At 46.4% G+C, this 72,089-nt stretch overlaps 2 protein-coding genes and 2 non-coding genes across 4 annotated transcripts; 2 read left to right on the top strand and 2 right to left on the bottom strand.

Moving 5' to 3' along the window:
* Positions 1 to 41,994: 41,994 nt before the first annotated feature.
* TRNAR-UCG (transfer RNA arginine (anticodon UCG)) lies at positions 41,995 to 42,068 on the bottom strand. Its single transcript has one exon. It is a non-coding gene; the product is annotated as a tRNA-Arg (tRNA).
* Positions 42,069 to 43,047: 979 nt separating this feature from the next.
* On the bottom strand, positions 43,048 to 44,445 carry LOC606308 (chitinase CLP). The gene has a single exon (XM_044487113.1). It carries the CDS (start codon positions 44,361 to 44,363, stop codon positions 43,158 to 43,160), a length of 1,206 nt encoding a protein of 401 aa, XP_044343048.1. The 5' UTR covers positions 44,364 to 44,445; the 3' UTR covers positions 43,048 to 43,157.
* An 18,769-nt stretch (positions 44,446 to 63,214) lies between these two features.
* LOC123059274 (chitinase CLP) lies at positions 63,215 to 64,716 on the top strand. The gene is made up of 2 exons (XM_044481877.1): positions 63,215 to 64,197; positions 64,296 to 64,716. The coding sequence occupies exons 1-2, from the start codon at positions 63,227 to 63,229 to the stop codon at positions 64,672 to 64,674; spliced, it is 1,350 nt and encodes a 449-aa protein (XP_044337812.1). The 5' UTR covers positions 63,215 to 63,226; the 3' UTR covers positions 64,675 to 64,716.
* A 4,773-nt stretch (positions 64,717 to 69,489) lies between these two features.
* On the top strand, positions 69,490 to 69,563 carry TRNAR-UCG (transfer RNA arginine (anticodon UCG)). The gene has a single exon. It is a non-coding gene; the product is annotated as a tRNA-Arg (tRNA).
* The last annotated feature ends 2,526 nt before the right edge of the window (positions 69,564 to 72,089 follow it).

The following is a 72,089-nucleotide window of genomic DNA, read 5'->3' as shown; positions in this document are numbered from 1 at the left end:
ACCATTGGTCCCGGTTGGTGGCTTGAACCGGGACCAAAGGCTCCCCTTTAGTCCCGGTTCATGCCACCAACCGGGACCAATGAGGTGCTTATATATATCCCCTCGCGTAAGAGCAGAGCACACTACTCTGTTTTTTTCTAGCCGAGGGGGAGAGGGCTTGGTGGTGCTCTAGCTCACCTCCTATGCACACAAGCTGTTCGATGGAATGCCCGAGCCACACTACTTAAGCTTTCTCCTCTCCAAGCTCGACCTCCAAGCTCCATTTTCCTCAATATTTGTCTAGGTTTAGCGGTCCGTCACGTCCCGTCCCCGTCTTCACCGCCGTCGATCACCCGCGCAGAGCTCATCGCCGGCACCACCGTGGTGAGCCTCTTGTTCTCATCTTCTTTCTGAAAGGAAAAAATATTCTTACTTGTATGTTTAATAGATACTTGTATTATTTTCTTACTTTTATTATTGCATCTTATATAGTGCGATGGTTTTGGTATCCGCCCCCGTCGGTCCTCGTCCTGTCTATGATTCGGGTGTGGTATATATATTATCTTTATAACTATTGGTTCATTTATTGTTTATCAAAATTATGCCGACCAATGTGATATAGATTTTATTTTTGTAGGATGTATGTGAATCGGAAATTCTAATCGACCCTATTGTCGAGAGGTTAAATTTAGTTGAAGAAGAAAACAATTTGTTGAACGAAAAAATAAAAAAAATTGAGGAGGAGAAGATGATATTGGAGTTGCATGTTGCGGATGTCGTCGATGATCACAAGATCAAGATGGATGCAATGCGCTTGAAGATCAGAAAGATTAGAAAATATGCCATTCATACTAAGGCTTGGTATCATTATGCTGTTGGATCAATTGTTACCTTGGTTGCGATTATGATCGCATTTGTTTTCGCATTGAAATGTTTTACATAGTTTCAATGTATGGTTTAATTAATTAGATGCTCTGGAGAGCTATATATTGTTAGATGAGAACTATGTATGTACTTTGGTTTTAATGTGATGATGAACTTCTATTAATTTGGACACTTAATTATATATAATGCACGTAGATGAACCGGCAATGGATGTACGGTGACAGACACACCTCCGAGTACATTCAGGGCGTGCATGAGTTTCTCGATGCGGCTGAGGCAAACAAGTAGAATGGTTTTATGTGTTGTCCATGCACTGAATGTGGGAATACGAGGTCTTACTCTAACCGGAAAATCCTTCACTCCCACCTGCTTTACAATGGTTTCATGCCACACTATAATGTTTGGACGAGGCACGGAGAAATAGGGGTTATGATGGAAGACGGAGAAGAAGAAGAAGAGTACGATGACAACTATGTGCCCCCTGAATATGGTGATGCTGCAACGGGGGGAGCTGGTGAAGATCAAGAGGAACCAGACGATGTGCCCAATGATGCTGCAACGGGTGAAGCTGCTGAAGATCAAGAGGAACCAGGCGATGTGCCCGATGATGATGATCTCCGCCGGGTCATTGTCGATGCAAGGACGCAATGCGAAAGTCAAAAGGAGAAGCCGAAGTTCGATCGCATGTTAGAGGATCATAAAAAATGGTTGTACCCCAATTGCGAAGATGGCAACACAAAGCTCGGTACCGTACTGGAATTGCTGCAGTGGAAGGCAGAGAATGTTGTGGCTGACAAAGGATTTGAGAAGCTACTGAAAATATTGAAGAAGAAGCTTCCAAAGGATAACGAATTGCCCGACAGTACATACGTAGAAAAGAAGGTCGTATGCCCTCTAGGATTGGAGGTGGAGAAGATACATGCATGCCCTAATGACTGCATCCTCTACCGCGGTGCATACAAGGATCTGAACGCATGCCCGGTATGCGGTGCATTGCGGTATAAGATCAGACAAGATGACCCTGGTGATGTTGACGGCGAGCCCCCCCCCCCCAGGAAGAGGGTTCCTGCGAAGGTGATGTGGTATGCTCCTATAATACCACGGTTGAAACGTCTGTTCAGAAACGAAGAGCATGCCAAGTTGATGCAATGGCACAGTGAGGACCGTAAGAAAGACGAGAAGTTGAGAGCACCCGCTAACGGGTCGCAGTGAAGAAAAATTGAGAGAAAGTACTGAGATGAGTTTGCAAAGGACCCAAGGAACGTATGGTTTGCTTTAAGCGCGGATGGCATTAATCCTTTCAGGGAGCAGAGCAGCAATCACAGCACCTGGCCCGTGACTCTATGTATGTATAACCTTCCTCCTTGGATGTGCATGAAGCGAAAGTTCATTATGATGACAGTTCTCATCCAAGGCCCTGAGCAACCCGGCAACGACATTGATTTGTACCTAAGGACATTAGTTGAAGAACTTTTACAGCTGTGGAATGGAAATGGTGTACGTACGTGGGATGAGCACAGAGAGGAGGAATTTAACCTAAAGGCGTTGCTGTTCGTGACCATCAACGATTGGCGCGCTCTTAGTAACCTTTCAGGACAGACAAACAAAGGATACCACGCATGCACGCACTGTTTAGATGACACTGAAAGTATATACCTGGACAAATGCAGGAAGAATGTGTACCTGGGCCATCGTCGATTTCTTCCGACCAACCATCAATGTCGAAAGAAAGGAAAGCATTTCAAAGGCGAGGCAGATCATCGGAAGAAGCCCGCCATGCGTACTGGTGATCATGTACTTGCTATGGTCAATGATTTACGCGTAATCTTTGGAAAGGGTGCCAGCGGACTAGCTGTTCCAAATGACGCTGAGGGACACGCACCCATGTGGAAGAAGAAATCTATATTTTGGGACCTACCCTACTGGAAAGACCTAGAGGTCCGCTCTTCAATCGACGTGATGCACGTGACGAAGAACCTTTGCGTGAACCTGCTAGGCTTCTTGGGCGTGTATGGGAAGACAAAAGATACACCTGAGGCACGGGAGGACCTGCAACGTTTGCACGAAAAAGACGGCATGCCTCCGAAGCAGTATAAAGGTCCTGCCAGCTACGCCCTTACGAAAGAAGAGAAAGAAATCTTCTTTAAATGCTTGCTCAGTATGAAGGTCACGACTGGCTTCTCGTCGAATATAAAGGGAATAATAAATATGCCAGAGAAAAAGTTTCAGAAACTGAAGTCTCATGACTTCCACGTGATTATGACGCAACTGCTTCCGGTTGCATTGAGGGGGCTTCTACCGGAAAACGTCCGATTAGCCATTGTGAAGCTATGTGCATTCCTCAATGCAATCTCTCAGAAGATGATCGATCCAGAAATCGTACCAAGGCTAAGGAGTGATGTGGCGCAATGTCTTGTCAGTTTCGAGCTGGTGTTCCCACCATCCTTCTTCAATATCATGATGCACGTCCTAGTTCATCTAGTCGACGAGATTGTCATCCTGGGGCCCGTATTTCTACAAAATATGTTCCCCTTTGAGAGGTTCATGGGAGTCCTAAAGAAATATGTCCGTAACCGCGCTAGGCCAGAACGAAGCATCTCCATGGGCCATCAAACAGAGGATGTCATCGGGTTTTGTGTTGACTTCATTCCTGGCCTTAAGAAGATATGTCTCCCTAAATCGCGGTATGAGGGGAGACTAACTGGAAAAGGAACTCTTGGAAGTGACTCAACAATATGCAGGGATGGATATTCTTGGTCTCAAGCACACTACACAGTTCTACAGAACTCTACCTTGGTGACCCCGTATGTCGATGAACACAAGAACAGTCTGCGCTCCAAACACCCGGAGCAGTGCGACGACTGGATTACATGCGAACACATCAGGACTTTCAGCAGTTGGTTGGAAACACGTCTCAGAGGTGACAACACTATTTTTGATGAGCTGTACTTGTTGTCCAGGGGACCATCTTTGACTGTATTGACTTACAAAGGATACGAGATAAATGGGAATACATTTTACGCGATCACCCAAGATCAAAAGAGCACCAACAAAAACAGTGGTGTCCGCTTTGATGCAGCAACCAAGAGCGGGAAGGACACATATTATGGTTACATAGTGGACATATGAGAACTTGACTACGGACATGATTTTAAGGTCCCTTTGTTTAAGTGCAAATGGGTCAATCTGTCAGGAGGCGGGGTACAGGTAGACCCACAGTACGGAATGACAACAGTGGATCTGAAAAATCTTGGGTACAGTGACGAACCGTTCATCCTAGCCAATGATGTGGCACAGGTTATCTATGTGAAGGACATGTCTACCAAACCAAGAAAAAGAAAAGATAAGGAAGCGAATACATCATACGATGAGCCAAAGCACCACATAGTTCTTTCAGGAAAAAGGGACATCCTCGGAGTGGAGGGCAAGACAGACATGTCTGAAGATTATGAAAAGTTTCATGAAATTCCTCCCTTCAATGTCAAGGCTGACCCAAACAACCTGATAAACGATGAAGATTTCCCATGGTTACGGCGCAATAAGCAAATGACACAAGCAAAGAAAAAGTGAAGACATTCTCCCGCAACTATTATGATGATACCATGCCAACTTTGTAACACACGAGTATGCTATGGCAACTTTTTTAGAGTTCATTTGAAAACTATGAATTTAGGTCGAATTTTCTCTGTAGGTGCATCTATGTTCATTTTTTTAGTAAAGTTAATCACAAACTTGTGATTCACACAAATTTCAAAGAATTCAAATTTGAAAACTAATGGCACTAATAGAAAGTTTATAATTTTTCTAAAACTAATGGCACTAACAGAAAGTTTATAATTTTGCTGACCTAAAAGCAAAAAGAATTAAAAAATAAAGCAAAAAACAAAAGAAAATAAATAATACAGAAAACAAAACAAAAAACTGGAAAAAAATAAAAATAGCAACAATAAGTATTTTGTTGTAAGTAGAAACAAAATAAAATAAATAAAGCAACAAGGAAAACTAAAAAACTAAAAAAGTGTTTTCAAATTTGAGAACTAATGGCACTCACAGAAACTTTATATTTTTCTAAAACTAAAGGCAAAAAGAATTAAAAAATAAAGCAAAAAACAAAAGAAAATAAATAATGCGGATTTTTTTTGGAAAAAAGGCACTAAAAGCAAAAAAACTAAAAAAGTGTTTTCAAATTTGAAAACTAATGGCACTAACAGAAAGTTTATAATTTTTGTGACCTAAAAGAAAAAAGAAATCACTAAAAAACTATAAGTATTTAGTTCTAAGTAGAAATGAAAAAATAAATAGCAAAAAAGAAAAAAATGCCTATAATATTTGTTATGACTAACTAAATTACCAAATTGAGTATAATGATAAAAGACAGTAATATTAAATAGCAGGAAAAAGAATGACTCAAAAATCAATTTTTATAGTAAAGTTATTCATAAACTAGTGATTCACACAAATTTTAAAAAAATTAAATTTAAACTATTCAAATTTTAAAACTAATGGCACTAACAGAAAGTTTATAATTTTTGTGACCTAAAAGAAAAAAGAAATCACTAAAAAACTATAAGTATTTAGTTCTAAGTAGAAATGAAAAAATAAATAGCAAAAAAATGCCACCTACTAGGCCAGCACGGCCTGAATACAACTAGAAACCCAACCATGGGCCAGGATTCAGGCCCGCAGCAGGCCCAGTAGGCCCACAGGCATTGCAGTGTCTCATTAGGCCCGTAAGCCTGCAGTTCAAAGGAGTTCGAAAGGGAACACAGAGCAGGGCTTATAAACAGGTGCGGGAGCTCTTCAGCTAGCGAGGTGGGACTAAACTCCCACCACCGCGCCAGCGCAAGGCCATTGGTCCCGGTTGGTGGCACCAACCGGGACTAAAGGGGGGCATTGGTCTCGGTTCATGCCACAAACCGGGACCAATGCCCCCTTTAGTCCCGGTTGGTGCCACCAACCGGGACCAAAGGCCGCCGCTTCCTGAAAAGAGGCCTTTGGTCCCGGTTGGTGCCACCAACGGGGACTAAAGGGGGCATTGGTCCCGGTTTGAGCCACGAATCGGGACCAATGCTCGGTCTATATATACAACACCTGTGAAAATTTTGGTTCAGTTCTTCGATCCCGCCCCGACGACGCCGCCAGGCTGCCCCTCTGCGCCTCACCGTCGCCGCCGTTGCCCCAGCCCCGCCCCGAGCCCACGCCGACGCCGTCCTCCTCCCACGCTGTTGCCGTCCGCCGCCCCCGAGCGTGCCCTGCCGCACCCCCTGCGCCCCCGAGCCCGTCTGCCACCCCCGAGCGCGCCCTACCTCACCATCGTCACCGACCATCCGTCCGCCGCCCCCGAGCACCCCCTGCGCCCCCGAGCCCGTCCGCCGCCCCCGAGCGCGCCCCGCCATCACCCTCGCCCTCGCCGACCCTGAGCCCGTCCTCGTCGCCGTCGCCCCCGACGCCGGCTGCCCGCGTCTCCTCCCCGATCCCGCCAGGAGAGGTAGCTACCGCCCCATCCTCCCCCCTTCCTTGCTTCCCCCCTGCTCATTTGCAAAATATAGCTCCTTTGCAAAATATATGTATGTATGTATGAGTTGGGGAGACAGTTTATAATTTTTGTTCATATATACTATAGATGTATGTATGATGAATTTTGATATTTTTTTGTTCATATATAATGTAGATGTCTATGTATGTATGGAATGATATCGATGGATGTATGTATATAGAACATTCATAGAAAATATGACGAATCCGATATGACCAATGTCCCCCTCCGGTTCACTCGGGAACACTAACTCTCTCGGAGAAAAAAATGTTATCGGGGTCGAGGGTCGTTGTCGGTGTCAAAACCGGCGGATCTCGGGTAGGGGGTCCCGAACTGTGCGTCTAGGCCAGATGGTAACTGGAGGCAGGGAACACGATGTTTTACCCAGGTTCGGGCCCTCTTGATGGAGGTAAAACCCTACATCCTGCTTGATTAATATTGATGATATGGGTAGTACAAGAGTAGATCTACCACGAGATCAAGGAGGCTAAACCCTAGAAGCTAGCCTATGGTATGATTGTTGTATATGGAGTTGATTGCCTACGGACTACAACCCTCCGGTTTATATAGACACCGGATAGGGTTAGGGTTACATAAAGTTGGTTACAATGGTAGGAGATCTTGAATATCCGCATCGCCAAGCTTGCCTTCCACGCCAAGGAAAGTCCCATCCGGACACGGGACGAAGTCTTCAATCTTGTATCTTCATAGTCCAGGAGTCCAGCTAAAGGTATAGTCCAGCTACCCGAACACCCCCTAATCCAGGACTCCCTCAGTAGCCCCTAAACCAGGCTTCAATGACGACGAGTCCGGCGCGCAAATTGTCTTCGGCATTGCAAGGCGGGTTCCTCCTCCAAGTCCTTCATAGAAGATTGTAAACACCAAGAGTAGTGTCCGGCTCTGCAAAATAAGCTTCCACATATTGCCGTAGAGAGAATAATATTAACACAAATCAAATCTACTGACGTATTCCGCAGTGCATCATCACACTACAGCCAAGTCCTTCACTTGAATCATTTTCACTTTTTCACCTCAGTGTGTTTTGCGAGGCAGTTTCCTTGGCACGTCTTGTCAAAGCAGAGATCGTGTGCCCCCCTTTTACGGGATTCTCATCAATACGGATGTGGGTAACCTAATCATGCCCGTTAGCATGTTTTCTCGATTAAAGGCGAGTCCCAAATGGTTACGGGGAGGGCTCCTAGTATTCGACCTCTTATAAAGAGACCAGGGCCTTACTCCTTTTCTCCAATCCCAAAACGAGTTCGCCCGTCGCCTCGAGTTCCAGCACCCTAGGCTCTAGATTCTGGGCGCCTCAGACCTTCGACAATTTCCAGTTCCGACCTTCAAGGCCGATGGATGCCCTCCTCCGTCACGGAGGAGGATGTGCTAAAGTTGAGAGAGGCTAAGTTCTTGACCGCCGAAATTTCGCACAGGTTGCCTGCTCAAGGGCAAGCTATCCCCAGTCCCTAGCCCGGTGAGAGCGTAGTGTTTGTGTCTCACTTCCTTCGGGGGTTAGGCTTCCCAATGGATCCCTTTGTGAGGGGGCTGCTGTTTTATTACGGGCTGGAATTTCACGACTTAGCTCCGGAGTCCATCCTCCATATCTCCTCGTTTATCATTGTATGCGAAGCGTTCCTCCGTGTTACCCCTCACTTCGGATTATGGCTCAAGACTTTCAAAGTGGAGCCGAAGATGATCAAGGGACGACACGCAGAGTGCGGAGGCGCTGTTATAAGCAAGAATGCTGATGCTCCATGGCTCGAGGGCTCTTTTCAAGAGGAGCTAGGCTTGTGGCAACGAGAGTGGTTTTATATCACCACTCCCTGGAGCACCAAGTGGGTGGCGCTTCCTGCCTTTCGCTCGGGTCCCCCACCACGGCTAGCGTCATGGGTTAACAGAGGGTTAGATTGGGGTCTGCCCAAAGACGTGCCCTTGTTACAGGGCCGCATTAAGGATCTCTTGGAAGGAGACCTCAGCCTGGTCAAGGTGACGCAGGTCATGCTGATTCGCCGAATATTTCCCGGCAAACGTCGCTCCCTTCGCCTGTGGGAGTTTAATTCAGAGGGACCGCGAGCTCTCCAGAATTTCATGGGCGCAACGCCCGCGGAGATGTATAAACTGTTCTTCGGATCACTAGAGATGTGTCTGGATTTAACCGAGGACGCAGGCCTAAGCTGCAATCGCCCGGATACTCAAGTAAGAAACCTTGTGCCCGGACCTTCTATCCGTATAATTGTCATAAACTTGCCCCTAAAAGAGTCGTCCTTTTAAACAGGAGTGGATAGCGAAGCAAAGCTGATCAGGTGTCCGGCTCCCCTTCCCGAAACCAGGTCGGATCCCATGCTGGTCAGGATGCTGGAGATAATGCCTTTGGAGGGAAGCAAGGGGGAGGACAAGGAAACTATGGCCTCCTCGAAGGAGGCTGCTTCGAAGGGAGGAACCGACAATTCCTCTCCTAAGGGGAAGAAGAGAGCCGCCTCTGACGACCCAGAAACCATGGCCTTGAAGCGGGGGGGGGGGAATCCTCGTTAGAGGGTCCTTAGCCGGGGAGTTCCTCGACCGGACTACGCCCTCAAGGGGATCAGCCCTCCAGCGAGCCGTAAGTAGAGAAAGATTTTCCTTTTGAGGGATGAGGGAAATGCTTGATTTATATCTGAGAAGATTAACCGAATTTTTACCTTGTAGCTCGGACCTCAGCCCTTCTCAGCAGAGCTCATCTTTGGGGGATCTCCTTCCGGAGATGATGGAGAGCGGGACGCCTCCCCCTGCCGTGCCACCTAGCGAGGCGGGCGACCCTGAGGTGTTGTCGTGGAGGGTTTCTCCGAATCCGGTAGGGGCGGAAGATAGCTATGTGGCCCCCCGAGGTTCTCTGTGTCCGGCCTTCGAAAGAGGTCGTGGGACAAGTCCGGCACCGTCTGGTGCTCGGCCGGAGGAGCTAAAGATTCTGCTGGGGCAAGCTTCTATCTCGGAGGAGCACCGTGCATTGATGGGCACGGTGATTGAAAGGATCTCATCCGCAGAGAGAGGATTGCATGAGGCCGTCAAAAGTTTACTGACGGTTTTTGAGGTACATTAGATAATGTACACTTTTGTCAGTTGCGCATGAATAAGATGCGCCCTGTGTAGATAGTAGCCCCTGAGACTCTGTGCATCATCAAGAAATGACGGCATGCGGAGGATCATAATCCCAGGTCTAAGATGTCGCCTTTGAATTTTAGGCGGCAGGGTGTCCGGAATCGAGCCGAACTGATGATTTTGCCGAACTAAAGCGGCAACTGGACGTGGCAGATGCCGACATCGCGCTTGTCAGCAAGCGGCTTGATGAGGCTCAAGGTATGTAATTCCTCGGGCGGCATCAGGTAAGAAGAGTTTTATTCCAGTGTCTTACGATGTGTGTGCTTGACGCAGATGGTGCGGCCGCCGTAGAGAGTCTTAGAGCAGAACTTGCCCGAGCTAAAGAACAAGCCAGAGAAAGTGATGCGGCTGCCAAGAAAGCCCTTGAAGAGCTAAGAGCCGAACAGGCTGCTCATTGCCGAAGCAAGGAAGAGATGGCCGAGATGGCCGAAAAGTTAAAGAGTGCTGCAGACCGTTGCAGACTTCTTGAGAAAGAAGACCAGGTGAAACAGACGGACTTAGAGAAGGCCGTTGCCAATGCCAAGGACGCGCGCTTTGCGATGAGAGCTACGAAGGAGGAGCTGCGTCAGGCCGAACAGATTGCGGCTGGAAAGCCCTTTATGCTGCGAAGGAAATTTTGCGATCCGAAGTTTGCTCCGTTGAACCGGATGTGGAGTGTGGAGGATACCTATTTGGATTTGGCAACGAGTGCTGCTGATGCGACCAAACACTTTCGAGATCAGAAAGATCACGAAGTGGAAAAGCTTTTCTGGTCGTAGTTTCACAATCCAGAGCGTCCACTGGCAGTGGACGATCGTTTGGCTCAATGGGCCAAACTGAATAGGTTGTCCGGACTCGCCATGAAGTATGTCATGGGTCATCTGTGGCCGGGGAGATCGGAGCCGAGGAGTTATTTCAGCTTGGTGCAGCAATTCCTTGATGCGGTGCCGCGTATTCATGCAATGAAGAGGTCAGCATGCATAGAGGGCGCAAGGATGGCTCTTGCCCGTGTCAAGACATACTGGGCAGAGATGGAGACCACTGTTGTTGCGTCCCGAGATTCGGACAAAAGCCGAGTACCTTCCGAGCACTATTTTTAGGAAGTCCTTGAAGGCGCTCGTGTAATAGAGACGCAGTGCTCGAAAGATGCTATGTTATGATAGCATATGTAATTATAAAGTAATATTTTGATAAACTGTAGTGGCCTTTTTATACTTGTGCCTTCAAGTATTGGGAACACCTCCTGTGCGGCCGTTTTAAGATATATATATACAAAATCGGAAAGATGGCAGTCGTTGGCTTCAGCCCCCACGCACATAGTGCGGGGGTGCTCGCAGAAGACGCATTTTCACACTTAACCCAACGTCTTGGTCCTACAAAGGAGGTGATAGCGCAGCGGGCCAGGCAACCGGACTATAATGCTTTAACACTTTCACTTAGCCATAGGAGCTTGACAGTGAGACTATTTAGGTAGCCTCTTGGTGGCGACTGCGCTCGCCCGAGTTCGGGGCGCGTATGTGCCTGACCGGGAAGCGGCCCTTCGTTAAAGCGGAGGAATCCGATAGATTCCGATAGGTCATCGAGTGGCTGACCAGTCTCACGCTACATCATGACAGTCAGTTTTCGGCTTTCTCTACTGAGGTGCTCGCCCGGCCGAACCGGGGCACAATCGCAGTAGTTCTCCTGGTGCTACCTTAGCCGATAGAGCGGAACGTAAGGTAGCCGAACTCAGGAGCCGGGCAACCCAACATTTGACCAAAGACATGATTCGGAGCTGATGCATATAATGCCAAAACTCGCGACGCCGAACACTCCCTAAGGTGTTCGGTCTTTATGAGTGCGGGCGAAACAACACTCTTTATTAAAAAAGCCCCTAGTGTCCAGGTACATGCAAAAATTCTGACGTGGCCACATGCCAAGACGCCAGCCTCCTCCTTGGTTATATCAGAAAAAACCAGGGGATGTGTAGCAACAAGAGACAGTAAAAAAGGTTTACGCAGGGTCTTAATCTAAAAAGAATCCTTTAGGACGGGTCCCTACTGCACGTCTGTGCCTGTGTCTCCATTTGCCGTATCCTGGACGAGCGCCGCACGACGTTCATCTATAGAAGAGAGGAACTGAGTTGAAAACGGGTCATGCCGAACAAAATTTTAAAATAAACAAAGTATAAAGTAAAATATATAAAATTGAGCTTTATTTTCTCTTGTTGTATATGCATGGAGCCCCTAGTGGGGGTATGTGGCCACTAAGCTAAAAACTCGTCTATCCGCGTTCGTGGTCTTTAATGACCTATTTCAAAGTTTTTTGGCTGGTGAGGCCATTTTACTGTGGGGCTGTCAAAGCGGCCGCACAGTCCTCCGCTTGGGGAGGTGCACTTTAGTGCTTCCCATTCAAAGAGATGATGCCTCGTGGACCGGGCATCTTAAGCGTGAGAGATGCATAATGCGGTATTGCGTTAAAGCGGGCGAAAGCTGCGCGTCCCAGTAGTGCTTGATAGCGACTTGAGAACGGGATGATATGGAAGGTCAGCTTTTCGCGGCGGAAGTTATCGGCAGAGCCGAATATAACTTCGAGCCGGAGAAAACCCATACAATGGGTGTCCGGACCAGGTGTTACCCCTTGAAAGGAGGTTTTGCTGCGGCGGATTCTTGCTGGGTTTATCCCCATGTGATGGATTGTATCCTGATATATCAGGTTTAGTCCACCGTCGCCGTCCATAAGGACATTTGAAAACCGGAGTCCGCCAATTATTGGATCGAGTATCAAGGCAGTCCAGCCTGCATTCTTGATATTTCTAGAATAATCTAGCTGATCGAAGATGATTGGTTTTGACAACCAGTGGCGGGACCCTTTGGGGATAGGCCGTGTGGTGCGTACCTTTATGGGCGCCGCATGTTTTGTTCACTGTTTTTACTTCTTGTGGGAAGTTCTTTTGTTTCCTGGTGCTCTGCTTTTGGGGTTCGTCCTCGTCTTCGCTTGGTGTGTCGAGCCCCTTGTGTTCGGCATTGAGTCTGCCGGATTGTTTGAAAACCCAACAATCTTTGTGGGTATGGTTAGCAGGCTTTCCGGGAGTACTGTGTATCTGGCATATCCTGTCCAGGATTTTATTTAAGTTGGATGGATCGTCCCTGTTATCCTGGAGGGGTGGTTTTGTCTGATTTTGTCGTGAACCTTTGAATCCGGCATTGACTGTCGTGCTCTTCGGACTTTTTTCCTTAGTCCAGCGACGGTCCTTGTTGCGTCGCGGTTTTCTGTTTCCATCCCTAGTTTCGGATGTACTTGGGTCGCTGGGGCTGCACCTTGCCAACCAGCTGTCCTCCCCTACACAAAAGCGGGTCATGAGGCTTGTTAGTGCGGCCATTGTTCTTGGCTTTTCTTGGCCGAGGTGTCTGGCAAGCCATTCGTCTCAGACGTTATGCCTAAAAGCTGCTAAGGCTTCGGCGTCCGGACAGTCGACTATCTGATTCTTTTTAGTGAGGAATCTATTCCAGAACTGTCGAGATGATTCTTCGGGCTGTTGAGTTATGTGACTAAGATCGTCTGCATCCGGAGGGCGGACATAGGTCCCTTGAAAGTTTGCTCGGAAAGCATCCTCGAGCTCTTCCCAGCTTCCAATTGTGTTTTCAGGAAGGCTTTTAAGCCAATGCCGGGCTGGCCCTTTAAGCTTAAGGGGTAAATATTTTATGGCGTGGAGATCATCTCCTCTAGCCATGTGTATGTGGAGGATATAATCCTCGATCCAGACTCCAGGTCTGTTGTTCCATCATATGCCTCTATGTTTACGGGTTTGAATCCCTCTGGAAATTCATAGTCCAGGACCTCATCGGTGAAACATAGGGGGTGTGCGGCGCCCCTGTATTTGGGTGTGCCGGATTCTGATGATGGCTTTATTGCATTGATTACAAGAGCTTGCTTTCTTGGCCCATAAATGGACCTAACTGGGCCATGATGCGAATCCTTAGGTGGGTCGCATGCCGATTTAAGTGCGGCGCCGCTTGCCGCTTTATGGGGTCGTCTATCCGACCGTGTGGCTTTCTCATTTTTTGAATGCGAGGGCTCTAGGGCCTCTTCGTCGAATTCAGGCAGTGGCTTTCTTTTCGGATAGCTTTTAGTGCGGCGACTGTCGCCGTATTTATCTGCGGTATTGATTACTTTGCTCCATCGAATCCGGAATGCATCTTCCGCTGTTTTTAGCTTCCGCTTCTGCTTTTTTAGGCTGCGTGCAGTTGCAACGAGCCTCTCGTGGAGATTCTTCTGCTCCATAGGTTTATCCGGAGTGAGGTCGTCCGGAATGCCGTTTTCGCCGGAGGAGGGATGTTCGGTTTCTCTATCCATGTTGCCCTGTTCGGACGGTTGCTCTAAGGCCTGCTCGTTGTCTACCGGCTCGTCCTGCTCTATGGCTGGGTTTTATTGAGGCAGGGCTTGGGTCGGCGTTTACGCGACGCTTTGATTGCTTTTCCGGGGGTCGATCTCCCGTTCCATCCCCTTTTTCCTCGTTGTTGCTTCCTTTAGGGGTATCCACCATGTACACATCATGAGATGAGGTGGCTGTCCAATGCCCTATGGGCGTTGGTTCGTCGGTATCTCCTGCATCGTCATCCATGCTGTCGATGTCTCCGGAGTCGAAGTTGAGCACGTCGTTTAAATTGTCGACAGTGGCTACCAAGTGGGTGGTGGGTGGGCTTTGAATTTCTTCATCGTCCGTATCCCATCCTTGCTGGCCGCAGTTCGGCCAGGGCTCTCCTGATAAAGAGAGAGACTTGAGAGAGTTCAGGACATCGCCAAAAGGCGAATGCTGAAAGATGTCTGCGGCGGTGAACTCCATTATCAGCGCCCAATCGGATTCGATTGGTAGGGGCGCGGGGGGTTCGGAGTCTGGGGAGGAGTCCGAATCCTCAGAGTCACGGGTCGTGCAGAGTGCGGGGCTAGCGTTCGGCTCGATCTCTTTCGGGATCGCAGCCCCCGAGGTGACATCCAACTGCTCATCCTTGATTGGCGCGATAGGCTCCGATTTAGGGGTCGGAACCGATGCGTGTGCGGCCTCCAGGACACTGTCCGGAGGCAGAGCTAGATCATGCCCCTCGAGATAGTGCGGCGCGCTTGGCCGTGTCTCGAACCCGTCGAAGATCAAGTTTCCGCGGACGTCAGCCGTGTAGTTTAAGCTTCCAAACTTGACTTGATGGCCAGGGGCGTAGCTTTCGATCTGCTCCAGGTGGCCGAGCGAATTGTCCCGTAGAGCGAAGCCGCCGAAGACGAAGATCTGTCCGGGAAGAAAAGTCTCACCCTGGACCGTATCGTTGTTGATGATCAAAGGAGCCATCGGGCCTAAAGGCGACGACACAGAGGAACTCTCAATGAAAGCACCAATGTCGGTGTCAAAACCGGCGGATCTCGGGTAGGGGGTCCCGAACTATGCGTCTAGGCCGGATGGTAACAGGAGGCAGGGAACATGATGTTTTACCCAGGTTCAGGCCCTGCTGATGGAGGTAAAACCCTACGTCCTGCTTGATTAATATTGATGATATGGGTAGTACAAGAGTAGATCTACCACGAGATCAAGGAGGCTAAACCCTAGAAGCTAGCCTATGGTATGATTGTTGTATATGGAGTTGATTGCCTACGGACTACAACCCTCCAGTTTATATAGACACCGGATAGGGTTAGGGTTACATAAAGTCGGTTACAATGGTAGGAGATCTTGAATATCCGCATCGCCAAGCTTTCCTTCCACGCCAAGGAAAGTCCCATCCGGACACGGGACGAAGTCTTCAATCTTGTATCTTCATAGTCCAGGAGTCCGGCTGAAGGTATAGTCCGGCTACCCGAACACCCCCTAATCCAGGACTCCCTCAGTCGTCAAACATGAGAGGAAGAAGAGGATAAAAAAAGAAGAGGAAGAAGAAAAAAAGAGGAGAAGAAAGAATAGAGGAGTTCTTTGTTTCTTCTCCTCTATTCTTTCTTCTCCTCTTTCCTATATTCTTTCTTCTCCTCTTTGTTTCTTCTTCTTCCTCTATTTTTTATCGGGAACGAGGGTCGCCGAGGGTCGCCGAGCGGTAGAGGAAGAAGAGGATAAAAAAAGAAGAGGAAGAAAAAAAAGAGGAGTTCTCCTCTTTTTTTCTTCTTCTTCCTCTTTTTTTATCGGGAACAAGGGTCGCTGAGGGGTCGAGGGTCGAGAGGGGGTCTAGGGTCGCCGAGGGGTCGAGGGTCGTCGAACATGAGAGGATGAAGAGGATAAAAAAAGAAGAGGAAGAAGAAAAAAAAGAGGAGAAGAAAGAATAGAGGAGAAGATCTCCTCTATTCTTTCTTCTCCTCTTTTTTTTCTTCTTCTTCCTCTTTTTTTATCGGGAACGAGGGTCGTTGAGGGTCGCCGAGCAGTAAAGGAAACCCTAAATAGCAAGTATCGTCGGTGTGAGATACATGTGGCTATCGGTGTCGGACACTACATCCACGTCCCACAAGTGACACGGGCTTCGACGCCCACGTCACTTGTGGGACGTGGATGTAGCGTCCGACACCGACGGCCACATGTATCTCACACCCACGATACTTGCTATTTAGGGTTTCCTCTACCGCTCGGCGACCCTCGACGACCCTCGTTCCCGATAAAAAGAAAGAGGAAGAAGAAGAAAAAAAGAGGAGAAGAAAGAATAGAGGAGATAAAGATCTCCTCTATTCTTTCTTCTCCTCTTTTTTTTTTCTTCTTCCTCTTCTTTTTTTATCCTTGAAGCGTTGTCGAGGCCACCCCAAACCCTAGAGAAGCAGCATCGAGGCCACTAATTAATATTAGTTCTACGTTTGCCACTAATATATCCATCTTTCATGTTTGAATAATAATTGCCATGTTGTAAATATCTGTAGAAACTATGGACATCGCCCGAGACGAAATACAAGAAGAGTTGTTGGGGGACATAATCGCACGAGAAAGTGATGTCGTCTGCTTGTTGTTTCTCAACGACACCGATGGTCTGGAAGCAGCTGGCTATGATTATGATGGCTCCGGTGACCTAATGCCGGTGCAAGAAGGAGACCGTGAGGACGGCTCCGGTGACCCAATGCCGGTGCAAGAAGGAGACCGTGATGACGTCTCCGGTGACCGAACCGAGTCCGGCCAGGTATATATATTAGTTAAGCTTGTGCTGACTAGCTAATTGATGCATTCATTGTTTTGGTATGTACACATATTAATTAAGTCTTTGTTCTTTTTTCTAGCCCTCCGGATCGAGCACAACTTTGGTAAAGAGACGAGGCCCAAAGAAAAAGTTGAGCTCGGATGAAAAGTTTGAGATCATAGCAATCGCGCCCGACGACCAACCGATTGAACCCCTCCGGACAAAGAGCGCATTTGTTGCTCAGTGCGGGGTTCTGGTTAGGGACAAGATCCCGATCAACATCCAGCAATGGTTAAAGCCGGCTACAGAAGACCCTGAGGTGTCTTATGTCAATGATATGTAGAAAAAATGATCTTTGGACTGAGCTGAAGTCAAATTTCACCCTACCGCTACAGGATGATCCGGAGAAGCCAGTTAAAGAGCAATTAATCAAATCTTTTGCTCTTAAGAGGATGGCAGAACTATTCAGGAGGTGGAAGAAAGAGCTGAATAAGTTTGTCGATAAAAAAGAGACACCAGAATTCAAGGGCAGATATGAGAAGATCAGAGATCACTGGCCCACATTTGTGGCCCACAAGACATCGGAAAAGAGTAAGAAGATGTCAGTGACAAACAAGCAAAATGATGCGAAGAAGAAGCATCACCATCGCACGGGGTCAGGTGGCTACCTCGTAGCCCAGCCTAAGTGGGCCAAGACTGAGAATGATCAGGTTGATAAAGGGATCGAACCAGAGACAATTAACTGGCCAGACCGTTGCCGGACTTGGTTCTTCGGGGCTGGCGGATCCTTGGACCCTGTATCAGGGACGTGCATTTGGACGGATGATCAAATGGAAATACCAGTCAAGAAGCTTCAGCAGTATATCAAAACAGCGCAGCAAGGGATGTTCTGTGACGCCCCCGATGCAATCGTACACTAATCATACAAGCAAACGTGTACGATCAAGATCAGGGACTCACGAGAAGATAGCACAACACAACTCTACAAATAAAATAAGTCATACAAGCATCATATTACAAGCCAGGGGCCTCGAGGGCTCGAATACAAGAGCTCGATCGTAGACGAGTCAGCGGAAGCAACAATATCTGAGTACAGACATAAGTTAAACAACTTTGCCTTAAGAAGACTAGCACAAACTGGGATACAGATCGAAAGAGGCGCAGACCTCCTGCCTGGGATCCTCCTAAACTACTCCTGGTCGCCGTCAGCGGGCTGCACGTAGTAGTAGGCACCTCCCGAGTAGTAGTAGTCGTCATCGACGGTGGCGTATGGCTCCTGGACTCCAACGTCTGGTCGCAGCAATCGGGTAGAAGGGAAAGGGGAAAAGAGGGAGAAAGCAACCGTGAGTACTCATCCAAAGTACTCGCAAGCAAGGATCTACACTACATATGTATGCATTGGTATCAACTGGAATAAGGCTATCATATGTGGACTGAACTACAGAATGCCGGAATAAGAGGGGGATAGCTAGTCCTTTCGAAGACTACACTTCTGGTAACCTCCATCTTGCAGCAGGAGAAGAGAGTAGATGGTAAGTTCACCAAGTAACATCACATAGCATAATCCTATCCGATGATCCTCCCCTCGTCGCCCTGTGAGAGAGCGATCACTAGTTGTATCTGGCACTTGGAAGGGTGTGTTTTATTAAGTATCCGGTTCTAGTTATCATAAGGTCAAGGTACAACTCCAAGTCGTCCTGTTACCGAAGATCACGACTATTTGAATAGATTAACTTCCCTGCAGGGGTGCACCACATAACCCAACACGCTCGATCTCATTTGGCCGGACACACTTTCCTGGGTCATGCCCGGCCTCGGAAGATCAACACGTCGCAGCCCTATCTAGGCACAACAGAGAGGTCAGCACGCCGGTCTAAATCCTATGGCGCAGGGGTCTGGGCCCATCGCCCTTTGCACACCTGCACATTGCGAACGCGGCCGGAAGCAGACCTAGCCTAGCAGGCGTTCCAGTCCAATCCGGCGCGCGCCGCTCACTCACTAACGTCATGAAGGCTTCAACTGATACCACGACGTTGAGTGCCCATAACTGTCCCGCGTAGATGGTTAGTGCGTATAGGCCAGTAGCCAGACTTAGATGAAATACCAAGATCTCGTTAAACATGTTATCTTGAAATAACCGCGAACACCGACCAGGGCCAGGCCCATCTCTCTCCTAGGTGGTCTCAACCTGCCCTGTCGCTTCGCCACAACGATCCACTCAGAGGGCCGTCGGGACAAACGCCCTTTCGGACCCAATCCGTGAATCACTCGCGGGTACTCCTACGAGCCGACCCATCTTTAGTCATCATCAGTATCATATATTATGTATAAGTATATACCCGTGATCAACTCCCGAGTGATCACGGCCCGATAGTATAGCATGGCAGACGGACAAGAATGTATGGCCACTGATAAGAAACTAGCATCCTAAACTAAGCATTTAGGATTGCAGGTAAGGTATCAACAGTTATAGCAACAATGACAGGCTATGCATCAGGATAGGATTAACAAAAAGCAGTAACATGCTACAGTACTCTAATGCAAGCGGTATAGAGAGTAGAGTAGGCGATATCTGGTGATCAAAGGGGGGGCTTACCTGGTTGCTCTGGCAAGAGAGAGTGGTCATCAACACCGAAGTCGTACTGGGTAGCAGTGGCGTCGGTCTCGGTGCCTAGTGAGAGAAGAGGGGGAAGAACCAATAAATATATTGCAAACAAATGCATGACGATGCATGACATGATAAAGCGTGATGCTAGGTGTGCCCTAACGCGGTACGAGGTGGTACCGGTGAAGGGGGAAAACATCCGGGAAAGTATTCCCGGTGTTTTGCATTTTCGGACAGATGAACCGGAGGGGGAAAGTTGCGTGTTTGCTATGCTAGGGATGCGTGGCGGACAAACGGGCTGCGTATCTGGTTTCGTCTCGTCATTCTGAGCAACTTTCATGTTGAAAATAATTTAATCCGAGTTACGGATCAAAAGATATGATTTTCTAAAGATTTTATTAATTTCTGGAATTTAATTAATTATTTAATTTAATTCGAAATTAGGATTTATGACATCAGCATGATGTCATGCTGACATCAGCAGTCAACAGTGTTGACTGGTCAACCTGACCAGTGGGTCCCACTGGTCAGTGACACATTTTAATTAAACTAATCAAAATTAATTAGGGGGTGGGCCCCACTGTCATACTAATTAATTAGCTAATTAATAGTAGTTAATTAGGTTAATTAATCATTAGGTTGATTAATCTTAATTGGTTAATTTAATCAGAATTAATTAAGTTAATTAATTAGTTAATTGATTAATTAATTATGTTTATTATTTATTATTATATTTTATTTTTAATTCCTTTTTTTAACAAAAGGTTCTGGGCCGTGGGGCCATTTGGTCAGTGGCCCAGGGGGCATAACGGGTGCGCGGGCTTTCGGGTGCGGGCGTGCGCCCGAGCAGGCGCTGCGGGCGACGGGCGCCGTGTGCAGGGGGGCGGGCGCAACCCCGAGGGCACTAGGCGCGCGCGGCGCACGCCGGTGCCGGCGGCCAGGCCAAGGGAGGCGGCGGAGGGACGACTCGGGGGGGGGCGGCAGCGGGGCGGGCGTTGGGGGCGTAGGGGAGGCGGCGGTGGCCGGAGCGCGCGGCGCGGGACGCGCGGCTAGAAGCGGAGGGAGGCGCGGTGGTGGCAGGCGCGGGCAGGTGCGGTCGGGGCGTGGCCTGGACGCGGGAGGGGCGTCCGGCGCATGCACTCGGACACGGCGACGGAGCGGCCGAGCAAGCAGGCGGGCGCGTCGCGTGGCCGCGGGGTGCGCGCGGGTGCGAGAGGAGGAGAGGCCAGGGTGACCGGGCTGCAGCGGGTGAGGAGCAGCGGCAGGAGCAGAGGGCGTGGCCGCAGGAACACGGCTGTGCGCGTGGGCGAGCGCGGGGACGCGAGGCAGCTAGAGCAGAGCGGGGCGATCGGCGGCAGCAGCAGGCATTCCCAGGCGCGCGACACAGTGAGCGGAGGAGGGCTTGCGACGGGCGTCGGAGCAGGTGATGTGCGCGCGCGGGGCATGGGAAGGAGGAGGGCGGAGGCCGTGGCCTAACCGGGCTTTGTAGGGACGAGGCAATGGGCGCGGGGAGGTTCGGGGTGGACCGACGGGGACGACGGGCATAGAGGGAGGCAGGCCGTCGAGGGGGGAGGAAGCAGTCTGGCGGGGGGGAGCTCCGGCGAGGTGGCGCGGTCTCCAAGCGGCGACGGCGAAGGGCACGACGTCGGGGGGGGCGTTCCCCTCGATCCGATCTGGATCGGGGAGGAGGGGGAAGCGAGTGGGGGCGAGTGGGGGAGTGGGGTGCGAGTGGGGCGTCGGTGGGGGTTAGGGTTCCACCGGGTGGGTGGATAAGGGAAGTGGGGGGAAGGGTGGGCCGGCCGGGTGGGTGGCCCAATGGCCTGCTGGGCCAGAGCCCGGTGGGGGGGGTGCTTCCCCTTTTTTCTTTTTTTGTTAGTTCTTTTGTTTTTGTGTTTTCCTTTTCATGTTTTAGTTAGTTTAGGTCATTTAGGTATTTTGTAAAATTGTGTTTGCTGCACCATAATTACCCTTGTAATATTTGGCAACCACCGAACATTTTTGTTACAATTTCTGGAAACTTTTATTGTCGACATTAATTTTAAATTTGAATTTGACGCGATTGAACTAACGGACGTTTAGCAACAGTAATCGGGATGACGTGGCATGATTGGCGTGGGATTACTGTAGCAAGATTATCCGGGCGTTACATGTTCGTTCCAGACGGAGAGAACGACGAGCTCATAATGGCCCTCGGGAATCCTGAGCACCCTGGACGGACACGAGGCACGCCAGGCTCCATTCCGTGGAAGGCTGGGTTTCTGGACGCAGGCGGTTACAAATGCCATGAGAGGAGAAAGAAAGTGGAGCAGACCCAACTGCAGGCGCTGCACGCTAGGGTACAAGCGATAGAGGAACGAGAAGCAAATCGCAGCAAATGAACTGCCGAAACTTCCCCCGAAGCTACCCCGCCATCTCAGCGGAGAAGCAGCATGGCTTCCACTGAGCTGCTTCAGCCGGAGCATGTCTTGACGGCTCTTGCCAGCTATCCCGTGGATGCTATCACGGAGTCTTAAAATTGCCACCTTATGACGCAATGGATTAATATGAAGGTCAAGGCAGCTGTTGGCTCTGTTTTTCCTACTGAACCCGGCGCAACTTTTCACTGCCGGCCGATTCCAGAAGGACATGCTATGGTGATGGTGGATGAAATAACAAAGGTATTTGAGGACCTCCAGCTTGACCACCCTACCGGTGAAGGGGAGACTCGGCTGGGTTCTGCTCTGAAGACTCCATGCCTATGGCGGAAGGAGCTCATCAACCTTCTGAACTGGACGCCTCCGCCTCCTCCTCCTCCGGCGAGTCAGGGCACTCCGCCTCCTCCACCGCCTCCTCCTCCGGCGAGTGACGATCAGGGCACTCGGCCGGCTCCTTCTCCGGCACGTGGCGGCACTCCGCCTCCTTCTCCGCCTGCGCCGACGCGCCCGAGCAGCCAGCCTCCTCCTTCTCCGCCTCATCAGAAAGGACGGAAGAGACCCGCCGCCGCTCCGGCTACTCCGGCGCGTCGTAGTCCTTCTCCTCCGCCTCGTAAGCAAGTAAAGAATACAGCCCCTCTGTCTGCTCTGCCGGCGTCTAGCAGTACAGCCAGAGGCAGGAGAACATACAGTTCGGTCCTTCTCTGAAGACTCCAGAGAAGTTACCATATGAGAGGACCCCGGAGGAGAACGCCGAGATCGCACAAGAAGAAGTGAGGAACTTCTTTGAAGGGGTGAAAGCAAAGAAACATCCACCTCCGGATGAGAAGGTAGATCCGGTGAAAGCGCAGCGCACTCTGGCTGCCCTGACAAAACCACCCAAGTCTCCGCCAAAAGGCAACTATGATCGCATTATTGGAAAGGAATTTGCCGAAGCGGAGCGGTCAGGAAGTACTGTCAGTGATCAAAGGCTGAAAGAACGACGAGCTGGGAAACAAATTGCCCAGCTCGGTGAACAAGCGAAGCAATCGTGCCCCCGCTCAAGGTGCCTAGCGACATCGTCGCTAATGATCAGAGGATGGTGCCCGGTTATAGCAATCTTGGACATTATGTAACGCCCCGAGACCGATGTGCCAGGTGTCCTCCAGTTATTCGCTGTTGTTGCCTTGTCATTGCTTGCGTTTCATGCATTGCATATCATGTCGTCATGCGCATTTCATTTGCATACATGTTCGTCTCATGCATCCAAGCATTTTTCCCGTTGTCCGTTTTGCAATCCGGCGCTCCTATGTCAGCCAGTGTCCCTTTCTACCTCTTTTCATGTGCGGGTGTTAAACATTTCCGGAGTGGACCGAGACTTGCCATGCTGCCTTGGTTTACTACCGGTAGACCGCCTGTCAAGTTTTATACCATTTGGACTTCGTTTGATGCTCCAACGGTTAATCGAGGGACCGAAAAGGCCTCGTGTGTGTTGCAGCCCAACACCCTTCCAAAGTGGCCCAAAACCCACCTAAACCTCCTTCATCATCTCGCTCATTCGATCACGATCGCGTGGCCGAAAACCGCACCTCTTTTGGACTCTCCTAGCTCCCTCTACCTATAAATATGTGGCTCTTCCCGATTTTTCGCGCAGTCCAAACCCTAGTCTTCTTCATCCTCGCGCCGCCGGACACGTCTGCGCCGAGCCGGACAATGTCCGCCGCCGCCGCCACATCACTCCGCCCAATCGCATCACAACACGTCACCCGCCGCCGCCTCCTGCACCAACCAGACACCGCCACCTCAGCCGGTCGCCTCCCTCTCTCTCCGTCGCGCCTGCCGCCGGCCCGCGGGGCCCGAGGTCGGCCCGCCCGAGCCGCGACCAGGCCCGAGCCCCCGCGTGTCGCCTGCCTCCTTGCCGCACCTCGCCTTCGCTGCTGTGTGCCTCGCCGCCGCCGCCGCCATGCTCAGCCCCGCGCCACCATCGGAGCTCGCCCCACCGCCTCGTCCTTCGAACCGCCGCCCGTCGGCAACCTTCCTCTGCCGCCCCGCGCCGGGATCCGGCCGGATCCGGCGAGATCCGGCCCAGATCCGCCATCTCCGATGAGTTCCATCTCTCTCCCCGCCATCTCCGGCGAGAACCGCGCCGGCAAACCTTGGATTCCGTGCCATTGACTTTTATCTCGAGGGTATATTTTTCTCTAAGTCCCCGAAATTTCCAATTTCAGATGCCCATGTTCATCATGTCGTAACTTTGCATCCGTATATCCGTTTGGGCGTGTAGCATATCAAAATGTTCATCTCAGAGAGTGCATCATTTCATCACATTGCATCATTTTCATTTGAGCTCATCTTGATGCCCGAAATGCTGTTGGAAGAGTGCTATTTGAGTTAATTGTCAGATCTGCTGGACCAAATAGCTTTTTGTCATTCTTGCCATGATTATTGTGTGCATGATATGCCCATGAGCTCTACATGTGTTTTGTTATATGCCATGCCATCTTTCCAGGGGTGCTATCCATATATTTTTGTGATGTGTGTGCTGACTAGCACAAGCTTGCAAAGTGGAGCATTCGTTAATGCTGATTTCAGGGACTTAGCAAATCCACCAAGTCCTTGATCTGTTTATTTCATTATGTCATATGTTCATGTTGTTTCCTAGTGATCCGTGCCTCTTTTGAGGATGACCAGTAAGGATGTTTTGTTAATCTTGTAGTGCTCTATCCATCCATGTCTTTGTTTGCAATTATGGAGCACCCTAGCTTGAGTCAATCGAGCTCTACTTTTGCTATTTCGTGAATCTGGGCAGATTGTCTACTTGTTAGCGATTTTGCCGAGGATGTTGGAGTTGATCCATCCATGCTATGTTGTTGTTCCTGGCATGTCTAGCTTGTATAATGTGTATTCTTGATGGGTGTATGCTTAGATTGTCATGCCTTGCTCTGTAGTGAGTGCATCGAGATCGTAAACATGCCTACGTGATATCTGATTTGCATACTCCAGTTTTTCACTAAGTCTGTGATCTGATTATGTTTTTGCCATGTTCACATGCTTGCAATTGTATTTTCTGATCCCTTTTGGCTCAAGGTCACTAAGGGACTTTTGTTAAGCTCTTTGAGTAGCTCCATGCCATGCCTTGCTTTGACATGTTAAATTCCTGTAGCATATAGTTTTCATGCTCCAAAGTGTGCTACCTGATCTGAAATTCCAGACTTGTGTTAATTTCACTAAGTCTGAAATCTGTTTACCAATTGCACTTTTGCCATGCTTGTTTGAACCTGTTAATGGATGAATTGGCCATAGCTCAGTGTTCTTTTGTTAAACATCATGAGTGGATCCCTGCCATGTATTTTGTTGCCATGTTTGAGTGCTGTAGCATGTTTGTCTTGTTGCATTTAGATGGCTACTAGCTGTTTATCGCAGACCGGTGCCATATTTGAATTGCTCGCCATTTCCAAACTGTAACTCCGATTCCGGTGATCTTTATATCATTTTCAACCGATTTCATATCACCTTTCCAGTGGAACACTTGGATTTCCAATTTGAGGCTAGGTTCAATCATTCCTTGTCAAATCATGCATATGCATCGCATACCGCATCCCGCATATCATACCATGTTCATGTGTGGTTTGTTTACTATGTTGTGTGCTTCTTTCCGGTGTTTGCTCCTTCGGGTTGGTTCCGCTAAAGTCATGTTTGTGAGGACCCATTCGACTACATCCGTTTGTCTTCTTCATGGACTCGTTCTTCTTCCTTGCGGGATTTCAGGCAAGATGATCATACCCTCGAAATTACTTCTATCTTTGCTTGCTAGATGCTCGCTCTTTTGCTATGCCTATGCTGCGATACCTACCACTTGCTTATCATGCCTCCCAAATTGCCATGTCAAACCTCTAACCCACCAAGTCCTAGCAAACCGTTAATTGGCTAAGTTACCGATTTGCTCAGCCCCTCTTATAGCGTTGTTAGTTGCAGGTGAAGATCGAAGTTTGTTCCATGTTGGAACATGGAGATGTTGTTCCTTGTTGGAACATGTTTACTTGTTGGGATATCACAATATATCTTATTTAATTAATGCATCTATATACTTGGTAAAGGGTGGAAGGCTCGGCCTTATGCCTGGTGTTTTGTTCCACTCTTGCCGCCCTAGTTTCTGTCATATCGGTGTTATGTTCCCGGATTTTGCGTTCCTTACGCGGTTGGGTATAATGGAAACCCCTTGACAGTTCGCTTTGAATAAAACTCCTCCAGCAAGGCCCAACCTTGGTTTTACCATTTGCCACCTAGCCTCTTTTTCCCTTGGGTTAGGCCAGCCCAAGGGTCATCTTTATTTTAACCCCCCCCCCCCCGGGCCAGTGCTTGTCTAAGTGTTGGTCCAAACTGAGTAGACTGCGGGGCCACACTACTAGGGAAAAGGCTAGCAGCATCGCGGGTTTTAGACCTATCAGTAGCGCGGGGTGGTGCTCTACTGATAAGGCGCTACAGCTAATGAATAGCAGTAGCGTGCCTCCACCCACGCTACGGCTAAATCGACTTAGTAGCAGCGAGTTCCAGGAGGAGCGCTGCTGGTAATTAGTAGTAGCGCCTTCTCTCTGCCCGCGCTGCTACTATTATTTCGTATTTTATTTCTTTTTTTATTTCATGTTGTATTCGTACACCTTTACACAAATTTTCATACAACAGGAATTTACAAATTGTTTTTACATCATAATGAGTTATTACATCACGGGGTGAAAGAACCATGTGGACTAGTTTCAAGTGGACGGACATCCACTTGAAACTAATCCGCGGTTCTTTCACCCAATGATATAATAAATATCATCATCATCATATCATTAACAACTTATCATCATCATCATCATATCATTGGTCACTAGTCGTAATCACAAGTACTCCTCACATCTTCAACTCTAACACATTGTATCACATAATAAACATATTGTACCTCATAGGACCTACTACATTCTCTTAGGACCTACTATATTCTCTAAGGTAAAATAGCAAAAAACAAGATAGCCCCTCGCTCTCCATTATGGAGAATGCAGACTATCCTGTCTCCAATTCTTGCTGTTCGCTTAATGTTGCTTCCAAGAACCTCCTTATGAATGTCCAAACATTTTTTCCACTCTTTGATTAGCATGTGTTCACCGGTTTCAGAAATTCGATATGCACAGGTGAGATCCGTAGGATGACCTAGCTGTAGGTTCAGAACTTCAAGGCGACCATTGTAATACATTAGATGAGGCACACAATCCATCGTGATTTTCTGTTGAAAAACATAGTAATAACTTCGTAGTTAGCAATGATGTACTAGTTTTAGAAGTATGCAAAAGATGCACAGATGTCGTAATAGTAAAATATCTTACCAGGGTATCTCCATAGAAGTTATCGTGGTTCAACACGTGCACTAGTGGCACGTATTCACCATAATTTGAAGGAGTTCGATAATAGGTATTGTAATTCTCAAAAAAAGTACAATAAGCAATCAGATGATTTTTCTCCTTATAAGTTAATTCGGAGCCATAAGTGTAGTGGGTTTTGTCTACCATCTTCTGCACATTCTTTGAAGATACAAAATAAGATGTCAATGGAAATAAGCTGTCAACTATTTTGAAATAAACAATATAAATTAGTTAATAACTATGTTTGAGAAACTCACATTGCGGTAAATCGGAAGCGTATCAACAAGGACTCAAATGTCCATATTGTCTTGCTCGATGTCAGGATCACCAAGATCCATGCTGACAATCATACCCTCATAAAAACCATACATTTTGCAAAGTGCTTCCCAATTTTGGCAACCAAAATGGGTTACGCTCTGAGAATTGTACATATTTACTTCAAAATCGATATCATGATGGGTCCTTAGGTGTATTTTCTTTGTTTGAAAATTTTCATGGTCTTCAAAACCCATCCTCTCCAAGACATAGCGTCTTGCATGGCATGGGATAAGCTAGTCGAATTGTAAAAGATGAAAATTAGACATTGAAATAGTTGAAGTCATGCTTAATTACAAAAAAAACACTTGTCGTTGTTGCGTACCGTTTCAACATCGAAGGTCTCCTCGAGCTTAATGCTGAAGCGCCAATCTTCATCCAGCTGAACGAACCTGTCGCACATACCTCGATCATCGTGGCACCAACTACACTCCCCCGGGAGACTGTCGTCGTCCAAGTACGACATTACCTACGTTCATAATTCAAAGATTAAACTTGTACATATTCTAGCACAAGTCATGCCAGAATTCATGGAAAAATCCGGCATGACCTTTGCTAAAAAATGACATATCGAGCGCCTGAAATTTGCCGGAACGGAAATTAATCAACACTCCGGCAAAACATAGGCCACTCGGAGGTGTAACCAAAACATGAAATAATTGCTTAAACTAAAAAATAACACCAAATATGGCATGTTCAACTAGTTCTATTAATTCAACTAGTTCTTACTAAATATAAACTTAGTATAAAAAGAAAAAAAGTAGTTCTTTCTAAAAATGAAGTAGTTCAACTAGTTATTAATTTACTTACTATACTAGTTCAACTAAAACTTAACTAGTTCTATTAATTCAACTAGTTCTTACTAAATATAAACTTACTATAAATAGAAAGAAACTAGCACATCTACTACTACTAATTAACATCTAACTACTACATCTACTACTAATTAACATGTACTACTGCTAATTATACAACTAGTTTACCATCACTACAAGTAACTAAAATCCACTACTTCTAAAAATCATTATCTATGAACCCTAAATTAACATCTACTAATACTAAAATCATCTACTAACTAAGAAAAGAGAGAGGGGGTTGGGGAGGGCTGGGGGGATTACAGAGGGAGAGACGGTGGCGGGGAGATGCTCGGCGACGGAGGGGCGGCGAGGGCGGGTTCAGGATCGGGAGGGCGGCGGTCCTGGGCGGTGGGCTCGGCAGGCTCGGTCGAGGGAGGCGGCGGTGAGGTCGAGGGCGGCGACAGTGTGGTCGAGAGCGGCGGCGGTGAGGTTGAGGGCGGGCGGCGGCAGTGGTGAGGACGCAGGCGCGCTCGGGCTCGGGCGGCGGCGACAGGGAGTAGGGGAACAGGCCGGTGGGGGGGAGGAGGACTTAGCGAAATTTTGATGCGGGGGGTGGTTAACTCAAACTAGCAGTAGCGCACGTACAGAAGACGCGCTATAGCTAACTTATCTACAACGCGTTTTGGGGAAAACCGCTACTGCTAATGGAAGCAGTTATTTCTTTTGTTTAGTAAAAACATCAAAAATATACATTGGTCATCATTGATCTTTTTGTGTATAATCTAAATAGTCAACATGAATCCTCACTGTACCTGTATAGGTACAGGCGAGGATTCATATTGCAACCACAAATCATACACATATAGTTCAATGAAGACCAAGTGCTCGAGATAGGTTGAGAAGCAACATATTTAAGGTGGTAAACACCTTGTTCGCTTAGCAGTATGGGACTAAACTTAATTAGTTGCGGGCATACTTAGCAGCAGCGAGTTTTGAGCAAAACTGCTGCTACTAAGTTCTTTAGCAGTAGCGCGTCCACGGGAAGGGCGCTACTACTATATCTTTCCTGGAGGCAACACCGTGGCAATTATAGTAGTAGCACTCTTTTCACCTAGAGCGCTACTGCTACTCAGTCATTAGCAGCGCTCTTTTCTAAAGCTCGTTGCTGCTAATTAGTAGTAGCGTCTTAGACCGCGTTGCTGCTAAGATTCTGTGTATAAGGTTTTCCCTAGTAGTGCCACCTCGGGGAAACTTGAGGGCTGGTTTTACTAGTAGGATGTCTCATCCGGTGTTGCCCTGGGAATGAGATATGTGCAGCTCCTTTCAGGATGTCGGCGCATCAGGCGGCTTTGCTGGACTTGTTTTACCATTGTTGAGGATGTCTTGTAGAACCAGGATACCGAGTCTGATCGGAATGTCTCGGGAGGAGGTCTATTCCTTCGTTGACCGTGAGAGCTTGTCATGGGCTAAGTTGGGACACCCCTGCAGGGATTTGAACTTTCAAAAGTCGTGCCCGCGGTTATGGGAAGATGGGAATTTGTTAATGTCCGGTTGTAGAAAACCTGAAGTTGACCTTAATTAAAATACATCAACCGCGTGTGTAACCGCGATGGTCTCTTTCCGGCGGAGTCCGGGAAGTGAACACGGTGTTGGAGTAATGCTTGACGTAGGTTGTTCTAGGATCACTTCTTGATCATAGATTTTCGATCGTGCTTTTGCCTTCTCTTCCCGCTCTCATTTGCGTATGTTAGCCACCATATATGCTAGTCGCTTGCTGCAGCTCCACCTCATACCTTTACCTTACCCATAAGCTTAAATAGTCTTGATCGCGAGGGTGTGAGATTGCTGAGTCCCCGTGACTCACATATACTTCCAAAACTAGCTTGCAGGTGTCGATGAGTCCGTGCAGATGGCGCAACCAAGCTCAAGGAGGAGCTCGATGAAGATCTTGTCCTTTGTGTTGTTTCTTTCTAGTTGATCAGTAGTGGAGCCCAGTCGGGATGATCAGGAATCTGTGTAGCTTTTGGGGTAGTCTTCTTTCATTTTGGTTCCGTAGTCGGACCTTGATTGTATCTGGTTGATGTAATGCTTTATTCATGTAATTGTGTGAAGTTGCGATTGTAAGCCAACTATGTATCTCTTTCCCTTATGTATTATATGGGTTGTGTGAAGATTACCTCACTTGCGATATTGCTTTCAATGCGGTTATGCCTCTAAGTCGTGCTTCGACACGTGGGAGATATAGCCGCATCAAGGGCGTTATAGATTACCTGCCCGACGATGTACATTATGATTTCATGGAGGTGCAGATACAAAGATACGAGTACGGGAAGCCTCTCGTCAAAGATGAAAGATCTCTATCAACGATGATGCGAAGATTGCATGATTGGTACTTGAAAATCTGCAGAGAGTCTGGAGGGAGGAGTACTTTGTATGTGAGAGTTAAAGAGGAGCATGACCTTGTTGGAATTGAACTGTTGCCTATTCCATTTGAGGAGTTCTTTCAGTTTTTCAATCAATTGGCCCTCGATAAAGCAACGGTCACCTGCGACTATCTGTAAGTAGTACTACTTCTGTCATTAAGTCTCTATATAGCTCAACTCTTTCATTGCATGTGTTTATAATTATCCTCACTATATTATGCAGATTGAAGATCGTCGAATTGAAGAAAAGACAAATCGGTGATATTGGGTTCATTAACAAAATCTCATAGATGCAACTCAGGTTAAATTTCATGCCGCAGATACCGAGGCCAACTTGCTACGATCGTTGGTAATAAATGAAAACAAAGATATAATACTCTTTCCTTACAACTTCAAGTGAGTGTTACTGTCTTGTGCATATTCGGTTTCCCTTATATATTAGTCAAGGTTATAGTAATGTAATTGATGAGTTATGCATGCGTGTGCAGTTTCCACTATATTCTCCTAGAGATTAAGCTTGAGAAGGGACTAGTAACCGTCTTAGACTCAAGACGAAAAGATCCCCAGGACTATGCGGACATGACTCAAATGCTCGAGAAGTAAGTTAAATCGATCATTATCCACCATATCAGCAAGTTTGTTCATTTCCTGATATATCAGGTAATTGTTTTCTTTGTCTGGCAGGGTTTGGAAAAAATTCACCAAAAAAGCTACGGGACTCCCGAAGAAGCTGCAATTTAGACACCCGAAAGTAAGTACTATAGTAGCATGTTCCGCGCATCTCCTAGTGATTCAAGCGCTAGTTTCATCAATACCATTTGGCATTCTTGCTTATCAGTTTGATTGACCTCTATTTCTTGTAAAGTGGTTGTGGTAGGAACAAGGGAATGATTTCTGTGGATACTACATTTGCGAGACCATCCGCCACACGACCTGTGAGTGGGGCTACTCTGACAAACAATATGAAGTGCGTAAATAACAACATTCATAATTTTATTTTATTACCATCATTTGTGTTGAGTTTCATTCATTCATATATATATGTATTGACCCCCTTCTTCAAATTAGATGTTTCGGAAGCGGGATGAACTCCTAGCACCAGCTCGCATGCGAGCAATTCAAGAGGAATTGGCGGCATTCTTTCTTGACCACGTGATCGCTGAAGACGGAGAATACTATGTGAACCATGCATCTGTATGTTAGGAGATTATATTTGTAAGAGATAATTATTGTATATATGTAGCCGGTAGTGTCGGATAGATATACGAGAACTTGTTGTTCGACCAATCTCTCGGAGAAGGAGAGGTGATCGATATCACTTCTCTCTGTATGCATATATGTTCATGACAATCTTCTATTTCCTTCGTTTGCTTACTAGCTAGCTAGCGTGTCTAGTCCTCTCTATATGTATGTATAGTACGTAGCGTCAACCAAGCACGGACATAAGAGAGGACACTTCTCTCTATTAATTATAGCTAGCTAACACAATATATGAAACACCTAAATTAATCCCCCAAAACCCCCAACCCCCCCCCCCCCTTTCAAAATAAACAAAAACCCCAACCACAGAAATGCTGACGCGTGGATGCCTATTGGTCCCGGTTGGTGCCACCAACCGGGACCAAAGGCCCTCCTGCCTGGGCTCCGCGCGCAGGCCATGTGGAGGCCCATCTGTCCCGGTTCTGGATTGAACCGGGACTAAAGGGACAGGGCATTAGTACTGACCCTTTAGTCCCGGTTCAGGAACCGGGACAAAAGGCCCTTACGAACCGGGACAATAGGCCCTTTTTCTACTAGTGCTTGCCACCATCACCTACACCTAAAGAGACTCTGATCTAGAGATTTTGGCCACTAGAAGAGATGCCCAGATGCCCATGGCATTCTGTCGAGCACCTTGTGTGCATGGCCAGTTTTGGGCATAGTTTTTAGTCTACATTGTGGACTTGATCCCCTGACCCAGCAGCCATGTCCACTAATCTCCTAGCCAACTCTAACCTAGACCTATTAATCCCCAGCCTCATCCAAGCCTCCTCGCATGCGTTGGCATTTCGTTGAGCACCTGGCGTGCGTGCTCTGGGCGCGCCCAGAGCACCCGTTTTGCACGCGCGCGCGCAACCAAGCCGCCGCAGCCTGCCCCTGGCCTTTGCTCACCCGCAGGGCCGCGCCCCGTTCTCATCCGCTCATCAGAGCCATCCAAGCCACCCCTGGAGCCCCGCAGAGCCACCGTCAGGTCGGCCGTGGCCCGCAGCAGGCTCCTGCCATGGACGGCGCCGCCCCGACCACCCTCGCCCGCCAGCTGCACCTAGAACAGCTCAAGCTCATCCTCTCGCCCTGCCAGACCCTGCCAGCCATCGCCACGCGCCCCCTGGCTACAGAACGGCAGTTCGCCATTCCTATCCACTGCCGCCGTCGGAACCGACCTTGACCGCCTATAAAAGGAGCCCCCGAGCTCGTCCAGACCCTTAGGCGACCTCAGACCATCCCCCTAGTGCTCCCATGGCCAGTAATCGATGGAGGGAGGCCGTCTTCCCCATCTCCGGTCAGTTCGGCCGCCGCCACATTTCGGTCCCGTTCGTCGCGAGCAGGGCCTCCCCCGTCCATCCAGTGCCACCGTCTCCCCTAGACCTTGCGGAGCTACCCCACCTCTCAAACCAGATCGGGAGCCACCGTAGCTCGAGACCCCGATCCACCAGAAGCCACCGCCCGTCGCGGAGCTCGCCGCCGGCAACCCCCTTTGTCCCCACGACCCTCTCGACCACTGGGAGGACTGCACTAGACTGGCGGATCCATCCCTGCCCTCGGAATCCCGTGGGGAGCCGCCGTTCGTCGGCGGCAATCGCCGGAGCTCCACCTCTACTCGGCCAGAGGAGAAAGAAGGCGCGGGCGACTGGTCAAACCTGACCAGTGGGCCCGATGGACCCACTGTCAGTGACCCAGCAACGGCCCGTGCTGGCTTTAGTGGAAGCGTAAAACCTAGAGTATGTTTCCTCCTGTTCGAAAACGTATTACTCCCCGAACCGTTTTCTTTTTCCGATTTTTATTAAAAATAAACTTTGACTAGCTATAACTTTTAAAATACAAGTCCAATTGATTTGATTTTTTTTCTGTTGTTTCTCAAATTTTGTCTAGTTTATTTTCATATTTATTTGAAAATTGTCCAAACAACTTTTTTGTACTGTTCTGAAACTATGTGTTAATTTAAATTTTCTTAAAATAGGATTTTGAAGAAGGAAGCAACTTTCAAAAAGTGCACCCCCACTTGCATACTCTTGAAGGCAAGCTTTCTGAACCCTGGCATAATATTGTTGTGTGTTGTTTGATGCGGTTACAACACCACCTTAACACGGAGTATTCGTTATTTTATGTGATGACATGATCATACTCATGAGTACATATTGATGATTCCGTGCTGTTGGAATTTGATATGTTTGTGATAGTAATCACCCTCGTATGCCTTTCATGCCTACCGGAAGGAATCCAGGAAAGCCTCTGTCTTGGGTAGACACGAGCGTGTCTCTAGTTCTTCGTCAAGACGGTTGTGTCCGGTAAGGCATGGTGAGGTATGATGAGTGGTGATTCTGTCTGATTGGTGTGAAATATATTTCTTATGCTAATCATGCAGGAAATGCTATAACCTCCTGAGTCGATCATAGATCGAGTCTTGTTCCAGTAACCGCCATACTTGTTTCGTACTACCACTTGTCCCTGCCATAGGTAGGGTACGGTTCAATAAGTTGTCAACCCCCTCCTAGCACACACCGTACAGAGAGGCCATGGTGGAAGATACCGGCTGCATCCGATAGACATGCCACCTGGTCCGAGGGCATGGGTGTTTCCGCTTGGAGCCGAGGGGGTAGCTCCCCTAGTTTGCGTGCGTTGCAAATTTTGTGATCCCATGCTAGTCGAGGTTGTAGCCTCCCCACTTAGAGTTTCACTTAACGGGTGTCGTGGGTGATTCCAGACACCGGTAAGTTAGGCTGGTGTGTGCGGTCAGGTGTGTTTTCAATTAAAAGACCGAAGACAGAATTAGTCCCGATGGACTATAGGAATCTGTTACTCGTGGGTAAAGAGTGCATCCTCTGTAGAGATTATATCTATTCGAATAGTCGTGTCCATGGTTAAGGACTACAGTCTGGGATGGGTCAAGTGTCGGTCTTCGGAGGAAAAATTGCTAAACCAGAACATGGATCATGACTTGTGACTCATGATGATTATGATTACTATTATTATGGACTAACCATTTACATGTTTTGAATTATTGAGTATCCCTGGGACGGTTCTACCTACTGGATATTCACTGTGATTATTCTTTTATAAGCCCTTTATGTGGTGTCGCACAGACGCCCGACTGTGGCACGCTTGATATTTCTTTTATTTATAAGCCCTTTATGTGGTGTCGCTCAGACGCCCAACTGAGGCATGCTTTATATTATTATCCTTTCGAGGCGTCACTTCAGACACCAGATCGGTGCATTCTATTTCTACTCCCTTATTGCATATTATGTTGTATATGAATAACCTGCTTGCGTGCATCATGGATTTTTATTTTGTGACTGACATTGTGATCATAAAATATTTCAGAGCATGATTATCATTTGTTATATTATACCTGTATTCATAATGTTTGCGAGTACATTCAAAGTACTCACTGGCTTGTCCCTGGCTATTGTCTTGGCCAAATTTCTTGCATGGAGAGGAGCGTTGGGATGACAGCTCCGGAACCTACGCAATGGTGATAGCAGCCTCGCGAAGATAGGAGTTATCCAGGTCAGTTGTTCCTGTGGGAAATTGAGTCCCATAGACACTGATGTACCACAAACCGCTTCCGCCATCAGCCACTAGAAACCTTGTGTTGTACTCATAAGCCAGCATGGTATTGTACTATATATTTTGTATTTTGCTTGGAATCTCTGTATCAAGTTGGTGCCTCATCAGCTAACAGTAATCCTGGGACTGGTGAGCACAAGGACCAATTTTTTTTGGGAAAATGATATCCCGAAAAACCCGGTCCTGACAAAGATCATCCACATCCATATTGTCTTCGTTGGGCCAGCAATTGGTGGAGGTAACACACATGGACTTTGTTTAGGGATGCTTGCTCGAGTATCCAGTCCTAAGCTTTATGTGAAAACCCAAGGTCTGACCTTGATTGGTTCTAGTTGGCAATGATGGTTATTTTCTCAATGTTACCTTGTTGACGGCGTTGCGTGAAGGTTGTTCAGAATTGATCCTCGTGGTGAAAACTCATGGTCCGACCTTTACTAGTTGGATTTTTCAAAGGTGGCTCAGGCGCGTGGACGTTGCTTTTGATGAACCATTCTCATAGTCTTGATTTTTTTTCAAGGATGGTGTGATTGCTTGGCATGGATCTTAGTTTTTTTCTTCTTTTGATAATTTAGTTGGGTGTATCCTCAGTATCCTCATTAGCTATTGATATTATAGCTGGCCAAATGGGCCATGCTAACTGGGCTGGCCCGGTAGCACACAGGAACGGCATGGCCCAAGCACGGCACGGCCCGGGCTCAATGGGCCAGGCATGGCACGTAGCATGCCATGGGCCATGCTTGAGCCTAGAGGCTGGGCACATAGACGGCCCGTTTAACTTTTCTGAAATATATAAATATATACGTCCTACATAAATACCTAGTACTTTAATATGTTCAATAATTGTGTAGTGCATGCATACATTTGTAGTGCTCTAATTTGTATTTTTTTTAATCTTTTTGTAATACTTCACCGTATTTTTTACATTTTTTGGCTTTTCCCCCATGTTTTTTGAAGGTATTTCGCAAGAAAAAAAATCAAACCAACACGGGCCGGCGTGCCTAAACGTGCCACAAGCCGGCCCGCTTAACTCCCGTGTCGTGCTTGGGCTACTTCCTGCAGCATGTGGGCCGGCATGACGCGGCCCGGCTATTAATCGTGCCCTGGCGGGCTGTGCCGTGCCAGACACGTTTACGGCGGGCCGGGCCGGCCTGTTTGGCTAGCTCTGATTGATATCAAGTTGTTGCAGGAGCCATGTGTAATCAGTATCTTCTTGATATTTATTTATTTTCTTCGTCGAGAAAATATGATTTGTACTCCCGCCATTTTTTAATCTGCATATAAGATTTGGTCAAAGTCAAATTTTATTAACTTTGATTAAGTTTTTAGAAAAAAAATCAAGATTCACAATATGAAATCAATATTGTTAGATGCATCATGAAATTAATTTTCATACCATATAGCTTTAGTATTGTAGGTGTCCATATTTTTTTTACAAGGTCGGTCAAACTTTACAAAGTTTGACTTTGACCAATTTTTATATGCAGACTAAGAAGAAACGAAGGGAGTACTAGATACTAGCTTCCCATTGTTCTTCCATCTAGGCTGCGGCCAGTTTTATTTGACTGTGCTGAATTCTGGATGGCTGTGGAAGCACGTGACATGCTTTGATTGTTGACTTTTGAGTTTTGACTTTGAGCAGTGGCTGCCTGTATTTAGCCCACAGGCAACTCATGCATGCGTGGATAAGGACGTGCATATGAACTCACTGTTCACACATCAAAGAAGTTGACTGCTACCAATAGCTACGCGCCTAACTTAAAAGATTAATTGATGTCGATCGGAGCAGTGGTACGGTCATAGAACACAGCTTTGACTATACAACGTACTTCCTCCGTTTTTATTTACTCCGCATATTAGTTTTAGTCAAAGTCAACCTTTATAAACTTTGACAAAGTTTATAGACAAAAAATATTAACATATACAATAACAAATCAATACCATTAGATTTGTTGTTGAATGTACTTTCTCATCATATAGATTTGTTATGCTAAATATTTATATTTTTTCTATAAATTTGATTAAACTTTACAAAATTTGAATTCAGTCAACTCTAATATACGGAGTAAATAAAAACGGAGGGAGTACGTACATGTGCTGGCCTGCTGGAGAGTTGACTACATTCTTAGGGCACAAGCCACCAACTTGGAATAGCCATCGCTTGCAATAGGAAATTGAACATTGACCATGCAGATTATCTTCTCACATAAAATAACAACGTCAAAAATACTTGAGATGCAAATATACAGATTAATTCTTTGGGATGAAAAAATATACATATCATGAAGATAGTGATATGTGTACAAAATTCCATTGAAAAAGATATTGCAGTTGGTTACATAATTAACTGCAGATTGAAGTGGCAATCAATTCTGCCAACATTCATTCGGCTTGGGGCCCTAATGGTTTCTCGATCCCTTTCTTTAAACGCTTCTAGCCTTCCCTTTAGTCGCTTGTGTGCAAAATCATTTAAGGTTTTTGGCTTGGCACGGTCGACATTTCTCGTTTGAATTACGTTGTCCTCACCCTCATGCCAAAAGTCAAAGGTGTTGATTCTATATCTCAATTCCGTCCCATTGCGTTGATTACCAACTTTGCTAAGTTCCCTGCCAAGTGCATGGCGACTAGGTTAAACCCTTGTGGCTCACCGTACCATTAGCTTATCCAAGTCCGCTTTCATAAAGGGTAGGTTTATCCTCGATAGCATTCTCTGCTTGCATGAGGTTGTGCATGATCTTAGGAAGAGGGGCTCCAAAGCTTTAATCCTTAAGCTCGACTTTGAAAAAGCTAGCGATTCAGTTAGTTGGGATTTCCTTAGACAGGTCCTGTGTGCTAAGGGTTTTGATCCTGGAGTTGTGCATCAGCTGATGCAACTGGTCTCTGGGGGTCATACTGCCGTGTCTATCAACGGCTCTGTCAGTAATTACTTTGCCAATGGTCGTGGCCTTCGGCAAGGAGATCCGACGTCCCCCATTTTGTTCATCTTTGTTGCTGATGCACTATCATGCATGCTGGATAGGGCGGCTTTGGCAGGCCATATCTCTCCTGTGATTTCCTAGCTAATCCCTCAGGGTCTCACTCATGTCCAATATGCGGACGACACGATCATTCTGGTGGAGGCAGATGACTCGTGTATTGCCAATCTCAAGTTCATTCTCCTATGTTTTGAAGCCTTGTCGGGGCTCAAAGTCAACCTATCTAAGAGTGAGGCCATTGTTATGGGCGTAGATGTGGCTGAAGCTTTAAGAATCTCCCGCTTGCTAAATTGTTCCCTGGGTGCCTTCTCTTTCAAATACTTAGGGCTCCCGATATCTCCATGGCGGTTGTTCTCTAGCGAGTTTAAACCTCTGTTAGATAAGGTGGGGAACAGAGTTCTCCCTTGGCAAGGCAGATACAATACGTTGCGGGCAAAGTGGCCCTCGTCAACTCCTGCCTATCTTCCCTTCCTATGTTTACCATGAACTTCTTCAGACTTTCCAAGGGAACCCATGCGGGTTTTGACAAACATAGAGGGGCCTTCTTCTAGAATTCAGCTGAGAACAAACGTAAATACAGATTGGTTAAATGGGACATCATTTGCAAACCCAAAAGCCTAGGGGGCATGGGATTCTTAATACTCAAGTGATGAACCCTTGTCTCATTGTCAAACGGTGGTGGAGAATCATGACCACTAGTCCGGACTCATTGTGGCTTCGGATCTTAAGAGCAAAATACTTCCCGAATGGAAGTCCTATGTTTGCGAATCCAATCGGAGCTTCTCAGTTTTGGGTGGACATTGTCAAGGTTAGGGACGTGTTCCGTTCCCACGTCAAGTTTGTGGTCAACGACGGGGCCTCGACTCATTTCTGGTTGGATTGGTGGACTAGGGACGCCTCCTTGGCGTCTTCTTTCCCAGGTTTATTCTCTTATTGCTCCAACCCCGAGATTTCAATTTCTGAGCTTTCACTTAACGGATGGGACCTGGGATTTCGGAGGACCCTCTCTCCTGAAGAGTTGGGCGACTGGCATCGCCTTGCTGCCTTGTTCCCTGCGCTCTCGGAGGAGGCGGACTCTGTTTCTTAGCCTCATACGGCTTCGGGGAAGTTTTCGGTCAAGTCTCTGTATAGTCGCGTCATCGCTGGCCCCACTACCTCGAGGTTCAAGAGTATTTGGTCGTCTAGGATTCCTCCTAAGATTAAAATCTTCCTATGCCAGGCCTTCAGGGGCCGGCTTCCCTCGGCTGACCAGATTTAGAAAAGGAACGGGCCTGGCTCTGCTTTCTGTTCTCTCTGTTCCTCCCTCGAAGATACTAACAATATTTTCTTTAAATGTGATCTAGCCCTGCTGGCTTGGGGTTGCATTCGGTCATGGTATGCGAGACCTTGGTCTCCTGGCAATTTTGCTGATGTTCGATCTATTTCGAATGGCCTGAATGGCCGGGCCAGGAGGCTATTCTGGACTGGGATGGGCGCCCTTTGCTGGGCTCTCTGGACTATTCGGAACAAGTTTACTATTAAGGGCGTCTTCCCTAACAAACCTGCTGATGTTTTGTTCAAAATGTCTATACTCTTGCAGCAGTGGAAATTATTGCTAGGGAGGCGGACCGTGACGGGCTAGAGATGCTGATCAACAAAGTGCGGGCATCTACCAATTTGCTATCCTCCCCAGCCGATGTTGTTTCATCATAGCTGCCGGTTCTTTTGTCTCATAGGTGGTGGCCTGCGTACCCCTTTATCTCATTCAGGTCTGCGTGCCGTTTAAAACTGCTGTCTGTCTTGGTTCCTGTTTGGCTGTAAGACTTGGTGTGATGAGGATCTCTGTTGGTCCTGTACTCTTTCGTATGACTTTATCTATAAAGTCGGGCAATAGCCTTTTCTCTAAAAAAACATAATCAACTGCAATTAGAAAACTACAACCAGAGGCTTAATTTGTCATCCCATGATAGTCAACTTTATCGAACCAGCTTTTCCATTAGTTTTATATTGGAAACAAACATATTTTAAACAAACTTTAAAACAAGTCGAGAACAACATAACCCAGCAATCACAGACCCGCCTAGACGCATCTATCTACTACATCTACCACGGCGAATGGTGATTGTACTGTTCTGGGACCCTTGAAATCTATTAATGTCTTACTGCATTTGCCTGTTGCACGGTTTGCAATTATCAGTACTATGTATTGTTTCAGTTCAGCTGTCAACCATTTTGGATACATGCTTCATGCGAGTGTTTGTAGCACAGTCGTTGTTAATAACTTGGCTGTGCTGTGCATATCAAAATTCTGGACACAAAATTTACTTTTTGTTGTTTGTGGACGCATATGGTAGATTTAGATGTTTTCTTTTTTGACCGCACACATTATATTAATCATTAAAACAGAGTATGATTCCACACACACACATGCAGAAACTATCAGAAAAACCGGACCTGATAGATGTCCAGGAAACTTTGCAGAAAGGACACCACATAAAAGAATATTACAAATAAGTCTATTGGAGTCCATGCAAACAACCACTAATGGGCCACCAACCTTATACCGGCATCAATTTGTCCCACTTGTCGGCGTCATGAGAGACGACAAACTGCCAGACATAGAAAATATAAGGCTTACAGATCCGAACGAATGGCAGGCAGAGATCATCGACTCAATAACGCCGCTGAAAAGAATGTTGCCGTGGTGAGAAAGGGACCAAGGCCACCTTATTCGACGCAGCACCAATCCCATCAAACTGTTACTACTAGACCAATACGAAGCCCTAAATCGGTGAAACAGCCTTAAGAGAAACATGAGCCCACCCCTATCCACCAGCCGCCGGAGCAGCGGACCGAGAGGGGTGAAGATCTACGCCTCAACGGTGTTCAAAGAGGGCAGGAACTGTCGCCTCTGTCGTCTCGAACAGAGCGAAGCGGTTCCCTTGGAGTCCCTCTGGCATGTGGATTGGTAGATTCAGATGTTAACATATTTCTTCAGGGCAGGTGGGCAGGTGGTGTACCTCACAGTTACTCCCTCCGTTTCAAATTACTCGTCGTGGTTTTAGTACTATATATCCTGTTGAGCGCATGCATGCATCGTCGACAGACACTAGTGAAAACACTGGTCGTATTATCTCCTGGAGATCGTTGGTTCCAGCCTTGCGCGGTGGACTACCTGCTTTCGACCATCTTAGTGTGGGCTGGCTGTAATGGGTGGTTGGAGCAGTTTGGCTGAGCCGTGTACGTCCATTACTCTGAAGTCTGAACTTGATAAACCAGCGATTTGGCCGAGCCTGAAGTTTATTGGAAATCCAGTGCTCTGGTAATGTTTTGGCACTTGCTGCAAGTTGCTTCTGTGTGTGTATTATTTTTGTGATTTTGCCTGTGTTGCGTCAGTCAAATTGTTGGGAAAAAAACGGTGCAAACCGTGGTCTTAATAACTAATAAGAGTTGTCTTCCCGTACTGAGGATAAGTTTGACAGGAGAAAAGAAAAAAAAAAGTCAAGTTGCTTCTGTGTGTGTATTATTTTTGTGATTTTGCCTGTGTTGCGTCAGTCAAATTGTTGGAAAAAGAACGGTGCAAACCATGGTCTAATAACTAATAAGAGTTGTCTTCCCGTATTGAGGATAAGTTTGACAGGAGAAAAGAAAAAAAAAACGTCGACCACAGTGGGAGTCGAACCCACGACCTTCTGATCCGAAGTCAGACGCGCTAATACACTGCGCTATGCGGTCACTGTGCTGATAAATGTACGTTCTGGACCAGTAATACATCAAATTCATGTTAGGAAATTAGGTATGTTTCCTTTAATCTCTGGTCAGATTTGCATCATTGTAAGATTACTGACATGACAAATCACACACAACTGACTACAAACATCAAGCATATACACATATGAACCAATGACACATGTCAAGAGAAAAGGGGGTCAGACCATACGAGGGTGCCAAAAACTCCGGTCCAACAACATCTCCGGCCATGATGGTCAAGGCAAAGTGGTCGTCTGCCATAGAGAAAGTAGTTGAAGTAGGCAGATGAGTGTTGAATTTGAGCGAGCAGTCGCGCATGAACACTCCTCAAAGACCTTATCATCCCTCACCTAGTGCAGGTTCTCAAGGCACAAAACGTGTCAACAGCGAACTCAAGAATTGATACGTACACCAAGAGCTAGGCCGTACACTACCATGCAAAAAAAAAATTCAAGGCCAACAGAAAAGGCAGTAGTGGCTTTGCCTTCAAAGATGACATGTTTCCTCTCGAAACCATGATCTTTTCTTAAAGATTGTCCGGCTTCTAAGTAATGTACGCCACAACTTTTGCAGAACCTTCTCAAACATTTACCATCGCCTCTAGGTGTCAATGGTGGGCATCATGCCAAATTTCATTCTTTTTGGAAGTTATTTGCATTTTTGACAACTAAAAAAAGAATCTTAATGTTCAGCGTCATCTCCTGGCACCCTCATGTTTGAAAATCATTTTCATTTCTTTGATAAGGACTAAACATGGACTTAAGAACGCAAATATGAATTTTTTTTACTCAATTTACCTTTTTATGCATTTACATTCTGAAATTTTATTATAACAACTAAATGCGTAGAAATGTATTTAATGATTAAAAATGTAGCGAACTGTTCTAGAAAAATGCCAAATGTTGACGTGGGCCATTTAACGGTTAATTTTAAGTGAACAAAAGAAACATTCAAGGTCAACAGATGAAGTAATTTGGTCTTGAATGTCCAAAAGAACTTATTTATTACATGCCGTAGTCGACGAAGTACATTGTACAGTAATAAACAGACTTATTATTACAGGCAGTGAAAGCTCTAGCTGCCGCAACCCGTAAAGTGCGGCAGCCTGAGAAACCCGAGCCGCTTCTTCTCCATGTCGAAGTCGAGCACGAAGTCCTCCATCTGGGCTCCTCCGAGGATCACCGCCGGCGCCCTGCCGTCGCCGGCCTCCACCCCCTTCATCTCCACGAACGCAACGCACGCCGTCCCCGGCTTGACGTCCACCATCGAGTTCTTCCCGGTCATCGCCCAGTCACTCCCGCCGTCGACTGCCAGCCCAACGTTCGGCACCCAGTACCCGCCGAGGTTGTTGCCCAGCGACTTCGTGTCGTAGCAGAGCTCGAACGGCGCCACAGGCTTCACGGCGCGCGCCACGGGCGCTCCGTTGGCAGGCTGGGCCGCCAGGGCCTTGGTGAACGCGCCCACGAACGGGCGGTACACGTCGCGGCGGAGCAAGACGTAGGGCAGCCTCGTGCTGAGCATCACGCCGCCGGTGGCGAGCGCCCGCTCCGATACGGGGACGCGGGTGTTCTCCACTTTGATGGACTTGAGCGAGATGTAGTGCGCGGGGCTGCCGCCCTTGGCGACGAGCGGGGTGTAGTCCATGGACTGCGTGAATTGCGGCCACGGGAGCGGGCCGCCGCCGAAGATGGCCACGCCAAGGCCGCCGGTGGGGAGGCAGAGGAGGAACCTGTTGGCGACCTTCTGCGTGGACGCCACCTGCGCCGGCAGCGCTAGGCCGGAGTTCGCGAGCCCGGCCACGCCCGTGGAGCCCCGGGGCAGCGACGCCAGGAGCTTGCTCGGCGCGCACGCCGCCAGGACCCCGACGTTCACCTCGCTAACCGGTTTATTCCCGTCGGTGGTGTTGGCTGCGAACTTCGTGTGGAAGAGGCTCCCGGCGGCGCACGCGCCGGTGACCGGGTTGGATGGGTACGCCGTGCACGGCTTGTCGTGCCTGTCGCTGCCGCAGCTTGGCGCGGGGCAGCCCGGGGCGGGGTAGGCGTTGGAGAGGAGGCAGGTGGGGCTGCTGCACGGGATCTCCGCCGGCGGCTGACTACCCTCGCACGTGGACCAGACGAGCGGGCCGGCGACGTCGAGGACGAGGCTGGCGCCGTCGTGGAAGGGGATGGTGTAGAGGGAGGTGGCGGTGTCCTTGGTGACCGGCGCGAGCACCGGAAGGCCTTTGGACGACGCCAGCGCAACGAGCGAGGCGGCCAGCACGAGGAGGAGGACCCGTGCCATCTTTGCTCGCACTAGTGGACGGAGATGGTCAGGACCGTGGAATTGTTTTATTTGCCAATGCGGAACTGGATGTCCGGAGCATGTGCGTGTGCGTGGGTTCCGGAGCATGTGAGCTCGGCCCACCGGATTCAACGGCGACCAGTGTGCATGCCGACACGGGATGATAACGGGAAGATATGCATGCAATGTGTGTAGACAAACCATGCTGATCCTACGCGTCCACCTGATCCCACATGTTGCGGTCAAATCGGACTCGCATCCAGTCCACGCATGTGGGGCCCACCACCCCACCACCCCACCACATTGTTCTTTCTCTCGTGTAGGCGCCGAACACTCGCTCTCTCGTCGCTTCCAATGTGCGACGGCCGAGCAAAAGCAGGGCCAGCAGAAATTGACTTCTCTCTCCTGCGAGTAAAATTCCATGGACACCGACTAGGAAACATTGTAAACATTAGTTTATCGGAAATGATAAATCTCGAATGTTCGGATTTTAAGCATGATAACCCAAACGTTTTTCATGACAACTTTAGTTCACACGAGGTTGACGAACATGGCAATTTTATGACAAAAAACAAACTGAAACAAAGTTGTTATGTTTTAACAATTAAATTTGTCACCTCACATCAACTAATTTTTTTTGTGTGTCCAAACTAAAGTTGCCATGAGAAAACATTCGGGATGATATTCTTAAGATCTGAACGTTCAGGATTTATCGGGGTCGTACACGATCTACTGATCCAGCGGGTGCCCCCTCCCCCTTCCCACCTTGCCCTACCCTTGCCCTTGCCCAGCCCTTCCCTCGCAGCCGCCGGCGCACCGCCAACCTTGCCCAGCCCTGCTCTGCCATCCCCTGCCACTGTCGGCGCCCCCTGCCGCCTCCCCTCGACCCCCTTTGTTCGGCTCGACCCGTCGCTTCACCCTCCTCATCAATTCATCAATGCTTCGGGCATCACGCTGCACTCACTCCTCCATATCAAAGACGCCATGGGCCTGGACTTCCAGGACCAGTTGCACCGCTGCCTAGCCACTCTATGCACCTCTCCGCCCTCCGACGCCCCCGCCTTTGCGCAGGTCCACATCAACTCCCAAAGCATCCTCTTTGACGAGACCCTCGCCTCAGCTCTCCTCTAATCTTTGTGTAGGTCGGTGATACGTCTCCAATGTATCTATAATTTTTGATTATTTCATGCTATTATATTATCAATTGTGTATGCTTTATATGCCTTTTTATACCAATTTTTTGGATCAACCTATTTACTTAGTGCCCAGTGCCAGTTTCTGTTTTTACCTACTTCTTTTTCCGCAGAAAAATCATACCAAACAAAGTGCAAACATGATGAAACTTTACGGTGTTCTTTTTTCTGGCCTACGAGAGACCCTAGAGCTTCGAGGAGGCACCAGAGGACGCTTGAGGGGGGCCACAAGCTCAGGTGGCGCATCCAGGGGGAGGGGGCGCCATGTGGACTTGTGCGGCACCTGTTGCACCGGCCGACCTAATTCCGATGCTATATATGCACAAATATTTGGAAAGCCGTAGAGCGAGACCCGAAACAATTTTATCGCCACCACAAGCCTATATTCTTCTATGGTCCCATCTCCAAACCTTTTCCGATGCCCTGCCTGAGGGGGAATCCATCACGAAGGCCATCTTCATTAATCTTGATGCGTCCATGATGATTTCGAAGTAGTTCCTTCAGGACCTACGGGTCCATAGCAGTAGCTAGATGGCTCTCTCCATTTCTATCTCTTTATGATCTTCAATACAATGATCTCTTCAGAGACCTATTTGATCTAATTCTCACCTTGCATTTGTGGGATCCGATGAATTGTGCGCTGATGATCAGATTATTCCTTCAAATTAATTGAGTCTTTTTAGATCTATTATGTGTGATTTTGTATCTATGTATGCTTTATCTATGAGTTTTCTTAGGCCAAGATAATGAGTAGATCATCAGAGGGAGTGGTGCATAGTAGTAGGTTCAATCTTGTGGTGTCCTTACTCTATAACAATAGGGGTTGTAAGGCACATATTATATTGTTGCTACTAAGAATAAACGACGGGGTTTGAATATACTGTTTGATTTTACCTTGTCTACATTATATCATCTTGCTTAGAGCATTACTCCGTTTGTCATGAACTTACTACTTTGAGATGGATGTTGGATAGCGGTCTTGGGGTAGAGTAATAGTAGTGCGGGTCAGTAAGTTTAACAGTCTACTTATTGATACGTCCAAACATATCTACTTTTCCAAATACTTTTGCTCTTGTTTTGCACTCTAATTTGCATGATTTGAATGGAACTTACCCGGATTGACGATGTTTTCAGCAGAGTTATCATGGTGTTATTTTTTTGCAGAAATAAAAGTTCTCGGATTGAGCTGAAAATTTACGAAGAATATTTTCAAAGTATATAAAAATATCGGCGAATAGAACTACTAGAGGGAGGCCACCCAGGAGCCACAAGCCCAGAGGGCGCGCCCACCCCCAGGGCGCTCCTGGTGAGCTTGTGGGCCCCTGGAGCCTCCGACAACCCTAAGTCCAACTCCATATATACCTATTCGTTGAGAAAAAATCACAGAGAAGAAATCATCGCATCTTATGATACGAAGCCGCCGTCACCTCCTGTTCTTCATCGGGAGGGCTGGTCTGGAGTCCGTTCGGGGCTCCAGAGAGGGTGATTCTACGTCTTCGTCATCATCAACCATCCTTCATCAACAATTTGATGAGTAATTCCTTCATAGGCGTGCTGGAAGGTGATGAGTTGGATGAGATTTATCATGTAATCGAGTTAATTTGTTAGGTCTTGATCCCTAGTATCCAATGTGTTCTGATATTGATGTTGCTATGACTTTGTTATGCTTAATGCTTGTCACTAGGGCTCGAGTGGCATGATATATTTGAGTTCTTGATCCCATCTTGCAAGTTGTATGCACCTATAATGTGTTATGATCCGCATACCCCAATGTGACAATAATTGGGATTCTTTCCGGTGATTGCCATAGTTTGAGGACTTCATGTATTCGCTATGTGCTAATGCTTTGTTCCGGTTTCCTATTAACTGTTGGAGATATGCCCTAGAGGCAATCATGTGATGATGATATTTCCCTATGTATTCATGAGTCCTTGTATTGTCCTTGAACATCATCAATGATATGTATCAATAAGTATGTGACTTGTTTCTGGAACTATGTATTGTATGATGATTGTTTTAATGGTCCCTAGTTGATAAGGTTATGCGGGCACATATCCTTGACTAGTATACGACTCGGTTGATGACTATATTTCACAAGTCATGTGCATGGAGATGCTAAACCGATAGTATGGGCTCGGGGATGGAGATCACCGAGCCGAACAGACCCACTTTGAGACGCAGCGAGATATAGTCATCTGTTAGTCTCAAGTGCAATGTCTATGCCATGTCCTAGACCAGAGGTTCTCGCATGTTCTCGGGATGAGGATCGACTCACATAGGGTCTATCAAACGCTACTCCGTAACTGGGTAGTTATAAAGGTAGCTTTCGGATGAGTCGTGAGACATGCCGCGAGACATGGTTGACCAAGATGGAATTTACCCCTCCTATTTGGACAGATATTCTCTGGGCCCTCTCGAGTGATCAGATTCGGAAAGCATGGCCATGCGACTTGGGTTAAGTGTTAACCTAGTTCGGGAATCTGTATCATGGTTTCGAGAAGAGAGGTCGAGCTAATACAAGGGTGACAAGTACTCGCCTTGAGCTCGACAACAAATATCGTGAGGCAAAAGGAATGTTGCATATGCCACATTGTCGAGGTTCGTCAAACGACTTTACGCCCACATGGGAGTTGGCACGTTCTGCTTGGAGCCGCTACCAACTATCGACTCTGGTCATGTCCATGTGTACGTGAACCTATAGGGTCGCACACTTAAGGAGCTGCAGCCCATTCGGATTGGATCTGAGTGGAAAATGGATGTGAACTCCTAGTGGGCTCAAGTATTGAGCCCACCTCGGAGGTCTATATAAAGGGGAGTGGGCGCACAACTGAGGGATTGAACCCTGGTTAGCCACCGCCACTCCCCACGCCCATACCGCGCGACCAGACCTAGCAGTCCACCGCTCGACGCTGCTCCCCGTACGTGTGGATACCTTGGAGGCATCGCATCTGCGGTGCTTGGACAAACCGTTCGAGGGAACCGCGAGGTGCCGTTCGTGGGAGATCACCATTCACGGGTCTTCGCAGTTCGCGGGAGATCGACAACGTGAGGAGGATACGGCCCGGGAGATCGGCTACACGCATCACCAACTCTACTTCCGCTGCGGTGACTGCGCGTCTAGTGGTAAACCCGATCCCGTGATCTATTTCCAGCAGCATGATCTTGGGTGTGCGGTAGAAAATTTTATTTGGCGCTAGTGTAATGTACCGCGTGTTCCTACAGTGGTATCAGAGCCTCCGCTGTGTGGTAATAGATTCGATGATATGCATATGAGATATGTAGATCGGTTCAGGTGCGGGTCGATGAGATCGGTCGCGCATGTCAGTGTTGAAGGTTGGTTTCGTGATCTTGTTTCCGTGATCGTGATGCAGAGGTCGTGACACGACTTACCCCTACCGGTCGGTTGTCTGCCATCGGGGTAGACAGTGGAACGTAAATCCGGATGCAGCACGCGAAGATCAATGAGATTGATCGAATCGGAACATAGATCAACACCTTGGAAATGTGATTTCTGCGGTGCTGAAATCTGTTGGAGCGGTCTCGGTAAAACGGTTGTATCTTTTGCATACGAACTCCGGTTTTGCTCCACGACCTGTCAAACTGAAGCTAACAAAAAGTTGGATTAGCAATGAAATGCTGGAACAGGATTTCGGTGCTTCTAGCTAGGCTAAAATCCGCTTGGAAGATAGTTTCAGGTGGTTTTATCTTCGGCGGTAGAACGTCTGACTCATTTTTGCAAGGAATGACTATGATTTGGTATAGCCCATGTATGTTGCCTGTATATTATTGTTTCATGACCTGCATGTCATGAGTGCGGCAATCGGCTGGAGCCATATGGTTGTCCCATTATTGTATTAATAACCTGCGTGTCAACATGAGAAGCCATGTAATGTAATTTACTTTCAGTAGCTATTAGTTTTTAATAGCATAGTATCTTATGTAACACTTGGCGGTTGACACCATGGTGTGGAGATGGAGATCACCACGAGGACAACCATGCATGGGCAGACCGCGCACGTGGAGATGGAGATCACCACGCGCCGTGACAAGGGGCTATACCATATCACACATACATAAACTGCCTGTGAAAGATTATCCCTTTTATGCACCCTTCCTTTTGCATGGTAGATGTTCTAAGTAGGGTGATCCCTCAAAGAATGTCAAGTACAAATGCCTCCCCAATTGTTGCACCTTCACATGCCAAGTATATTTTGTGGCGGGCCAATGAAATTAGGGTGCCACTAGATCTCCTTGAAGTGATGGGTTTGTGTCGGACACTTACACGCGGAGCATTGGTTGACTTGTCGTGGCTATCAAAACAGTTTTGGGCTACGAGTCATAGGTGTTGGCGAGGCATGAGATGTCCCCAACAACAAGAGTCATATGGAGATACAATTAGCAAGAGTTGCTTATCGAGTGATCTTGTCCTCTAGCGGTGATGCAAAAGCTCACTAGTTGACATGTTGATCTTGGATCTTGAATCACTAAGTATCAACCGAGAGATGTTGATTTTAGTGGGAGTAATGATCTTATTAAAATGTTTAATATGAATTACTCTTCATGAATACATGTCTTAGTGTTTTGCATATTTCTGTTGTAGATTAATGGCACCACCTGCTCAAGACCCCTTTTGCATTGAAATCAATCCTGGAAAAAGATAAATTGAATGGAACAAACTTTACCACCTGGTATAGAAACCTGAGAATTGTTCTTAGGCATGAGAAAAAGGAACAAGTTCTAGAGAATCCGCTTCTAGAGGAACCCGCCGATAATGCTAATGCCGCAGCCAGAAATGCCTACCAGAAACTCATTGATGAATCAAACGAGATCAGCTGTCTCATGTTGGCTTCTATGGAGCCCGATCTGTAGCAGCAGTTCGAAAATATTGAGGCTTTCGATATGATTGAGAACCTTAAGAGCATGTTTCAAATGCAGACTAGGACCGAAAGGTTCAACATCTGGCGATCCTTGATGGATTGTGAGCTGAAAGAGGGTGATCCACTGAGCCCGCATGTGATCAAGATGATCGGGTACATGATACTCTGGATAGGCTAGGCTTCCCACTTGGGGATGAGTTGTCCACAAATACAATTCTGGGTTCTCTTCCGAACAGCTATGGGTCGTTCATCTCGAACTGCCATATGCATGGGATGGAAAAGAAGCTCACTGAATTGCATGAGATGCTCAAAGTGGCAGAGCAGGATATCAAAAAGGTACACATCATCAAGTGTTGATGGTGCAGAACTCGGCTAAGTTCAAGAAGAGCTGGTCCAAGAAAAAGGCTAAGGCAAAGGGCAAAGAGAAGGAGGCAACTCCAACAGCAGCCGCTGCGCCTAAGTCAGGAACGGCTTCGGGGAGTATTTGCTTTCATTGCAAGGAACCCGAACACTGGAAAAGGAACTGCAGCAAGTGGCTTGTCGAGAAGGGCAAGAAGACTGGAAGTATGACTTCTTCTTTAGGTACACTTGTTGTATATGTTATAGACATTTATCTTGCTGATGTTTCTAGTAGCTCTTGGGTATATGATACCGGATCGGTTGTTCACATTTGCAACTCCATGCAGGGCCTAAGCAGAACTAGGAATGTCGCAAGAGGAGAAGTTGACATTTGCGTCGGGAATAAAGCAAGAGTTGCTGCATTGGCCGTCGGCACTGTGCAACTTAATTTACCTTTAGGATTTGTAATGGAACTTGATAATTGTTATTATGTTCCTGCTTTGAGTCGAAACATTATTTCTGCCTCATGTTTGATGAGACAAGGTTATGAATTCAGTATTAAGGACAATGGTTATTCTATTTACTTGAATAATATGTTTCATGGCTTTGCACCCGTTGTAAATGGGTTATTTATCCTAGATCTTGAAGGTGAATCAGTCTATAACATAAATGTCAAGAGGCATAAGCCTAATGAGATAAATCCGACTTACATCTGGCATTGCCGACTAGGACACATTAGTCAAAAGTGCATGAAGAAGCTCCATGATGATAGAATTCTAACTTCGTTTGAGTTTGAATCATTCGAGACATGCGAGTCTTGCCTACTCGGTAAGATGACTAAGACTCCTTTTGCAAAGAGTTGCGAGAGGGCGTCCGAGCTGTTGGAACTTATACATAGTGATGTATGTGGACCAATGAGCACGACAGCCAGAGGTGGTTTCCAATACTTCGTGACTTTCACCGACGACTTGAGTAGATATGGATATGTCTACTTGATGAGGCACAAGTCAGAAACTTTTGAAAAGTTCAAGGAGTTTCAGAACGAAGTAGAAAATCAACTCGGCAAGAAAATCAAACTTCTACGATCTGATCGTGGCAGTGAGTATATGAGCCAGGAGTTTGATGATCATCTGAAGAGTCATGGAATAGTTCCACAACTGACTCCTCCAGGTACGCCACAGAGAAATGGTGTGTCGGAACGGAGGAATCGGACCCTGTTGGACATGGTCCGATCGATGATGAGTCAGTCGGATTTACCCTTGTCATTTTGGGGATACACTCTAGAAACTGCAGCTTTCACACTAAACAGGGTACCATCTAAGTCCGTAGATAAGACACCATATGAGATATGGACTGTGAAGAGTCACAGTTTGTCTTTTCCGAAAATTTGGGGATGTGAAGCATATGTCAAGCGACTCCAGTCGGATAAGCTCACACCCAAATCGGACAAGTGCATATTTGTGGGATATCCAAGGGAAACCTTGGGATATTACTTCTACAACCGTGAAGAGGGCAAAGTGTTTGTCGCTCGACATGGAGTTTTCCTTGAGAAAGAGTTTCTCAATCGGAAGGCTAGTGGGAGGACGGTCCGACTAGAAGAAATTCGAGAACCACACAGGGACGTTCCGGTAGGTGATACTGTCACACCAGAGTTAGTCAGGGAACCCGTAGTGGAGTCAACACCGGTTCCACGGAGGTCGGAAAGGTTACGCAATTTGCATGACTGCAATGCGTTGTTGTTGGAGAACAACGAGCCGACTACGTATGCGGAAGCGATGGAGGGCTCTGATTCCGAGTTATGGCTTGAGGCCATGAGATCCGAATTAAAGTCCATGGATGACAATAAAGTTTGGAACTTGGTTGATCTGCCAGATGGCGTTCGAGCCATTGAGTGCAAGTGGATCTTTAAGAAGAAAACTGATATGGACGGAAATGTCACAGTCCATAAGGCTCGATTTGTTGCTAAAGGTTATCGACAAGTTCAAGGAGTTGACTACGATGAGACATACTCACCGGTAGCGATGCCTAAATCAATTCGGATCATTCTTGCTATAGCGGCATATTTCGACTATGAAATATGGCAGATGGATGTCAAAACGGCTTTCCTTAATGGAAATTTAACCGAGGATGTGTATATGACACAACCTGAGGGTTTTGTCGATCCAAAGAAGTCTAGCATGGTATGCAAGCTTCAAAGATCCATTTATGGATTAAGGCAAGCATCTCGGAATTGGAACATTCGTTTTAATGAAGCTGTCAAAGAGTTTGGCTTCATCAAGAATGACTGTGATCATTGTGTATTCAAGAAGGTCAGTGGGAGCTCAGTTGCATTTCTGATCTTATATGTGGATGACATATTATTGATTGGAAATGATGTTCAAATGCTTGAATCTGTCAAGGACTCATTGAAAAATAGTTTTTCTATGAAGGACTTGGGAGAAGCAACTTACATTTTGGGAATCAAGATCTATAGAGATAGATCGAGAAGGCTTATTGGATTAAGCCAGAGTGCGTATATTGACAAGGTGTTGAAGCGGTTCAACATGCAACATGCCAAGAAAGGTTTTTTGCCCATGTCACATGGCATTAGTCTTAGCAAGACTCAGAGTCCTACGACTCCTGATGAGCGAAGACGCGTGGATGGGATTCCGTATGCTTCGTCTGTTGGGTCCATCATGTATGCCATGGTTTGTACTCGTCCCGATGTTAGTTTTTCTCTTAGCGTGGTGGGCAGATACTAGGCTGATCCAGGGGAGAGTCACTGGACAGCGGTTAAGAATATCCTGAAGTACTTGAGAAGGACTAAGGATATGTTCCTGGTTTATGGAGGTGAGGATGAGCTCGTTGTAAAGAGTTACACCGATGCTAGTTTCCAAACAGATAGGGATGATAGTCGATCGCAATCTGGGTTTGTGTTCATTCTGAACGGAGGAGCAGTGAGCTGGAGGATCTCCAAGCAAGATATGGTAGCTGATTCTACAATAGAGGCTGAGTACATTGCGGCTTCTGAAGCTGCAAAAGAAGGTGTTTGGGTGAAGAATTTTATTTCTGATCTTGGTGTGGTTGAGGGCGCGTCTAATCCATTGGACCTCTGTTGTGATAATAGTGGTGCCATTGCTCAAGTCAAGGAACCAGGGAACCATCATAAAACCCAACACATACTCAGGCGTTTTAACCTTATTCGCAACATTGTCGAAAGAGGTGATGTAAACATATGCAAGGTACACACAGATGCAAATGTTGCTGATCCATTGACGAAGCCTCTCCCACGTCCGAAGCATGAGGCGCACATGAGCTCCATGGGCATACAATGCCTAAATGATTGACTCTAGTGCAAGTGGGAGACTGTTGGAGATATGCCCTAGAGGCAATCATGTGATGATGATATTTCCCTATGTATTCATGAGTCCTTGTATTGTCCTTGTACATCATCAATGATATGTATCAATAAGTATGTGACTTGTTTGTGGAACTATGTATTGTATGATGATTGTTTTAATGGTCCCTAGTTGATAAGGTTATGCGGACACATATCCTTGACTAGTATACGACTCGGTTGATGACTATGTTTCACAAGTCATGTGCATGGAGATGCTAAACCGATAGTATGGGCTTGGGGATGGAGATCATCGAGCCGGACAGACCCACTTTGAGACGCAGCGAGATATAGTCATCTGTTAGTCTCAAGTGCAATGTATATGCCATGTCCTAGACCTGAGGTCCTCGCATGTTCTCGGGATGAGGATCGACTCACTTAGGGTCTATCAAACGCTACTCCGTAACTGGATGGTTATAAAGTTAGCTTTCGGGTGAGTCGTGAGACATGCCATGATACATGGTTGACCAAGATGGAATTTGCCCCTCCTATTTGGAGAGCTATTCTCTGGGCCCTCTCGAGTGATGAGATTCGGAAAGCATGGCCATGTTGGGGAACGTAGAAGAATTTTAAAATTTTCTACGCATCACCAAGATCAATCTATGGAGTCATCTAGCAACGTGGGAGAGGGGAGTGCATCTACATACCCTTGTAGATCGCGAGCGGAAGCGTTCAAGAGAACGGGTTTGATGGAGTCGTACTCGTCGTGATCCAAATCACCAATGATCCTAGCGCCGAACGGACGACACCTCCGCGTTCAACACACAAACGGTTGGGAGAGACGTCTCCTCCTTCTTGATCCAGCAACTGAAGGAGAGGTTGATGGAGATCTAGCAGCACGACGGCGTGGTGGTGGAAGTAGCGGGATCCCGGCAGGGCTTCGCCAAGCGCAAGCGGCGAGGAAGAGGTGTCACGGGAGGGAGGGAGGCGCCAGGGCTTCAGGTGCGGCTGCCCTCCCTCCCCTCCACTATATATAGGGGCCTAGGGGGGTGCCGACCCCTTGTAGATCCCATCTAGGGAGGGGGGCGGCAGCCCTAGGGGTGGCTTCGCCTCCAAGCCAAGTGGAGGCGCTCTCACCCCTTAACATTTCCAACCCTAGGCGCATGGGAGGCACAAGGGGGGCGCACCAGCCCACCAGGGGATGGTTCCCACGCCCCTTCAGCCCATGGGGCCCTCCGGGATAGGTGGCCCCACCCGGTGGACCCCCAGGACCCTTTCGGTGGTCCCGGTACAATACCGATGACTCCCGAAACTCTCCCAGTGCCCGAAACTGGACTTCCTATATATAAATATTTACCTCCGGACCATTCCGGAACTCCTCGTGACGTCCGAGATCTCATCTGGGACTCCGAACATCTTTCGGTTAACCGCATACTAATATCTCTACAACTCTAGCGTCACCGAACCTTAAGTGTGTAGACCCTACGGGTTCGGGAACCATGCAGACATGACCGAGACAACTCTCCGGCCAATAACCAACAGCGGGATCTGGATACCCATGTTGGCTCCCACATGTTCCACGATGATCTCATCGGATGAACCACGATGTCGAGGATTCAATCAATCCCGTATTCAATTCCCTTTGTCTATCGGTACGATACTTGCCCGAGATTCGATCGTCGGTATCCCGATACCTCGTTCAATCTCGTTACCAACAAGTCTCTTCACTCATTCCGTAACACATCATCCCGTGATCAACTCCTTGGTCACATTGTGCACATTATGATGATTGCCTACCAAGTGGGCCCAGAGATACCTCTCCGTTACACGGAGTGACAAATCCCAGTCTCGATTCGTGCCAACCCAACAGACACTTTCGGAGATACCCGCAGTGCACCTTTATAGCCACCCAGTTACGTTGTGAAGTTTGGTACACCCAAAGCATTCCTACGGTATCCGGGAGTTTCACAATCTCATGGTCTAAGGAAATGATATTGACATTATAAAAGCTTTAGCATACGAACTACACGATCTTGTGCTATGCTTAGGATTGGGTCTTGTCCATCACATCATTCTCCTAATGATGTGACCCCTTTATCAACGACACCCAATGTCCATGGTCAGGAAACCTTAACCATCTATTGATCAATGAGCTGGTCAACTAGAGGCTTACTAGGGACATGGTGTTGTCTATGTATCCACACATGTATCTGAGTTTCCTATCAATACAATTCTAGCATGGATAATAAACGATTATCATGAACAAGGAAATATAATAATAACTAATTTATTATTCCCTCTAGGGCATATTTCCAACAGGCCATGCGACTTGGGTTAAGTGTTAACCCAGTTCGGGAATCTGTATCATGGTTTCGAGAATAGAGGTCGAGCTAACACAAGGGTGACAAGTACTCGCCTTGAGCTCGACAACAAATATCGTGAGGCAAAAGGAATGTTGCATATGCCACATTGTCGAGGTTCGTCAAACGACTTTACGCCCACATGGGAGTTGGCACCTTCTGCTTGGAGCCGCTACCAACTATCGACTCCGGTCGTGTCCATGTGTACGTGAACCTATAGGGTCGCACACTTAAGGGGCTGCAGCCCATTCGGATTGGACCTGAGTGGAAAATGGATGTGGACTCCTAGTGGGCTCAAGTATTGAGCCCACCTTGGAGGTCTATATAAAGGGGAGTGGGCGCACCACCGAGGGATTGAACCCTGGTTAGCCACCGCCACTCCCCACGCCCATGCCACGCGACCGGACCTAGCAGTCCGCCGCTCGACGCTGCTCCCCGTACGTGTGGATACCTTGGAGGCATCGCATCTGCGGTGCTTGTACGAACCGTTCGAGGGAACCGTGAGGTGCCGTTCGTGGGAGATCACCATTCACGGGTCTTCGCTGTTCGCGGGAGATTGGCAACGTGAGGAGGAGACGGCCTGGGAGATCGGCTACACGCATCACCAACTCTACTTCCGCTGCGGTGACTGCGCGTCTAGTGGTAAACCCGATCCCGTGATCTATTTCCAGTAGCATGATCTTGGGTGTGCGGTAGAAAATTTTATTTGGTGCTAGCATAACGTACCGCGTGTTCCTACATTAACAAGAGGCCTTAATATTCCTTAGATTTTCTTATGGATCCCGCTGCCACGGGAGGGTAGGACAAGAGAAGTCATGCAAGTTTCTATTATAAGCACATATGACTATATACGGAATACATGCCTACATTATATTGATTAATTGGAGCTATTGTGTATTGCTCTAGCTTGCGACTATTATATGATGAATGCCATGGAACAAAAATATCCATCACTGATCCAATGTGTCTACCCTTTTCTCATATTGGTTTTTGCTAATTCACTAGTGTTGCTGCAGCTGTTACAATCACTACAAAATTGATTCCGTTACTGTTAATGTTACTATTACCACTGTTACCACTGCTATCAAACTATTATACTATTGTGCTACTAAACACTTTGCTGCAGATATTTAGTTCTCCAGGTGTGGTTGAATTGACAACTCAACTGCCAATACATACAAATATTCTTTGGTTCCCCTTGTGTCGAATCAATAAATTTGGGTGAAATACTACCCTCGAAGACCATCGTGAGCCCCTATATATGTGAGTTATCACTTATCATAAAGCTTTTTTGTCGTAGTGATTGGACCCAAATAGAAACCAACACATGTGAGCACATGGATATGAAGTACTAGGCAAGTGTAGGTATCCCATACTACTATCACCCAACGGTTGCACCCACAAGCCATATGCTCCCTGACTTTGGCATGGCTGACTAATGACCACATACGGATCCAACCAGTCGCTGGAAGACGACCTGCACAAAATTGGTGATGTTTTGTCTCTTAAAAATAACGCCATTTCGATAGTTCCAAAATGCCCAAAATAATGCACAAACTCCGACCTGAATATGCCCTGTTGTCTTAGGTGTACCCCGTTTAACCAAGTCCCAAACAACTTGACAATGCTATTAGGTGGACCAATATTAGTACACCGCAATGACTTGGCTAGTGGACATTTGAGGGCAAGATGTTGGGTTGGCTAGTGTCAAACAAAGTGTACTTGTTCAAATTAATGGATGCTCTGATCTTATTGATTTAGTAATCATGGAAATGCATGAAGATCCAATAGCTACAGTGACATTTGGCCTTTTTGATGCACTATAAATCTATAATCAATATTTACGAGGGACATATAAGATTTGATCTTCCCTCGCAAGACCCTTTTGTATGCATTCTCCAAGGAAGAAGAAATCAAAGGTCTACACCAACAAAGGAATTGTATTAAATGCTAGGAGCAAAAATATGGGTGTACTCTTACCAAAACAGAAGTGACTCTTATCTCGGTGAACTAAATGACTATAACAAAAAACAGTTCATTCAACGCGATAATGCGAATGAATTCTTGTTCTTTTTAGTAAATATCTACTAAGCTCCATGTCGGTGATCGCGTCTCGGCCACTGGTGCTTGGCACTCCTTTTTTTCTCATTACATAAGGCCTAAACATAGACTAAGTACCACAGATAAGAAAGTGCAAGCTATTTCTGGCAACTATATCATGTAACTGCAGTTTAAATTTAAATTATGTACATTAAATGCCTAAAAATGAACTTAATAGCATAAATATAGCAAACAAACCCGAAACAATACCAAAATTTTACATGTAAAATGTATTGGTGTGCTGAGCGTTGAAAGAGTTTCAAGTTCAAAGGATGAAGCTACGTTCGCTTCGGATGCGAACTTGACCCGTTCCCTCTCGAAACATTGTTTTTCCTCACAGATGGTCCAGTTTTTAAGTAGTCTATATAGCAAATTATTTGAAACATTCTTAAGTTTTTATCAAAACCTTCAGGGCCATATCATGACCCCATTCCAACGTTCATGACTTTTGGGTTTTGTTTGAATTTTTGAGAATAAGATAACCACTAAGTTCCATGTTGGTGGTTGATTCTCACTCCCCTAATGTTTGGAACTCCTTTTACTTTGTTACATTAAGCCTAAACATAGATAACTACCACCAATAAGAATTATCGAACTATTTCTAACAATTATTTCATGTACCTGCAGTTCAAATATAAATGATATCTGTTAAATATCTAGAAATACACTTAATGAACGAAATATAGCTAATTGATCCAAAAATACTAAATTTTGACATGTCCCAGTTAATGATGTATCTCGAGTGTAGAAATTTTTTCAAGACTAATTGATGAAGTAGCGGTCATTTCGCCCCGAAACATAACATAAGAAGAAAGAAAGAAAAAATAGAAGCCAAGATGTGTGAATCGATTTTATGGCCGTCCAATTCTGCTTTGAGATGTGTGTTCTTTTTTTTGTCATTTTGGTGGTGAGCTGGGATGTGTGGAATCGATTAACCCCTATTTTGGGTCAATCTAATTGCTTCTTGGGCTCGTTTTTGCTCTTCTAAGTTGCGTTTTTTCTTTTTCCCTTTTTCTTTCCTTTATTTATTTTTTGGTTTTTGGCCGAGTGTAATTATATACATACAAATACTATGTAATGTGTGCCAACATTTCATGATTATATTATTATTTTTGCATATTACGATAAAGTGCAATCTCGGTACAAAGTTGTGTTCAAGTTTTTTTAAGTTCTCTTTTCTCAAAGAAAATACCAATGCCACTAATTCATTCCTTTTCAGGTAAAATCATTATTTTGATATTTTAGTATTTAATTTATTTTCATTATACTTTAATGTTAATAATAATTCCACTATTCATTTGTTCTTAGATTTTGTTTTTGCGAAAGTACCACTTTTATATGCTTATGCTTGCATATTTCTAAAATGCGCAATTTTTATCTACATTTCGTGCAAAAAAAATTCATTGTTTGTTTTGGATTGGTTTTTCCATTTTCTTTGTTCTTAAGTGATAATATCAATCCCACTAATTCATTCTTCCTTCAAATCCCACTAATTCATTCTTCCTTTATTCTAAAATGCGCAATTTTTATGTACATTTCGTGCAAAATTTAATTCTTTGTTTTGGTGTATTTTTTTCTGTTTACTGTTTCTATGCATTTTTTCATTTTTTCTTTCCTTTATTTGTTATTTTTTGTTTTTGTGGTTTTTTGGCTGAGTGTAATCATATGCAAACAAATAATATAACACTCCCTCCGTAAAGAAATATAAGAGTGTTTAGATCACTAAATTAGTGATGTAAACACTCTTATATTTGTTTACTGAGGGAGTATGTGCCAAATTTCATGATTATATGAGTATTTTTACATTTTACGATAAAGTGCAATTTTGATGCAAAATTGTGCACAAGTTTTTTAGTTTTCTTTCTTGTTAAAGGAAAATACATTATTTGAGTTATACTATGTGTAAATTATAGTAGAATGCAAAAAATGCACTATTATATGTTTTTTTTGCATACTTTGAAAAGTGCAAACTATGTTCAAGTTTTGAAAGTTTTTTTCTTTTTCATTTTCTTTCTTTTTAAAGGAGTCTGTTCTTTTCTTAGAAAACCACATTATTTTGATTTTTTTTTACATTTTTTCTTCTGAAATGGTAGTACCAATGCCACAAATTTGTTCTTTCATCAAAAACTTCATTCTTTTAATTTTATTTTAGTTTCATTTTTTTATTTTTTATTTTTTAGTTTCCGTTTCTTTTCTTTTCTAGCTGTAATAACATGATCACTAATCCATTATTTTTTAGAAACACCTTTTTCATAAATGTCACTATAATATGCTCAGTTTTGCTTTATTTTGTATTTCCATTTCTATATGTTTTTTCCATTTTTCTTTCCTTTATTTGCTATTATTTGTTTTTCTGGATTTTTGTCATTGTTTTTTTAGATTATTTTCCCACTTTCTTTGTTTTTAAATGGTAATACCAATGCCACTAATTCATTCTTCCATAGAAAATTTAATTATTTCTTTTGTGGATATTTTTGTTCTTTTTATTTTTGTGTTCTGTTTCTATGCATTTTTATCTTTCCTTTATTGGTTATTTTCTTGTGGGTTTTTGGCTGAGTGTAATTTTATACAAACTAGTACTATATAATATGTGACAAAATTTCATAATTATATGAGTATTTTTGCATGTTACGATAAAGTGCAATTTCAATTCAAAGTTGTGCGGAAGTCTTTTTTTTTGTTTTCTTTCTTCTTGAAGGAAAATACATTATTTGGGATACAGTATGTGTAAATTATAGTAGAATATAAAAAATGCACTATTATGTGCTTATTGTTTACATATTTCAAATATTGCAATTTCAGTGCAAATTGCGCACAAGTTTTGAGAGTTTTTTCTTTTTCATTTTCTTTCTTCTTAAAAGTTTCATTCTTTTTTAGAAAACCTCATTATTTTAATTTTTTTATGAAAGGGTAATACCAATGCCACAAATTCATTCTTCCAGAACAAACATCATTTTTTTAAATTTTGTTTTATTTTCTATTTTATTTTTTGATTTTGCTTTAGTTTTCATTTCTCTTCTTTTGAAGGGTAATACTGATGTCACTTACCCATTACTTTTTAGAAAACATTTTTTTCAGAAATCTCACTATAATATGCTCAGTTTTGCTTTATTTTTTCATGTTTTCTGTTTCTATGAATTTTTCTTTTTCCTGTTTTTCTTCCCTTTATTGATTATTTTTGAATTTTTTTGAATTTTTGCTGAGTGTAATTATGTACAAACAAATACTATATAATATATGCCAAAATATTGCGTATTACGATAAAGTGCAATTTCGGTGCAAAGTTGTTGGCAAGTTGTTTTTATTCTTTCTTTTCAAGGGAAATACATTATTTCAGTAACACTCTATGTAAATTATAGTAGAATGCAAAAAATGCACTATTATATGCTTATTCTTTCCATATTTCAAAAGTGCAATTTCAGTGCAAATTGTGTGCATGTTTTGGAAGTTCTTCCTTTTCTTTTTCTTTTTCTTCGTTCTTAAAGGGTTTCATTTTTTCTTAGAAAACTTCATTATTTTGATTTAGTTTTAGTTTTTTCTAAAAGGGTTTCATTTCTCATTAGAAAACTTCATTATTTTAATTTTGTTTTATTTTCTTTCATCTAAAATGGTAATACCAATGCCACAAATTTATTCTTCCATAGAAAACTTCATTATTTTAATTTAATTTTATTTTCTTTCATCTGAAAGGGTAATACCAATGCCACGAATTTATTTTCCATGGAAAACTTCATTTTTATTAGTTTTTATTCATTTTTTAATTTTGTTTTAGTTTTCATTTTCTTTTCTTTTGTAAGGATAACACTGATGTCACTAATCCATTACTTTCTAGAAAATTCGTTTTTTTTGCTAATATATGCTCATTTTTGCATAGTAATTATATAAATTATGTACGTATGTATGTATGTATGTATATGTTTATATATGTAATGTATGCATGTATAAAAGAAATATACATTTGTGTATAGTCACTAACCGTTGCATGCCAATATGTGTGAGATTTTTTTTAGCAAAGCCAATATGTGTGAAAGTGTTATTCATCACTCATCTACAAAGGCTTGGCCAACAATATACTAGAGCAGCCCCTAATCAGTATAAAAATAATACTGTAATAGACTGGCTTGGCAGTACTGGGATGCAGCTTGCGCACAAGACCCTGCGTTGGGCTTATGCTGCTGCTACCGATCAGAATCACAAGCTTCAGGAGTTCATTGAGCTGCCGTAACTGGGCTGCCCAATTAGGCTCGGCCGAAACAGAGTTTGGGGTCAATCTACTCCAAAATTCATTCTCAGTCCATTGACCAGTAGCCAGTCTCAACCTTGTTTGTCGAGTGGCTATCAGAAGATGCTCGGCATAGGTAGTCTTTGCTGCGTACCGTGGCTTTGCCGAATGTTTCTTTTTCTCACACCCAGTTTAGGTCGGCTTTGCCAAGTGTTTTTGGTTGACACTCGGTTTATGTGAGCACATGGATACGAAGAGCTAGCCAAGGTTTAGATGTCTTGACTTTGTACACTTACGTATATTGTCAACTCCTCGGTATCTGAAAACAACTGGAAAGATCGATGATGAAACCGCTGCTAATTCACGTTCCATGATTCCAAAACTAGTATAAATACAGTCGCCAACTCATTTCTTTCGGCATCAATCCGGACCATCTTCCCTAGCTAGCAAGTAGAAATGGCTGACCAAGCCAAGCTTTCCCGCCACAACCCCTATACGAACCATGTGTTCCATCGTGTCATCATCTCGGCACTCGTCCTGCTGCTGTCCTGCACGGCGGCGACCAGTGACCGGCAACCACCACTGATCTCCCAGCTCGCCAAGGACCCCGAGACCTCCCTCTATACCATCTCCGTCAAGGCTGACAAGTCGCCGCTCCTCCTCGACCTCGCCGGCTCGCTCGTGTGGTCGACGTGCCCGCCCTCGTCGGCGCACAGCACGGTGCCGTGCGAATCCGACACGTGCGCCGTGGCCAAACAGCAGTCCTCGCATCGCTGCCGGTACGTGGACGGCGGCCGGTTCTGGGAGAACCGCGAGCCGGGGCCGTCGTGGTGCGCCTGCGCCGCTCGCCCGCTCAACCCGGTCACCGGCCAGTGCTCCACCGGCGATCTCACGAGCCTCACCATGAAAGCCAACACCACCAACGGCACCATGGAGCTGCGCCCGGAGGAGTCGTTCGCCGTCGTCGGCGCGTGCGCGCCGGGCCGCCTACTGGGTTCGCTCCCCGCAGGCGCCGCCGGCGTCGCGGGGCTCTCCCGTCGTTCGCTCTCGCTGCCGTCCCAGCTCGTGGCTCAGCGCGGCTTCGGACGCAAGTTCTCCCTGTGCCTCCCCGCCTTCGCGACCTTCGGCGACACGCCGGTGTACCTGCCCACGCCGGAGCGAGGCTTCATCGACTACACGACCTCCATCCCGTACACCCCGCTCCTAACCAACCCGGCGAACGCCGGCGGATACTACATCCCCGTCAAGGGCATCTCCGCGTCGTGGCACGGGGCGGACGCGGCGGCGGCCCTGCCCCGTGGCGCGCTCGACATTGACGTCCGCACGGGGCGCGGCGGCGTCGTGCTGAGCACGGCCACGCCGTACACGGTCATGCGGCCCGATGTGTTCCGCGCTTTCGCCAAGGCCTTCGACCACGCCATAATAAGGTACAGTTCATGTTAAATGCTTTCAACGTAAACCACTGCACCAGTACAGAGTTCCTGCAAAACTAAGCTCCATGATGGGTGTCTGAAATGGCGTGCAGAGGGAAGGTGAGCTTCATGGAAAGGGTGCCGGCGACGAAGCCGTTCGAGCTGTGCTACAACGGCGCGTTCCCGATGCTGAAGCGAGCTGGCCTCGACATGCCTTACATTAAACTTGAGCTGGGCGACGGCGCCACGCGCAACTGGACACTGTTCAATGATAACTACATGGTGCCAGTGGATGGTGCGATGTGCGTGGGGATCCTGCCGATGGGGCCCGATGGCATGCCGGTCGACGGCGAGCCGGCGGTGGTGATCGGCGGGAAACAGCTGGAGAACAACCTGCTGGTGTTCGATCTGGAGAAACAGGTGCTCGGGTTCAGCATGCTTCTGAGCGTCCAATTGTCCGGCTGTCGAAGCTCCTATTTCTTCAGAAACTAAACACTAGTGGGTTTGCCGGCCAGCTCGTTCTTCACCTTTTCAGCAGGTGTAAAAGTATGTGAGTTTGTCAGGCTGACATTCTACACACACTGTAGTCACTTCAATTTCACTTGGACGGGTTAGAACTTTCACTGTATCTGTACTGTGTACTTGCAATAAACACGTATCTTTTTTACTTTCGACCTAAATGGACCCTTTATCTTTACACAATAGCTGTATGTAAATCGCCCGAATTTGCAATTTGGGTCAGTTGATTTTTCGAAGAAGAAGCAAGTTGGCCGGAGGCAAAGTAAAGAAGGATGGAGCAACCGCTGGAGATCTATCTTAGGGTGGCAGGCTTGCCGACAATCTATCTTAGGGTGGCAAGCTCGCCAACGATCTATCTTAGGGGTGTGGGCCCGTGGGGAGAGTGCAGGCTCGACGAAAATTTTTGTTCCCCGCCAGGGTTAGAGGGATGGCAGTGGGTGGGCCAGCACGGGACTGATGGTGGTCGGGGGGGGGGGGGGGGGGGGGGGGCAGGCGCTGGAGCGCCTCCGGCCGGGAGCAGTGATGACAGGTGGTTTGGGTGGGGAAGAAGATGCACATGACATCTTGGCTGGAGGTTAAAGAAAGAGATATGAACGTCCATTTCTCATCCAACGGCTTAAACCAAATCGACTTACCCCAATTTTTTTTCCAGGGGACTGTGATATAGTCACTCTCTTATTTTTGTAGTCGTCATTTTCTTTCAAACATGCAGGAGAGCTGCATACCATTAATTAATAAGAAAGAGAGTACAACGTAAAGACTGTATGATCCATTTATCGGCAAAGATGCTTTGACCCAAACACCACGACCAATACATCAGCGAAGATGGCCGACCAAAACACCACAACCATTACATTTCAAATTATGGTGGGAGCCAAACACTACGACCAATACATCACCGAAGATGGCCGACCTAAACACCAAAACCATCACATTTCCAATGATGGTGGGAGCCAAACAACACGATCATCACATCTTCACACAAACGGAACAACCTACAAAGAAACTCTGGCCCCACAACCTACAAAGAAACTCTAGCAACCCAAGAACGAAACACGCAAAGTTAATACCATCGGCGTGGAGGTTCGACTGTCGAACTTCGACATATGTAAGCTGGACAAGCAACACCAAGTAGAACACGACCAACCATAACAAGACCAGGAGCAACACAAGGACACCATCATCAACCACCCACATAGTGTGATCCAAGACGTTTACTGAGTGAAGCACCGAAACTAGGAGAACATTACCGCAAAAGCGTAACACAGCAAGCAAGCCCACATAACCGATCCATCCACCACCCAGCCTTCGAGAGAAGGGAATATACAAGGCGATGGTATCAACCCTCATGACATGAAGAATGACTTCCGAGGACGGAACGAGCACCGTGTGTCGTCCAGGACGACCCAAGAGACCATCTTCCATCGCCTTAAGGAAGATATGACAACAACAGAGAGCAAGCACCTGATCCGATGGACAACTACTCGATCTAGTGAAGGAATGATCGGGAAGAGTGGTTGGTGACCGACCAACGAACAAAACAATGGATTCAAGAGACACGGGACAATACCACCCAATGGTTGGAAACAAGTTATCAAGATGCTCCTGAGTCCTAAACTCGTCAAGCCACCACAAGATATGTCCGAGGACGACCAAGGTGAACAAAGGGAAACGAAAAGGATGATGGAGGGCAGAAGCGCAACAAAAATGACCTAAATAAATAGTCGTCGCACTGGATCTGGTCGTGGTTGACGACAAGGAGGCGAGGTGAGGGAGAAAAGGTGCATCACGACCACCTGGAGCAAAGGCTCTAGCCGAGGTGGCACGCTGCAGCCACCCAATCCACCACTACAAGGGAATGATGAGACAACATGCAACCGCGCCAACATACCTTCAAAGTAGGGACCAACGATGAGTAATTTCCCCACTGCTGTTGTCTGCCATGCTGCTTTGCCCGGTTGCAAGGGAGTGAGGCCACACTAGGCTTTCTGTTTTGGGAGGACTATGGTGTAAGTGGAACCATTTAGGGGGATTTGTTTCTCCCTCTATACTCGCTCTTAGCCATGCTTAGGGCATCTCCAATGCTATCTCCTAAAACAGACACACTATCCATCCACAGACCACTTTGTGGCACGATACTGGAGCTGGCCATCGAACCGTATCACTTGAATAAGCATAAAATCCAAATAGCAAAGGTTGGCCAGGTGGACCTAGAGGAAAAAACACATGGGCTGTGAGTACATATGATCCAACTGACATTGGGCCAAGAAGACACCCACATGGTGTCCGGACTCCCACAAAGCTATGCCTGATTTGCTACCGGTTTGCATAAAAATGGAGATGCCGATTGGTCCCCAGATGTTTAGGGGACTGCATTGGATGCAAAAAAGTGTCTGGGCGATGCCTTTCCGAGAGTTTTGAGGCGCCGTGTGGAGATGCCCTTACTATCCTATGATAATTTCAAGGTCCTACAATTGGATTCCAATGTATTTAGTATTTTCCAAATTGGTTAGAATTAAACCATATGACAAATTAATCAAAGGCTTTGGAATTTTCATACTTTAAATGACCTGACTCTATTGATAAACCAAACATAGTACATTAGATCGAAAAATTTGAAGCATGTATGACATGAAAGATCCGTGGTAAATTCAAATATTTCATCAAGGTTCTTCGAATTCATCGTCTATAGTTCGATCTTTTGCATCTTTGCTTTCCTCCACTATTGAGGTGAAAACAGAAAATTATGTGCTTCCATAAAGAGGGTAACCAAGAGATTAATAATGAAATTCAAGTTTTCCCCTACCTCTTGATGCTCGATAGACCGCTAGAAGCAAGTATGACCAAGCGGGAACTAAGCCTACCTCCTCGTCTGACTATAATAGGACTCTTATATTTCTCTTTTCAAAGGATTTTGAAACTAGGTTGGACCTCCCCAAAACAGAAAGAGGGTTTGGATAGATAGTATGATCCTAGTTGAAGCCCGCAGGCATCAACTAGCGGAGCCTACGCCTGCAACGTGACGCCCTTGGCCGGCCCAGTATGAGGCTTTCGCGCACACGCCTATGTCTCTTCAGTTGGCGATTCCTAAATTATGTGCTTCCCAATTGGAAGCTCGGCCTTCAAATTTGATATCACGTGTGCAAAACTCTTTCAATCGTAACCCAATTTCTTTAACAATGGCTGAATATCTTCGTTCGGTGCCCTTGCTGATGTCCGCTACCACCGTCTTTGAATCACATGCAACGGCAAGTCTACCCACCATGAGGTCTAGGGCTAGTGAAAGAGCTTCCCGACATGCCAAGGTTTCAAGTGTGGTAGCGACTCGCGCTGGATCTCCTTATCGACCATCGTCGGGTGCTCGCCAAGACTCGGTCGTCGGCAATAGGATCCCGTGGGGAGGCGCAGAGAGGTGGTAGCTCGGGCCTGAGAGAGGGAGGGCAGAGGAACGATGCCGTCGACTAGGATTCCTCCGATTCCAATCACTCTCTCGCTTCTAAGCATGACAAGCCACACACGAAGCGCCACGCGAGTGCAATAACATGGAGCGATGAAATTTCCCTCGGGGGCCTCCCAATTTTACACGTGGTGGCATGACCCCACGCCCATTTGAACTTGCACCGGTCGCACAAGGCTCCAGAGTCACTGAGAGTGGTGGACCACCCAGGGCGTGGCTCACCAGTCAGCGAGATAAGGAAAAAACCCAGAAGTAAGAAAGATGCAGCACTATTCATTGGTTGTAACATCAGTTTCGATCCAACAGCCCGCATCCATCCATCAAGAATCCAACGGCCTGGATTTTTGTGGACGGCCAATCTGACGGCTCAAAGAGCAAACGTCCTGAGAAGGCTTCATTTTGCTCCACAATCTAACAATGGGATTCTCGTTTCGATAAACTTTCGGGCTGAAGGGGCTACTAGTTGTGTTGATGCTACAGTTACCAAGTCATTTTACTTTGCTCCTGAAATATTTTCCAAATCGCCTTATGGTCTTCTCTGCACTTGATACTATTTAGCAATCTTTATGCCTCATATCACTACTTGCTTTACTTGAGAATTGATTTGACCGCTTGATAAGTGGTCTTCCTTAATAGTCAACTTTTAGTGTGTTTCCTGTTTGCACCCTTTGTTGTAGCTGACAATAAGAAGATGCGGATTTTTGTCTTTGCTGCCTTGGAGAACACCTTGGGGTACAACTTTTTAAATTTGATTACTTACATGTTGCATCGTAGTTCCAGACTAGTCAACGAAGTATTCTGTTACTCCCTCCGTTCCAAAATATAGCGCGTCCTCGGTTTCCGTGCTTCAACTTTGACCATTAATTTAATCAACAAGACCGACTGCGGCGGGCGAAAAAATTATACCAATGAATTCGTATTCAAAAAAAGATTTTAATTATATAATTTTTGATCCCGCCGCAGTCGGTCTTGTGGGTTAAATTTATGGTCAAAGTTGAACCTCGAAAAGCGTGGGCGCGCTATATTTTGGAACGGAGGGAGTATAATTCAGTTTTCTACTGCATCTACCACTGTGAATGGTGATTGTCTGTGTTTCTGGACTCTGGTTGTAACCAGGATGGTATTGCCGACCCCTGAAATCTGTGAATACCTTATTGCATTTATCTGTTGCACGGTTTGCAATTATTACTACCTCCTGGAGATCATTGGTTCCGTACGTCCTTGCGCAGTGGATTACGTGTTGTGCTTTCGACCATCTTTGTTTGTACGTCCTTACTCTGAACTTGATAAATCGTGATGTCAGTGCTGTGTTGATATTTTGCCAGCACAGTGACCGCATAGCGCAGTGGATTAGCGCGTCTGACTTCGGATCAGAAGGTCGTGGGTTCGACTCCCACTGTGGTCGTGTTTGTCCTTCTTTTTTTCATTCTCCTGTCAAACATCTCTTCAGGACAAACAGTACGGAAAGACAACTCTTATTAGACCACAGGTTGTACCCTTTTTTTTCAACAGTTTGACTCACGCAAACACGGGCATAATCATGTCCTCAAAGGAGCACTGCTTTTGGAGGCACGCTCTCTCAGCACAAATGAACTTGGCATGTGTGTGTATTCGTCTCTCCTCGATATCTCCTCTCTACAAAGAGGGAACGCGCCCGAGAGTAACACGATGCAACTGGCACGTAGAGGCACAAAACGTGTCAACAACGAACTCAAGAATTGATACATACACCGAGAGCTAGGCCGTGCACTGCCATGCAAAAATTCAAGGCCAGCGGATAAAGCAGCAGCCGCTTTGCCTTCAAAGATGACATGTTCCATCTCGAAACCATGATCTTTCCTTGAAGATTGTCCGCTTTCTAAATAATGTACGGAACAATTTTTGAGAACCTTCTCAGACATTTGCCTTAGCCTCTAGGTGTGATATGGGGGCATCATGCCAAGTTTCATTCTTTTCTGACATCGTTTGCATTTCTCACAACTAAAAAAAACTTAATGTTCGGGGTCGTCTCCTGGTACCCTCATGTTTGGAATTCATTTTCATCTTTGATAAGGACTAAACATGGACTCGAGAACGCAAATATGAATTTTTAATTCAACTGTTTCTTTTTTTCATGCATTTACAATTTAAATTTTTATCAACATAACTAAATTTGTAGATATGTATTGAATGACTTAAATGTAGCGAACAGATCTAAGAAGAGTTAAATGCATTGGAGGTTCTAAAAGTTTCGTCGGGGTGTCACTTTAGTACTAATTCTTCCAAAATGCACCTTTAGCTCCTACTTCTTTGGTAAGTGGTTCATGTGAGGTCCTTTTTTTCACGAGCGCTCGTTGACCTACCCGCATGGCGCGTTGACCCACGCCATGTCGACAGAGGGCCCAATCGCCAGGCGAGAAAAATACACCGGAGGTCCTAAAAGTTTCTCGGTAGTGTCACTTTACTCCTACATCTTTCAAAATCCATGTTTAGATCCTAATTCTATAGTAAGTGATTCATGCGAGGTCCTTTTTTGCATGATCTTTCACTGACCTGCTTGCGTGACGCGTTGACCCAGGCCACTTCAACTTAGAGGCCATTGTGGTTGTGAAGGAAATATGCCCTAGAGGCAATAATAAAGTTGTTGTTTTATATTTTCTTATATCATGCTAAATGTTTATTATTCATACTAGAATTGTATTAACCAAAAACTTGATACATGTGTGGATACATAGACAAAACACCGTGTCTCTAGTAAGCCTCTACTAGACTAGCTTGTTAATCAAACATGGTTAAGTTTCCTAACCATAGACATGTGTTGTCATTTGATGAACGGGGTCACATCATTAGGAGAATGATGTGATGGACATGACACATCCGTTAGCTTAGCATAATGATTGTTAAGTTTTATTGCCATTGCTTTCTTCATGACTTATACATATTCCTCCGACTATGAGATTATGCAACTCCCGAATACCGGAGGAACACCTTGTGTGCTATCAAACATCACAACGTAACTGGGTGATTATAAAGATGCTCTACATGTGTCTCCGAAGATGTTTGTTGGGTTGCCATAGATCAAGATTAGGATTTGTCCCTCCGAGTATCGGAGAGGTATCTCTGGGCCCTCTCGGTAATGCACATCACTATAAGCCTTGCAAGCAATGTGACTAATGAGTTAGTTACGGGATGATGCACTACGAAATGAGTAAAGAGACTTGCCGGTAATGAGATTGAACTAGGTATGATGATACCGACGATCGAATCTCGGGCAAGTAACATACCGATGACAAAGGGAATAACGTATGTTGTTATTGCGGTTTGACCGACAAAGATCTTCGTAGAATATGTAGGAACCAATATGAGCATCCAAGTTCCGCTATTGGTTATTGACTGGAGATGTGTGTCGGTCATGTCTACATAGTTCTGGAACCCGTAGGGTCCGCACGCTTAACGTTCAATGACGATTTGTATTATGAGTTATGTGTTTTGGTGACCGAAGTTTGTTCGGAGTCCCGGATGAGATCACGGACATGACGAGGAGTCTCGAAATGGCCGAGAGGTAAAGATTTATATATTGGAAGGTAGTATTCAGACATGAGAATGATTTCGAGTGGTTCAGGCATTTTACCGAAGTGCCGAGGGGTTACTGGAACCCCCCGGGGAAGTGTTGGGCCTACATGGGCCTAAGGAAGAGAGAGGGAAGCCCGCAGGAGGGGGGTGGCGCGCGCCCCCTCCTAGGGAGTCCGAATAGGACAAGGAGGAGGGGCACAGCCCCCATTTCCCTTTCCCTCTCCCTCTCCTTCCTTTTCCCTCCGGTGGAAGAAAGGAAAGGGGGGGGGGGGGCGAATCCTACTAGGACTCCCCCCCCGTGGTGTGCCCCTCCTGGCCGCCGGCCTCCTCCTCCCCTCTTTATATACGGGTGCGAGGGGCACCCCAAAGGCGCATCAAT

Source organism: Triticum aestivum, chromosome 3A (assembly GCF_018294505.1).
Source record: "Triticum aestivum cultivar Chinese Spring chromosome 3A, IWGSC CS RefSeq v2.1, whole genome shotgun sequence".
Lineage (NCBI taxonomy): Eukaryota > Viridiplantae > Streptophyta > Magnoliopsida > Poales > Poaceae > Triticum > Triticum aestivum.
The sequence above is the reverse complement of the archived record's forward strand: the minus strand, read 5'-3'. Positions and strand labels throughout refer to the sequence as shown.

Bases quoted from the DNA above. Each gene is read 5' to 3' on its own strand.
- LOC606308 (XM_044487113.1), bottom strand. From the start codon at position 44,363: ATGGCACGGGTCCTCCTCCTCGTGCTGGCCGCCTCGCTCGTTGCGCTG.
- LOC123059274 (XM_044481877.1), top strand. From the start codon at position 63,227: ATGGCTGACCAAGCCAAGCTTTCCCGCCACAACCCCTATACGAACCAT. The intron at 64,198-64,295 runs GTACAGTTCATG...AATGGCGTGCAG, and splicing joins TTCGACCACGCCATAATAAG to AGGGAAGGTGAGCTTCATGG.